The sequence below is a fragment of the Haliotis rubra genome, unplaced genomic scaffold (assembly GCF_003918875.1).
Source record: "Haliotis rubra isolate DU_JTF1 unplaced genomic scaffold, ASM391887v1 Scf83, whole genome shotgun sequence".
Lineage (NCBI taxonomy): Eukaryota > Metazoa > Mollusca > Gastropoda > Lepetellida > Haliotidae > Haliotis > Haliotis rubra.
The window spans coordinates 336,324-400,222 of NW_025767557.1; the positions used below are offsets into that span (position 1 = coordinate 336,324).

Sequence of the window (63,899 nt, forward strand, 5' to 3'; positions counted from 1 at the left end):
TGTTAACAGACATACCAGTGGTTCATGGTGGCGTTAATCTAACCTACTTGATGTGAAATCACCGCGAGGACGCTCGCCGGTAGCAACAACAATATATCACTTGGCCTACTTTAACAACTTTGATTTCTATTTGACTTTCCGGCTGCATTTATACAAAAACATGTTACTGCTGGTCCAGTGATTCCCCATTAACTATCCTGCTAACCCAGTCATCACTCCCAGGGTCAGAGTTTTGTAAACCAGCTATGCCACAATACACTGAGAGGAACAATTATTGAAGGGAGCTAACTCTTCCAGGCCAGAAAGAGTATTGTGCAACCGGTTCTCGGCGAAGCGTGGATTTACGTTGGTTAAGCCGAGTCAAGTGTATGGACGGTAAGGCGTTCCCTGTCAACAACACTCTGGCTGATAATTCTTGCATGAATAATATATACGTCTTGTATCGATCCGAGCTGCACGACGTTCTCCACTAGGTTACAGCTCCTTATCAACACAACCCAGCGAAGGTACACCGGGTAAGAAATTATTTGATTTAGTAGCCAGTCTAATTATAAGATTGCTGAAACTTTTGACTCGTGTTTAGTGTTTGAGTTGGTTTCTTCGAAAGATTGCTTATCTTCTGTTTTCTATATTAGATTATAACACAGTGTATAGACAATCCATTCGGGGTGGATACGTTCTGACTGCGGAAGGCGACACTGATTGCCTGAATGCTGGTGAAGTGTTTACATAGTGTCCTAAGTCATAACAATGTTGTACCGCCCTTCAGGTGTCTCGCCCTTGAATTGACCATAGTGATTTCTACAACACGCCCGGACATATTGCGTATCATAAACAGCTGTTCTTAAAAATCTGCTTCATTGATCAGATTGCACTGTGCACTGACTATACTGATAACGTTTGCAAGCATTCAGGTATTATAGTCAACACTTGTTTTAATGTTTTATTCAGTCATTCATTCACTCGCTTGCAGCATTTATTTATTTATTTATTTATTTATTTATTTATTTATTTATTTATTTATTTATTTATTTATTTATTTATTTATTTATTTATTTATTTATTTATTTATTTATTTATTTATTTATTCATTTATTTATTTATTTATTTGTAGTCTTTTACAGTTAGTAAGACGACTTGAGTATGAATGGATGACGTGGTACAAGAGAGAGAACATGTACTATGTATCTTACATATACCTGCGGTATCTGTGAACCCCACCCCTTGTCACGACCTTTCAACAACAACAAGGGGATCGGCCCGAGCGTGGGTAGAATCCCATTCAAATCCTAGAATCCACCCGTGTTATACATGTTCGATGTCGTGACCAAACCGGTTGGATATAAGACCCATTATACTCGAGACGACCTACCCGACTGGAAATACCGGCACAATCAGAGCATGACTATACTGGGAAACTCTTACACGCCCGACACTGCCCTGTTATTCTGCCCGCCACCCTCCCGCAGAGCTCCACACACCGCGTTTAGTTTAATGTGTCAGTTTGGTTTGTGAGTCTCGTTTAAAGCAGGCTACGGCATGTTCAGATGTAAACAGGGGATTGTCCCCGTTATACCAAAACCTGTTCTGTAATAGGTCTTGCACACCCTGGGAAGTTGTGGAACTTTAGCAATTGTCCTTTCCTTGTACAGCATGAGAGTGGTTCAGTAACGCATGATCATTATACAACCGGGTCTGAATTAGCCTTCCAGGGCCTAGATTTTCGAAGCTCTCTTGGCGCTAACATAGTCGTAAGTGCCATACCTTAACATTAACTTACGACTATCTTAGCGCTAAGAGAGCTTCGAAAATCTAGGCCCACTACCACTACTACTACGGCTGCTACTGGGGCGGTAGGGTAGCCTAGTGGTTAAAGAGTTCGCTCGTCACGCCGAAGATCCGGGTTCGATTCCCCACATGGGTACAATGTGTGAAGCCCATTTCTGGTGTCCCCCGCAGTGATATTGCTGGAATATTGCTAAAAACGGCGTAAAACAATACTCACTCACTGCTGCTGCTACTACTACTGATAGTAAACATCTGAAGTGCTAAGTTTGAGTTTGTCTTCAGCAACCCATGCTTGTCGTTAGCTGCGATCAACAGGAATGGGTGATCAGACTCGCTGAAAGGTTAATACATATCATAAATGCACATGATATTAATCATTGAATTTCCCCTTAACTGTCTTCTCCAGATGCAGTGACTTTCAAGACGACCTTGATATAGGTGGAACATGTCATAGTTTATAAACAAGCAAACATTCTTTTGTATTCGTATATGCTGTAATATCAATATGGATGCTCGCAGAATCATATTAATATTTATGCATAAAACTCTGTAAATATGCATCTCGTGACTTTCATGTGTTTTCAAGCATTCATATATTTATACATAAAGAATGAATGTAGTAGTCTCTAGCATTTGTATGACAATCAGTGTGTTCATGCGCTTTCTCGTATTCATACGTCAAGATATGGCTGAAATATTGCCGATGTGACGTTAAATATTAACTCACTCACTCTCGTATTCATACATTCACTAGCTAGTGTTCATTCATACTATCGAGAATGTAGTATTTAGCTAACATTTCGTGAGGAGATACAAAACATGTCCATCCACCCTTTTACATAGAACAAAGAACGTGGATTTACCCTTAAGGTTAACTAAATACAACGACATAATGAGTGATCCGAATATAATGGTAAACAGGAGGTCCGTGGAGATTATACTGATTAATGCAGGCAGTTGTATGATGGGATACGTTATTTATTCACTACATTGTGCCCTAACATAGCTACATCCATACATCATTCCATCCACACACGTTCCCACACGTTCCCACACGCCCGCACGCGCACACACACATGCATGCATGTATACATACATACATACATACATACATACATACATACATACATACATACATACATGCATACACATACATACATGCATGTACATACATACATACATGCATGCATACACATACATACATACATACATACATACATACATACAGACATACATACATCATACATACATACATACATACATACATACATACACATCGATACATACATACATACATACATACACACACACACACACACACACACACATACATACATACATACATACATACATACATACATACATACATACATACATACATACATACATACATACATACATACATACATACATACATACATACATACATACATACATACATACATACATACATACATACATACATACATACATATGTTTACACTGTTTACATATTTAATGTTTACACTGTTGGCCATTCACAAATTATTTTGCTTTGGGACATACTACTGTTAAGAACTACACGTCAGAACAGATACGGACACTTATTTCCAACAGCAGATAGAGAAATGTAGTTACATAGTTTACACACTGGTCCCCAGATTAGACATCTACCAGAAGAATCTCACACAAACATTCCACATTTTCTTGCTTGGATTTTTAACTCGTTTAAGTACAATGTAGAAAGAAGGCAGTATGAATAGACACCAGCCAAATCTCCAAAATAGAGCGTGACAACTGCAACACAGAGACCATATATTCACGCCACTTTCTCTACCCGTCTTGCATGACCAGTCGACCGATATAACCGGTTTGACTGTCAGGGATGTGATGCTCCGCCTCCGACCTGCTGGATGTAGATAGGGTGTACAGCAGTTGAACTATCTCACTGGGCTGTGAGCGGGTCCTCTGTACACGTTATATCCAGGATAGTTTACTTAAAGCCTAGGTAAGATCCATGACATTACTTACACTGTACTATTACAATGTAGATTGGTCTATTTCTGTTAATTCTACGTTTTGTTGGATGTTCGAGAATGTGTGATTTTCGATTTGTACTCTCTAAGTTTTATGTATTATGTATGTGCTTACTTCAGTATTCATTCTTTAGATAGCTTCAATTGGAAAGGGTTGTACATCTCGGCAGTTCTATGGCGATTGGCAGTATGACAAGGCTCCTTATCAGTGTAAATGGGTGGATGGAAGGGTGGATGGATGGGTGGGTTGGTGGATGGATGGATGGATGGATGAATGGGTGGGTGGGTAGGTAGGCAGGTAGGTAGATAGATAGGGGCCTAATAATAGCTGTAGGTCCTCGTTTGTGATAATGTACGTATGTGTGTGTGAGTGCGTGCGCGTGTGTACAAACAGTTTGTCACATGATATCAGTATCGTGTATTATGACTGTTCAGATTCAACTCTTGTTTTGGATTGAGCAGCGGAAATGGATATACCTGTATTATGTATTGATCAAACAACTGGGATATACCTGTATTATGGCTGTTCCAACAACTAGGATATACCTGTATTATGGCTGATCAAACAACTGGGATATACCTGTATTATGACTGTTCCAACAACTAGGATATACCTGTATTATGGCTGATCAAACAACTAGGATATACCTGTATTATGACTGTTCCAACAACTAGGATATACCTGTATTATGGCTGATCAAACAACTGGGATATACCTGTATTATGACTGTTCCAACAACTAGGATATACCTGTATTATGGCTGATCAAACAACTGGGATATACCTGTATTATGACTGTTCCAACAACTAGGATATACCTGTATTATGGCTGTTCCAACAACTAGGATATACCTGTATTATGACTGTTCAACAACTAGGATATACCTGTATTATGACTGTTCAAACAACTAGGATATACCTGTATTATGATTATGACTGTTCAAACAACTAGGATATACCTGTATTATGACTGTTCCAACAACTGGATATACCTGTATTATGACTGTTCAAACAACTAGGATATACCTGTATTATGACTGTTCCAACAACTAGGATATACCTGTATTACCTGTATTAACTGGATATACTGTATTATCAAACAACTAGATATACCTGTATTATGGCTGATTCTACTAGTTCCTGTATTATGGCTGATCAAACAACTGGGATATACCTGTATTATGACTGTTCTAACAACCTAGGATATACCTGTATTATGACTGATCAAACAACTAGGATATACCTGTATTATGACTGTTCTAACAACTAGTTTATACCTGTATTATAACTGATCAAACAGCTGGGATATACCTGTATTATGACTGTTCCAACAACTAGGATATACCTGTATTATGGCTAATCAAACAACTGTTCTAACAACTAGGATATACCTGTATTATGACTGTTCCAACAACTAGGATATACCTGTATATACCTGGATATTGTATTATGGCTGTTCAAACAACTAGGATATACCTGTATTATGACTGTTCTGTATTATGACTGTTCAAACAACTAGGATATACCTGTATTATGACTGTTCCAACAACTAGGATATACCTGTATTATGACTGTTCAAACAACTGGGATATACCTGTATTATGACTGTTCCAACAACTAGGATATACCTGTATTATGGCTGTTCAAACAACTAGGATATACCTGTATTATGACTGTTCCAACAACTAGGATATACCTGTATTATGACTGTTCCAACATTATGACTGTTCTAACAACTAGGATATACCTGTATTATGGCTGATCAAACAACTGGGATATACCTGTATTATGACTGTTCCAACAACTAGGATATACCTGTATTATGACTGTTCCAACAACTAGGATATACCTGTATTATGGCTGATCAAACAACTGGGATATACCTGTATTATGACTGTTCCAACAACTAGGATATACCTGTATTATGGCTGATCAAACAACTGGGATATACCTGTATTATGACTGTTCCAACAACTAGGATATACCTGTATTATGACTGTTCCAACAACTAGGATATACCTGTATTATGACTGTTCAAACAACTAGGATATACCTGTATTATGACTGTTCCAACAACTAGGATATACCTGTATTATGGCTGATCAAACAACTGGGATATACCTGTATTATGACTGTTCCAACAACTAGGGATATACCTGTATTATGTATTATGGCTGATCAAACAACTAGCTGGGATATACCTGTATTATGACTGTTCCAACAACTAGTTTATACCTGTATTATGACTGATCAAACAACTGGGATATACCTGTATTATGACTGTTCTAACAACTAGGATATACCTGTATTATGACTGATCAAACAACTGGGATATACCTGTATTATGACTGTTCCAACAACTAGGATATACCTGTATTATGACTGTTCCAACAACTAGGATATACCTGTATTATGACTGTTCTAACAACTAGGATATACCTGTATTATAACTGATCAAACAGCTGGGATATACCTGTATTATGACTGTTCCAACAACTAGGATATACCTGTATTATGACTGTTCCAACAACTGGGATATACATGTACTATGGCTGATCAAACAACTGGAATATACCTGTATATTACCTGTATGACTGTTCCAACAACTGGGATATACATGGCTACTCAAACAGCTGGGATGTGTAATGGCTACTCAAACAGCTGGGATATACATGTGTTAGCTACTCAAACAGCTGGGATATACATGTGATATTGCTGATCAAACAGCTGAGATTTACATGTGTATCAACGGAATAGAGAGATGTGATATACCTGATTATGACTGATCAAACAGCTGGGATATACCTGCATTATGGCTGATCAGACATACCTAAGCCTCACAAGCACTAGGCTCCGATTTAAGCTTGGGAGAAATCATGATCAAGAAAACGAGAAGTGCCTCGCATGGCATGTCAATTAATCCCGGAACACAATAGTGATAATCACTCAAATGTGTAGAGCAGGCCGTGCATGTACTGCAATGACGCATTCAATTCAATCACAGTATCGGTGTGGAATGATTGCAGTAAACCCCTCACGAGGATAAACGAGTACCCGCGAGGTATAATTATAGAGCACAATAAACAATAGTGTGTTGAGTTTAGGTTTTTAAGGTATACTTCCTCATACTACCAGGTATGTTGACCCGCATATCTCCACATACTGTCACACCGTGTGTATGTGTCTATGTACAATGTACAAGTGTGTATTCATCCCGGGGGCTATCTATGTATACATTAATGTGTCTATCTATGTGGGTATTAATGTTTCTATCTATGTATACATTAATGTGTCTATCTATGTGGGTATTAATGTTTCTATCTACGTGTACATTAATGTATACATTCTGTTCATCTATGTGCACATTAATGCGTTTATGTATGTATACACTAACATTAATATGCTCATTTATGTATACATTAATGTATCAATGTATGCAATTTATCCATCTATCTATACATTAATGAGTATTTCTATGTATACATAAATGTGTCTATGTATGCACTAACAATAGCATGATCGTCTATGTATACATTAATGTATCAATGTATGCAATTTATCCATCTATCTATACATTAATGAGTCTTTCTATGTATACATAAATGTGTCTATGTATGCACTAACAATAGCATGATCGTCTATGTATACATTAATGTATCTGTGTATGCAATTTATCCATCTATCTATACATTAATGAGTCTTTCTATCCATACATAAATGTGTCTATGTATGCACTAACAATAGCATGATCGTCTATGTATACATTAATGTATCTGTGTATGCAATTTATACATCTATCTATACATTAATGAGTATTTCTATGTATACATAAATGTGTCTATGTATGCACTAACAATAGCATGATCGTCTATGTATACATTAATGTATCTGTGTATGCAATTTATACATCTATCTATACATTAATGAGTCTTTCTATGTATACATAAATGTGTCTATGTATGCACTAACAATAGCATGATCGTCTATGTATACATTAATGTATCTGTGTATGCAATTTATCCACCTTTGTATATATTAATGTGTTTATTCATGAAAACAATAACGTGCCTATCTATGCATACATGTAAATGTGTTTCTGCATACATCATAGTGGGGTGGGGGTGGGGGTGGGTGGGTGGGGGTGAGGGTACATCAAAGCCAAGAAATAACCTGTGGCAATTATTCAGATTCCCATTTTGGTGTAAGAGGCAATTAGTGGTGAAAATTATGTGTATGGATGACTATAAATCTTTGATGACACCAGGTTTTGCGAAACACGTGAGCAATAGGGTACCAAACACTCGCCACTCGAGAAAAATGTCCGAGAATAGAAGCAACACATCAAACAACAACTCTACATTGGGCGTTGTACTCAACGACTGTCTATTATATACAGCATTCCAAAACTATGAAAAGGAATCAGTGATGTGTTCAAACACATTTCGTCAGGTAACCGTGAAGGACAGTCATCACGCAGGTTCATCTAAGTTATCATTATAGCAGAAAACCTGATAATTAAGATACCTTATCAACGGTTCCGAAACCGATGTGGAATAAAGCAATGGAACAATTGAATTCTGGGTGTAACTGTGTAATGACATATTCCCACAACTGGCAGTATCATTACTCGCATCAGTTCAGAAATGTGGGGCAGTGATTTTTCGCCTTCCACCTTATCATTATTTTGGTTCTCCATCTATCACACATCAAAGAAATTACAACGTCAACTCGTCCCAGTTCAACAACCAGTATACGTTGTTAATCACAGTTGCGGGATACAGCTTTTTGAGAAAGTGGGCATTCTTCATTTTAATCCGTTTTCACGAGAGTTCAGTAGTCATTTAATAAACCTTCAGGACAAAAGGGTGTGCGCACCCATACAAGTAGTGGTTAAAGCGTTCGCTCATCACGCCTAAGACCCGGGTTCGATTCTCCACATTTGTACAATGTGTGAAGCCCATTTCCATGAAGCTGGGAAATCGCTAAAAGCGGCGTAAAACCTAACTCACTCACTCACTCATCAGATATGTCAACAAGGAAAGATTCTACAACGTTCCTGTCGCCACGTTATGAATGATGCGTGTCTTGATCCAACCGGGTGTGCTTTTATTAACCTAAATATCTTGATTCGTATACAGTTTCTCCTTTAAAATATCCTCTGCGATATAAATAAAAAACACTAATGTCCCTTGTGTGTATGAGGAAATAGTGGTAAGGGTTGACTGGGAATCGTGAAGACGCCCGTCCAAGTGCTGCACGTCAAATATCGATAACAATATCCTTAAGCCGAATACGTGATCGATTTTCGATCATTGACTCTGGCGTAGCTCCAACAAACAATGCCTGGGAGGTTGATGTGGTGCAATCAGATCAGTTTAATTCATGTCCAGCTTTAAATGCAGTTATGTCACAGACGGGTCACATCCGTGACGTGTTTCTGTAGATGAGTGTAATCCCACAGTGATCCATGAGGGATTAGTTGTTTTGTTGTGGATGTCAATACACAGAAACTAATGTTACACGTATCATTGTATAAAGTCTGCAGGCCTAGTCGGCTGATTCTGAGGTACTTATTTAGTCGTTGTGTTGGTCGAGTAATTGACCAGCAGGTGCGTCAAAGCATGAAATATTAAGTTATTTCAGAGCAGTATAATTATTTTTATATAATTTCAATATTCACAGGACATATCTATTAAAGCAGAGCATGCCATTATGAACATAACATATGGTTCTGTTTATATATAAATCACTGTGAAATATAAATGACATTTCCAAAACGGAGGGACGGTGGGGTAGCCTTGTGGTTAAAGCGTTTGCTAACCTTTTCTAAAAACATGGTCATCTCTATTTTTAGTGTTCAGTTCAAAGATTGTCATCTCTATTTTGCCTTTTACGTAAACGATATTCAGGGGAAAATATATAATCGAACCTGGTTATTCCCTGACGTTGACGTTTATGTTAATGCTATTACATGCCCCGGTCTTTTCCCGTGCATTTAAGGGGTGGTGGGGTAGGCTAGTGGTGAAAGCGTTCGGTAGGCACGCCGAAGTCCCGGGTTCGATTCCCTACATAGGTACAATGTATGAAACCCATTTCTGGTGTCCCCCGCTGTGATATTGCTGGAATATTGCTAAAAGCGGCGTAAAACTTAACTCACTCACTCACTCACAAAAAGATTAGATCAGTTGTATCAAGATTTATGTCACCATATTTGTTATGTAAAGTACCTGTTTGAGTGATTTGTCCCTGTGGTGTAAAATCACACCAAACAAGAGACATCGTCTTCAGAGTATAGAGTACTGCATTATTACTTATGTCTCCATCGATAGGAGTTATGAAATATGAATTCAAACTATAATAACATGTCAACATTAAGTCACATCTATGAGTAAATGTTTGTACGGTTCTACCGGTATATATTCAAAAGCAAAAGTTACTTTAACTTTAAATGTTCTTATGAATGTGGAAAGGGTTTTGAAGCTTTATTTAAAATTATAATAATACAGTGTATTTGTAGAGCGCTAGACTCCATGCACTAGTGCATGCTCAAAGCGCTACAAATGTGTTACAATCTGATTATTATTACCCTGGATAACTTAAGCTGCCTGTGAGGCGCTAGAAGGTTATAGTCACACGACTTTATCCCACCGGGTACCCATTTTTCTGCTGGGTGAACAGAGGCAACTTTAAACAAACTCACTTGCCTAAAGTGAGACCACATGTATCACATGTGCTTCGTTGTGGGGCAGGAGTGAAGTCCTAGAAACTCTCAGGAATCATAGTCCAAAGACATTTGAAAACGAAACTGAAGTTTATTTCAGCTGAAAGCAAACCGAATTTAATACACTTTTGTTATTATACTGTTTTTGAACATTTAAAAAAATTATATTTCTTTTTAAATTCAATAACTATTGAAAATATTGTTTTGATCATGTTTACTATGTGAAGTAGGCAGTTTGTATGCAACACAATAGTTATAGGACACTGTGTGTAAACTCGAATCAAACGAGAGACATGGGCACTGGACACTACATCAGGAACTGCTATCATTTTCACTTCAAGTAGCAAGTACTGAGTCAGTTAGCTGTCTGTTTACACACTGTCAAGAAACCACTAACATGTTGCGCAATATCAACTCCTACCGCGGTATTCTTCTTTTCATCTCAAGGGAGTGGTGTGACTGAATTCGGGAGTCGATGTCAATGTGAGCTCACGTACATTCCTTTGGTCGATGTTTATTTATCTAACAGACAGACCCACATATGCCTAGGGTACACCCATTTCAGAACTCCGCTCTTAAATGAAAGAACTGAGAAAACAGGTGCTAGTTTATTCTTTAATAATTACTGATATTCGTATTTCTTACGCACGATACAAGTGGGTTACACCTTCACCTTCCCCATTGAATAGAGTCTAGGAATGCCACAGGATCATGAACAAGTAAAATAGACGACGTGGATACAGAAATAACTTGTGGGTTTATCCGGATAAATACACCATCTTATTATAGGGCTGAGCCGTCGAAACAAAAGACGAGGAAGAGCGTTTTCTTTTTTTTTTCTGTACAAACTTTTGAGTACCGTGTAGAAAGGCCTAACAATAGTATTATTTACTTGTCATGAGCCAACTCGTATGCTTACGCAATAGTTAGGCTGTTGTGAAGTGTAACCCGACCTTGACCGGATGCATAAAATGAAAAACTTACTTAAAGCACTATGGGTTCGAACGTTTACAAAATATCCAATATGTGTCGAGTTATGATTAGTCCAATGTAAACGGGGGGAAAATACCTTACTGAAAACCAGAATTGTGCTGGAAAATAGATTGCATCCTTCATATGAATCTGAATCACGACTTTATGATCGTTTGTTTTCTACAAATTTGGTTCGAAGTGTTTCCTTCAAGAAGGTGCTGGACATGGATGTGTGTCCAAACCAGTTGGTCCTGTTTACAGACCACGGGTCACACCTGTGGTGAAGTGAACCAACGTTGCAATTGGTCGTGGAGAGAAGACGGATCAGCAGACAGTTCAGCTTCCAGACTGTTTAGATATTTGTAAGGCTTGTTCTTTATATACAGTGAGTCAGTAAGTTTACGCCGCACTCAACAATATTCCAGCTATATGGCGATGGTCTGTAAATAATCGAGTCTGGGCAAGACAATCCAGTGATCAACAGCATGAGCATCGATCTACGCATTTGGGATACGATGACATGTGTCAACCAAGTCAGTGAGCCTGACCACCTGATCCCATTAGTCGCCTCTTACGACAAGCGTGGGTTACTGAAGATCAATTCTAACCCGGATCTTCACGGGTTCTTTATATAGAAGTAACAAATGTTGTGTCTCCTCGGCCATTTAACTTCAGAATATTGTCTGATTACCCATCGGTTAATGGGCACACGGTTGGATAAGATAGTAATTTGATAGTTAACCTTGTGCTTCTTGGAGGGACCTATATGTAATACAGTCCCAAAGAAAATCAAATGCAATTTGATCCATTTACCGAGGTATTGGAGATGCTTCGTTTGTGATCTTTGGTCAACAAAATGCCAGCCGTGTGAATGGTTCTGAAAGTTTCGGCAAAGCAATGAAAGTATTCCACATGTGTCCATCAGCTTTAAGCCGGAAAATCACAATTGAAAGATATATACAATACTCATCGACGGAGTACTGAGATACAGCGCACCTAGGTATTCAAACACTGTTTACTTGCTTCTGATATGTGTGTTGGGGGACATCATTATTGTGCATACACGAGAGAGGCACGAGCGCGTTCCGTCGCACAATATGTACTCATTATACATGGGTGTGTAACACAAGTAACGTAAGGGCGTTGTCAGGTATAACATGAGCCCCCGCTCTACAGGTGTTTCTGGCAGGGACGTAATCTTCCACCATATCAGACCATCATGTATTTACAATGGTTTGTTCTACACTGTATTACTCATTGGGTCATTTGTAATATATCTGTTTTCAACTTATACCAATAAACATTAATGAGCATGTTCGCGTATATCATTCACAAGAATAATGGCAAATTCACCCAAATGTTTGTACTGTATCAATATATACATACACATACACACACATACATATATATATCTTACTGCCCCTTTCCAGAATATTTACTTTTTACCAATTTCGATTTAAAGTACAGAGGATTCACACTAGGAGGTATCTTGTACATGTACGATTTAACTGTACTTCATTGTACAGTTCACTCTATGTTGACCGAAACAGATCCCCTATCAATGTGATGGATTCATTTTAATTTATGATCATGTACTATGTTATAATTATTAATTATCATTATTTTCCATTTTATATCACTTTCATTTCGCTTTTAACGCAATTGTGTTTTTCGTATTATTCATGCAGTATATCAATTGAGGCATATGCAGTGTAGCGGTAACATTAGGCCCATGTTTCTCTACCTGAAGGCTCTGACCTCCCTCGTAGTCGAACGTGCTGGTGACCTATTTACATATGGATCATACTAGTTCAATATTTACAAAAGGCAAAGACTGAATAGGTGTATGCCTTGCGGGTAGATAAGCCGTTCTAGTGAACGGACAGTCGTTTTATATCTAGGTAAAGGTGTTTTGTCGTGTGTTGAATATACCAAGCATGTTTAGCAAATATTCGTCAAGAAATCGATATGGACCAATGTTCGTTAATACATTTATGCATTGTAGATGTTGATATCACCTGGTTTTATATACACTGAAAATGTTGTATACACTGTAGATTAACATGGGGGCGAGAGCTTGTGATCTATATAACACAGATGTTGCATTAAAACGTTCACAACTTTGTTTGAAAACGTTGTTTATGCTCACCCATAGATACCTATTCTACCACAATTCCTGTTGATCTCTTTCATCATGTGTATGAGTCGGACTTGTTAACTGACTTGCAGCATCTGTGAAGTTGACCAGGACGTTTAAGATTCAGATAATTTGAACTTTACTGAGAAAGATGAAAGAATGCATGTCAACTTTATCTTCGTGTCAAATATTGCCCCAATCCTGGATGTTCACATTTCACAACCTTTAATGCACAGTGAAACACGTTCTGCGAATATTCAAAGAGCGTCAAATTATTTATACATCAAAGTTCTTTGATTATGATTACAGTAGTAAAGTTCCAAAACGTCTTGTGGAAAATACGTGGAGGGCACTACCAGATTTAAAACATCCATGACATAAAATGAGTTCTCATGCCGTCAAGGATTTTCACTTACCACATATGTTCCTGTGTGTTTTCAGGAGAGCAACTCACGTTGCATGTGTTTGTGACGAGTCCCACGGGTGGGGCAGGATGTGTCAACCGTTATCGTGAAAACCTGGTTTCATTACTACTTAGTGATTCATACATATGATTGTGCCATAGCAGAAACAGTACAGTTGACTCTTTCAATAGCAATGGGTTTAGTCGCTTCAAGTGATATGTCTGTTCACTGATTCATCATCTGATAGCACTGAGATTTCCCAATCGTACTTCTTTAAACTCTACCTCGAGTGTAAATCAAATATAGACTTTGCGTTTATGGTAATCAAATTATACAAAACACACTTAGTAAGCAAATACACATACACGAAAACTGGTAAACACAAAATTGAACATTGAATCTTAAAGACATGAATATATAGTTTGGTCTTGTAATTTTTAATGCTTTGAAACTCCCGTTTACTCTGTAGATTAAAATATCATATGAGTATGAGTATAAGTATGTGATTTCTTGTTAATGAGTTTCGTTCAGGTACACTTATTGCCAAACCATCCAGAAGTTAGCACAGCCCCAGGAAGTCGCCTGTGTGCATGTGCTGAGTACATGAGATGTAATATCTATTGGTTGTGTTTTCACACTGCGGCGAGGAGGTAGAATATCCCTTTGCTCTTCTTCATCAGTAAACTCAGTGTTTCTGGAGGGTTTGCGACGCTCTGTTATCCGCGATTCAAAAGACTGCTGGTGAAAAACACTCGGTCAGTTAAGTACACAGGTATTATCGATGTATTATCTTCGTGCGACATCTTACCATTTGTATGTCCCTTATTAAGTTTCAGTCCTGTCTTACTGCTAAGTACTACGTGTTACAAATTTCGTATTGTGAAATCATTGACATCTGTATCAGATATTAAAACAGGTGTTTCGAATGCCGTATTGTGAAACCATTGACAACTATGACATGCTAGAACACGTGTTTCAAGTGTCGTATTGTGAAATCACTGTTGTTTATGACAGATGTTAAAACAATTGTTATTTATGACAGATGTTAAAGCAATTGGTACTACCCTGATATGACAATAATGGCAGTAGCGTCTAATGTTTGGTCTACCTGACCAAAACTACAAGGAGGAAGGTATCATGTGTATTAGTGGCACGGTGACAAGATACATGGTATAGGTGGGTAGACCTTCAGAAACAAGACAATACAAGACACTGTGGCGTTCATGTGGGCAACAAGTTTCATAGTTTAACCTTACAATTCGCCTTCATCAACAATTCAGCTAATTCTTCTATGTATTGAACCATGTGTATATAGTTTTAAGCCGTTTTAGCAATACTCCAGTAATATCAGAAATGGGTTATGTGGGGAATCAAACCTGGATCTTCGTCGGGACAAGTGAACGCTTTAGCCACTTAGCTACCCCACATTAGTACTATCACATTAAGCATATGCTATACGCTATAGGTGCTATAACAATAAAGAGTCTTACTATCACTGGTTTACAAGTGCTCTTTTTTTTATCGAATTTTGTAACACGCCATTTTCAAGTCATATATTATTATCTAATTCAGGGAAAATACTTATGTGTGCGCATCTGTCGTCTTTGGATGAACCTACACATTTCAAACTTATTAAACAACGGTTGCATACACTACACCTTTCACCCTTGTACATTGCAAAAAGACTCGTTACTAAATTTCAGCTGAATAAGCATTTCATGACTTGGGCGTAGGCGATAATTTGACTGTATTGTTATATGTTCTTAAGTGGTACTTAGGTCCAAATAGCAATACCCCTATTGCGTTGCTATAGCAACCAGCTGCTTGAGCGAGCACAAGAGTGATATTTATCGCATATTTCGTCAGGAAAAGGCTGTATTTCAACAAACAAACACCACAACGCTGTCTATATTGTATTCGATGTGACACTAATAGGTTCGTAAAGTATACAGGATTAGCATGAAGGGGAGTATTCCGAGTGCAGCTTGCCTAATTCGATCCAAATAGGCTATGGATGAACTCATAAGACTGCGCGAAACGTATATAACACATTCACTCCCAGTTCGGTAGTGGTCGTGCCCTATCAACTTCATTGTGCCTGTCTTACTTTACAAGAAGTGCAGTGACTAGCTTCTGACTCAGGTCGCTATTAGGTCTTCATCCCACAAATGTACGTTTCAATAGAAAAGATGAACATTATTGTTCAGTTTGGTTTTCAATGAGGATGAATTTGAGATTTAAAAGACTATCGGTTAAACACTGAATGTTTGACCCGTAGACATAATTAGTTTAAGAAACATTTATGTGTGAATGCTATATGAATCAAAATGCAAACAACTCTTCATTTAACCTAGGTCACTCTTTCTACGTCTCTGTTGCCACTGCACCTCAACATCTAAGACTTTTACACGTTCATGTGTTTCATATTACGTGTACAAGACATACATTTATAGAGTGAGTGAGTGAGTTTGGTTTTACGTCGCTTTTAGCAATATTCCAGCAACATCACGGCGGGTGACACCAGAAATGGGCTTCACGCATTGTACCCATGTAGGGAATCGAACCCAGGTCGTCGGCGTGAACAGCGAATGCTTCAACCACTCGACTACCCCAACGCCCCTGCAAAGCTTTTAAACATTTTACGTTATACTTGGCAGTATTATATGATGTGTTATTTACAAGTTTGCCTTGGTTACAGCTCACCAAAATGGCGTTCGGCTGCTGTGGGAAGACCTTCACTTGTCTCTTCATCTTCTTCAATGTCATATTTGCGGTAAGTTCAAATATAGCTTCTTGAAACGGAATTTAGAAGTTGTTATACTGGAAATTGATGGTCCTTTGCTTGATAACGGTTGTAGTTTTTAGACCGAAACGTTGTACTCAATGTATTGAATAAGCTGCATCTTCACGGAATCCATCTCCTTTGTCCTAAGATTCACATGAATACCATTCACAATTTACTTGAGGATGTTTATATTAAAACATAAGATACACAACAGCGTCGGGTTTTGTTTTCACGAAAACATATCCCCAAAACCATGCATGACCCTTTGCAATTTTTGACTTAGTACAATAATCATAAACTTATCAGCTTCTGATGTGATAAGAACAACGTTTTAATATCAGTTTCATTACTTTACTGATATTAAACTATTTAACATCGAAGAAATGAGGGCATACTAGGAGTATCAGCATTATGATATCTGTGACACTACAACGGGCGTTTCATATCTTCTGGTGCGATATTCCCGACATAGTACTTGTTACGTCAGGTGTCATATTCCATGTTAATCCAGGAATGTTGCAACGTATGACCATTGTACTCAATGGGTCTATTTTCTTCCCTACGTGCAAACATTCTGTGTTTCATGTTACAGATTGTCGGTTTAGCCACTGTTGGGTTCGGAATCTTCCTCAAGGTTCACCCATCAACTGCCAAGCTGCTGGACCTGGTGGAACTGGGCCAGGAGACATCGGTGTATCTCGCCAACAGCGCCTGGATCATCATTGGCTTCGGTGCCCTGGTGTTGCTGGTCTGTTTCTGCGGATGTGTCGGAGCTGCTTCCAAGAACAAGTGCATGCTGGGATTGGTACGAAGAAAAGAACACTGTTTGCAAATATTGTACATCTACACATTTACTAATTAAGAAAGAATAATGTTAGATGTGGCATAATTTTCCCTTTTTTGTGCACGTGGTGTTCGAATACCGTATGGGACATTTGAAATGATTTATAAAATATAACGTTATAACTTACACATTATTATATGAGTATGCAATACAATCAAACACCGATGTTGTCTCGAAGTAAGAGTTTAGTCCCTTTATATTCATTATGCATTCGTTTATTTTTACCCAGTGTTATGAACATGGAAATAACTAATGAGACATGTGGACATCTGATGACTGTTTTGCTACGTGAAATATCATTTTAATTAAATCTATATTCCGTCATTCGCTCCTAAAACTATACACGTGTAATTACATATACACGTTATAATTCGATCAAATGTTGACATTCAAGAGGAACACTTTGTTTGATAACGGTCGGTGTAGGATCTACACCGAAAGATCGCATCTATTGGATTAAAGAAGTTGTCTATCCATAAAATGTTTTCCTCTTCATCATACCAGGTTCTAAATGTTGACATTCAAGTTAGTGATCAACAGATTGACATTGCGTGATAAATATACATTGCAAGATTCTTAATTAGGGTACAATCGTTGGTTGACATAAGGATATTAAACTTCGATTTACAAGAATATAATAAATACATGTACTAGTTCTTTGTGGGTGTATAATTTTCACGTAACTTGCTATTAGAGGGGTATATTAAGAGAAAGTGGTACGTCAAACACGTACTATCGCTCTTATGGCAAGATGATGAAACTGGGCGTGGCGAGATGATATAACTTCCATTTGCAGTCACTCATCCGATGATAATGGTATATGTGTTATGTTTCAGTACATCATCTTTTCCATCATCATCGTCATCGGAGAAATAGCAGCATTTGTTGTGACTATCTTGTTCGTTGTACGGGTAGGTGTTGCAAACATCCTAGATAAGAGATAGCGTGATGAATTTAATTCAATTGCGTAGAGTCCACGTGGTTGCTTTACGTTAGTTAGGGATGTGTGAAAGATTATATAGATCTCAAACATAGTTATCAATGGATAATGGATACCTTTTAAAATGTGGGTACAAATCATGTATGTATGTATGTATGTATGTATGTATGTATGTATGTATGTATGTATGTATGTATGTATGTATGTATGTATGTATGTATGTATGTATGTATGTATGTATGTATGTATGTATGTATGTATGTATGTATGTATGTATGTATGTATGTAAATACGTATTATGTATGTATGTATGCATAGCATGCGTGTGTGTCTGCGTGTGACATTTCAGTTTATAAATTGCAAAAAGACAAACTAAAACGTTGACCCAAGATTGATAGGTATCATCTTTCCTCTCAGTCTGATGACGTAGACGCTTTCCAAGGCTACATTGGGAAAACCTTGGCCAAAGAGTACCGACCCGGAAGAACCAAGTTCACACAACCCTGGGATTACGTTCAGGCAACGGTGAGATCATCCCCAGTAGTCAGGGGTATTTTCTGCTACAGCGAGATACTGACCTAGGCACACACACATCATCAGTTGTTTATGTTGCAATTACAAGAAACAATGTGTTGATGTTGAAGCAACGAAACTGATTTCTGCATGTGTAGAAGTCATGCTCAACAAATTCTTTCAAATAATGACATATCAATCTGTTGCAGGTCACATATTCTGACACAAACCATGATAGACTCTCCAGTATTATGTACACGTAATCATAATGTAAATGAGCAACATAAGCATTTAATTTGTTTCTTCATTGTTGTTTGCATTTATGTATCATGAATATTCTTCCGTAGAAGTTTACAATAAAGAAGTCGTGTGCCTCTTCCTCATATATTTGAAACTTGTATTTACAGTCCGTACTTTTGTCCTTTACAGTTCGAATGCTGTGCTGTTTCCAACTACACTGACTATGCTCCTGTCTACGTGAATAATACTATGGTAAGTGCCTAATGGCAAGCTGGTTTTACACAGCTCATGTACCATGCAGTTTTGAACAATGAGACACCAACTATAACGCGCGATGAGATACCAAAGTTAAGACGCTAAAAACATAAAGATGGATTTGGGATTTGAAACATGTGAGGGCTTGAATATTAAAGGATTGTACGATTGACAAGACAGTATTTCCACCATGGTATTTTTTTCAACAATATATAACCCGTTGATATCGATTGAACGGTCCCAAAATAGTTGTATCAAATTACCAAGTAATACAAGACATATCTATGCGTCTATATTTGTTTCTAACGACTTTTGTGGCTAATTCTTGTCCCTTCACGTCTTAACTTGGCCCTTCACGACTTTCCGTGGCTGGTTCTTGCCCCTTCTTCTTGTTAAGTGTAAAAGGGAAAATATTTTATCTGCAAAGCAAACAAAAACTACTAAACGTTTCGTAGTACTTTTGACTGTAAGGGTCAGTTAAGCTTGATTTGTTTGTTTTTTAAATCACTATGAAAAAGGATGACACACCAGATGTTCTAGAAAGTCATAACACAACTGCAGATTACATTTTTAAATCATAATCATTCTATTTGAATTCAGCGAAGAGCTTTTGCACTGAAAATACGTGGGATTTATACCTAGTGTAGGCTACTATGTTTTGTTGATTCCTATGTGATATATCCACGAGCGTTATAAATAATGTCTACAAAAGATCGTCTCAATCTAAAATATCCAGTTTCTAACAGGTTGCTAAATGGTTAAAAGAGTACAGTTCGTCTAATTTTATTCACGTGTCACCTGTTGTTAAGCCGTTAAAACGTGCTTGATTATATGAGCTACCTGTACCGTGAATATTCACAAATGTATATACCAAAACCAGTATTGTACTACAATTTAAAACGTCATTTTATTCAGTTTTGTATAACTGCTTAAATGCATGTATGTTAAATTGTGGAAATAACAATGTAAGATAGTACAGGTTGAAGCTATCTTGCCTCCTTTGGTGACAACCATAACGCCTCATATACTTAAGATGCCGTCATGTGTATGTGACGGCGTTTTGGTACAACATTCTATTTTCTCAAATATGTAATGATATAACAAAATATGTAAATAAGATAAGTTGAGTGAGTTTAGTTTTATGCCGCACTCAGCAATATTCCAGCTATATGGCGGCGGTCTGTAAATAATCAAGTCTGGACCAGTGATCAACATCATAAGCATCGATTTATGCATTTGGGACATGATGACATGTGTCAACCAAGTCAGTGAGTCTGACCACCTGTTCCCGTTAGTCGCCTCTTACGACAAGGATGGTTTACTGAAGATCAATTCTAACTCGGATCTTCACGGGTCTGAAATATCTAATGAGATACGGGCACATACGACAGACGTAACATGTTTCGTTCCTATGGCTTTTTCCAGGAGAAGGTACCAGTTACCTGCTGTAAGTTGGGAGGAGAGAAAGATCCGGATGACCCAATGCCAGTGAACAGACAAGCCTGCATGATAGACTCAATGAGACCGGACCTGACGAAAAGTGACAATCTTCACGTGAGGGTAAGACATCTCAAGGGGTTTTTTTGTTTGTTTTTTTTAATAGACGCACTTACTTGATGCTACGCACACACCTGCAAAAATGCACGTAGAACATGTTCACACGTATACCTATAATGTATGATGGTACATATCACGTACACATACATATAGGTATATACATACAATAAAATTAAGGCCACGTATATAGCGCTGAACTTCATGCCGCACTGGCATGCTCTAGTCCAATACAGCATCATGAACATTATTACCCCGGATAACACAAGCTGCCTGTGAGGCGCTAGAAGGAGAAGAGTCATATTATTTATCCTACCGGGTACCCATATTCTGCAGCGTGAACAGAGGCAGTTTGAACAAACTCACTTACCTAAGATGAGATCACATGTGCTTCGTTGTGGAGCAGGACAGAAGTCCTAGAAACTCTCAGGAGTCAAGCTGCCCAACACGGCCACCCATCCACGGACTCTCGGTGACCAACGTTGCTGAATTGATTTGTGCCCTGGTCTCTATGCACAAAACAACACACCATCATTTAGAACAGATAGTACCACATGAGCGAATGTGTATACATAACTCCACATGAATTACCATGCACGTGTATCTACATGTAAACTAAAGCAAATAAATGCCGTAGACGGCTCCCATATATATGCACATAACACTGTGTATGACATAGAGGTACACAATACACTGGCGGTGGGATGGCTAGTGGTTACATTGTTCGCTCGTCACGCCAAAGACCCGCATGGGTTCAATGTGTGAAGCCCATATCTGGTGTCCCCCCGTGATATTGCTGGAATATTGCTAAAAGCGGCGTAAAACTAAACTCACTCACATTATACAAGTGGAAAGTGACATAACGGTACACTACGGAACACTTACCATCTGTACCATACAAGTCTGAGATAAAGTTTAAGACATTTTGGCACAGTACTTTGAGTATAGTATATAGTATAGTATACGGAGCATAAACTGCAAGGAAATTCCAAAGTCATGCATGTCTCATGCGTTTACACTTTGGAGCGAACGAGCACGGGTATGGCGCTGCTGAACCTAGAGCCCCTAAGTAGGGCGAATCTAGGTGGAATTCGAAGATAATGTTCTATTTTACTGATATGGCTCAGCACCACGAGTGATGGTGATGTATTTTGAGTGTCGATGCTAATAACCCGGTGATCATTGCAGGGCTGCTTCCAGTTGTTGAGGGAAACGGTAAAGGATTACAGCGTTGTACTTCTCATTGTTGAGGCTGTCATCATTGCCATCACAGTAAGTATATACATACAGTATAATGTAACATAATCGCCAGCACATAAAGTCAGTCGCCTAACCCGCTCAGCCACTGCGACTTCCACAAAAATGAAAGTCGGACAACTGTTAGCTAGACTGCGGACTTTTCTGTACCCCTCTGAGAAGAGGAAGTGTGGAAGTCGCGGTGGCTAGAATTTGGACTTTACAAAGAAAGTGTAATCCAAAATATAATATATGTTACAAAACCAAAATTATATCAGTGAGATATTTCAGGACACGTGTGTAATAAACATCATAATGTTTATAACTATTTTTTCAGATAATTGGGATCATTATTGCTGCGTGTATCTGCAGAAGAGGAAAAGAAAAGGTCTGATCTCTTCAAATCACTTTCGAAGACACAATGTTGTTGTGTTGACAGCATCTCACACTATGTAACATACTGCGCCTGACCAAAAGTTAGTTGAGTGACGGGCCAACAGCTTCATTGAATTTGGTCCTGTCGTCAAATATCTCGAGGGATGTTCCATAAGTTTCCAATCATGAACAAGAAGCAAAAGTTTTCAGTTGAATGAGGTACGATGTGCTTACACGACACATTGATGTAGAAATACTAGTAGTATGAAAAATTTCCAATACATGTATATTTCAGAAGAATAGCTATAGTTAAATAAACTTCACCTGTGTTTGTTTCATACTTTAATGCAAACGACGTGCTAACTGCAGGTATGTTCATGACCAGAAACTAAATTTAACTGATATTGCTGTGACAATTGAAATCCGACATCACAAGTACTTTATCGTATATTTCTTTTGTATCTAGTGAACCTATTCTCTTCAAGAATACATTTTTTATATTAGCGTCAGCCAATTCTATTTGTAGGCCCAATTGTATGTATTTACAGAAAAACATTTCTTGAACGACAGCCGATTATATGCGATTCGTTTATGTAGATGGTATTTTAGTAACTTCACCAAGCCACTGATTTCAAACTGTCAACACTTTAACTTAATTCTAATGGTACGTAAAATATAATCAGCATCACGTTATCACATTTCCAACAGAACAATAAATTCACACATGTGTTCTTGTATATGTACTTGTGTGAATCGTTTTGTGTTTTATTGCTTGTTTTATTTACAATATGCTGCATCAATTATTTTACAGGTACATTTGAACATAAATTCTAATTTGTCTTTGACCTAATGACGGGAATGTTACAATATTTATACAAAATATATGTTTTGTGTTTTATGCACATTTGACTTTTACTTTATCGTTTACTATGCTGAAAATACTCATCAATGAGAAGTTCCTGTGGATTTTGTTACATAAAGATTGGTTGCTCATTCCGTTTTTGCTGTATTCCTTGTGTATTGTAACTTATGTTTATTTTGAAAAAGAATAATAGTTTTGATATGATTAATATCGTTAAAAACACGAATCTTCGGTAGCTGGTACCTTGTACATTATATAATTGCAAAGCCAAACTAATTTGATCAAATTCAATGAAGTCGCAGAAAATGTTTCCAAAGAACAACTTGATTATATCATTTCCTTACTATGCAAATGCTTTCGTCACACAGACGTTTTGTTGAACACGGCTTCGGGGAATAGTTTAGAGCTCTATTTCCTATGTATAACATTTACGTACCGTTTATAAAACACACGTGTATATAGTGTTTTTATATTTACAATAAAATATGTTTCTTACATTTTGTGCATGTTGTGACTTGTATGAAGTATCATGAATACAACAGCATTATTGGACTTCATGTCGATGATCCTTTTCACAGAGTATGAACTTGCGTGAGCGGGTCGACTTAACATCATCTGGGAATAGTTTAACAATACCGTTCATTTACATTTACATGAGTGTGTGAGTTTAGTTTTACGCCGTACTCACCAATATTCCAGCTATATGGCGGCTGTCTGTAAAATATCGAGTCTGGACCAGACAATTCAGTGATCAACAGCATGAACATCAATCTACGCAATTGGGATACGATGTCATGTGTCAACCAAGTCAGCGAGCCTGACCAGTCGATCCCGTTAGTCGCCTCAAGCATGGGTTACTGAAGATTAATTCTAATATGGATCTTCACGGGTTACATTTACATGATTACTATGGGGATACACTTTTTATATATCCAGGACCAAAAATCAATCAGATCAATCTAAAAGCGTTAAATATCGTAAGAAACCCAAATAATGTAAATGCAATATGTAATATTCAAATGAATTTTGTTTGTGGCGCAGTATGTATGTTCACCCACATTTTACACGTGTTGTACCGTTGGCCTCATGGACATCTATACGGAATAAATGATGATGAAACACAAAGTAAAAACTCGTTTCGTCGTAGATTCAAATACTAGTACAATCGGGTCGTACATTGTAAGGGGAATAACTCGGTACGTGTTAGCGTTTCTCACACACGAAGTTCTTAAACTTAGACATTGTATGTGCAAGGACCGACAATCGATTATTACACTGGTGGCTTACTTTCTTAAGCCGTTGTTGTGTAAGCCATACACATGCGTCACGTTTACAGTCTGACAATAGTTGTACAATAGTTTCTCTTATACTTAATAAAGTGTATGAAAGCGTATTATGTAGGTGCAAATAAATCATGCAGATCTCTTGGAAATGTTGGGATACAATTCAACTCAGGTAGAGATCATGGCGAAAGGGACAAAACATCACGTAAACAGTGCCAAGCGTTTTTCAACACATGTGGAGATCGTGTAATCAGGGTCAGGTGACAATCGACACATGTAAAGATCGTGTAATCAGAGGACATGTGCCGTTCGACACAAGTAGCGATCGTGTAATCACGGGACAGGTGACAGTCAACACATGTAGAGATCGTGTAATTCGGAACAGGGGACATTCAACACATGTGGAAATCGTGTAATCACGGGACAGGGAACATTCAACACATGTAGAGATCGTGTAATCACGGGACAGGGGACATTCAACACATGTAGAGATCGTGTAATCAGGGACAGTGGACATTCAACAGATGTAGAGATAGTGTAATCAGGGACAGTGGACATTCAACACATGTGGAGAACGTGTAATCAGGGACAGTGGACATTCAACACATGTAGAGATAGTGTAATCACGGGACAGTGGACATTCAACACATGTGGAGATAGTGTAATCACGGGACAGTGGACATTCAACACATGTAGAGATAGTGTAAACACGGGACAGTGGACATTCAACACATGTAGAGATCGTGTAATCAGGGACAGTGGACATTCAACACATGTGGAGAACGTGTAATCAGGGACAGTGGACATTCAACACATGTAGAGATAGTGTAATCACGGGACAGTGGACATTCAACACATGTAGAGATCGTTTAATCAGGGACAGTGGACATTCAACACATGTGGAGAACGTGCAATCAGGGGACACGTGCCGTTCGACACATGTGGAGATCGTGTAATCCGGAGACAGGTGCCGTTCGACACATGTGGAAATCGTGTAGTCCGGAGACAGGTGCCGTTCGACACATAATCCGTGGTGCCGTTCGACACATGTGGAGATCGTGTAGTCCGGAGATGGGTGCCGTTCGACACATCTAGAGATCGTGTAATCAGTCGACAAGTACACTCGACCCATGTAGAATTCTTGTTACCAGGGGACAAATGCCATTCAACCCATGTACAGATCGTGCGATCACATGGCAGGTCCAATTCATCACATAAACAGACCAACTGAACACGATGATTAAGGACACTAAACACACATATAGAAATTATATGGGTCCACAACAATAAAATGTCGAGTAACAAATAACGCTTGGGCGGACTGCTCATAAGGAAACATACATTCGGGAAGTAGAAATATACTACACATTTCACTGACTGTTATTGATGTTTTTCCTATTACAAACCCAACAGGTATTATGTCAATAAGCATACATTTACACCCAGGCTGTCCACACTGTACTTTCTTTTCATACATGTACATCCAAGTCTCATCGACTGCGTGTGTGGTGTTGTAAATGTCAAGGTCAAAAGAGCCGCCACTTACGTGTCATATATGCGCACCATGAACGCGTTTTGTTTGTCGTTTAACGTCGCGATCAACACTGTTCCAGCTACATGGACGATGCGCTCAACACTTTTCCATGTCAGGACCAGACACTCTAGTGATCAACATCATGCGCATCGATCTACACAGGGGTACGATGACATGTGCCAACCAAGTCAGCGAGTTTTACCACCCAATCTCGTTAGTCACCTCTTGCGACAAACATGTGTTGCTGTACACCAATTCTAACCTGGATCTTTACGGGTTGCACCATGAATACACACATACTTGCACAATAAACAGCAACTCTTGTGTCTTTTAGAGGATCTTTGGTAAATTACAGAACACTAAGGTTGGACATTTATCAAAACGCATTAACGATGAACTACGTGATTTCAGTTTTTTCTGATAACACTTGGCAATTGATAAAAACATATGTGTCGTCGAAAAACCCAACCCTTGCCCAACAAAACAGTTATGGAGTGACTCTATTGTTAGTTATTCAAGCTTAAAATGTTGACACAATTCAAAGGAAAATAAGGAAATAGTTGAACAAGTCTCACTTTTCTCTTCCCGGTTTATACCATTACGCTATGGATGGCATATGAGTCAGCTCGACAAGGATGTATAAATGATAGCTGCTTTACCCAGAATTCCTCGAAACTATACAGAAGTCTATGCGACGGAGAGTTTGGGCATCAAGAGAGTGTACATAAAACAGGTAAGGTGTTTCTTATGTATATATTTCGCCTTAACTTCAGCTGAACAGCGGTGGGGTAGCCTAGTGGTTAAAGCGTTCGCTCGTCACGCCGGAGACCCGGGTTCGATTCCCCACATGGGTACAATGTGAGAAGCCCATTTCTTGGTCCCCTGCCATGATGCTTCTGGAATATAGCTAATAGCAGCGTAATAACTCAGTCGTAATACGGCTTATAATACAGTGTTGCAGGGTTAAACTAATAATGTTATATTTTAGCCATTTTATTTACAAAAGTTAAAAAAATATTTCCTGGTAATGTATAGTTGTCTTCACAAAAAGTGATTTTGCGTAGAGCAAATAGAAAAAGTATCCTCTTATAACGTTGTTTTAATGTTAAATACGTTAGCTTCAAGCATGAGGTAACATATACTTGATCATAAATATGAATGTGCAGCATGCACTAAATCAACGGCTTTGGGTCGAGGCTAATTGCGTGCCCCAATGACATAAGAGCACAATAACATGTCGTGATTTAACAATGTCAATCTAACTTTTCCGCCTTGTTGCTGTGCCTACTCTTTCGTTCCGGATTTCTGTTTTGGGCTTTTGTTCGTATGGGTGCCACTCGTGGAGCAGGAAACTCACAGTTTTGTGAACACCGGGTGTCATCACAATCTCATGGTGATTTATAAACAGGCTCGTGATGTAGTCAGAAATTATTTCTGCTTTAAGCAGACCATAAAAGATTTTTATCTCTCTCCCTCTCTCTCCCTCTCTCTCTCCTTCTCTCTCTCTCTCTCCCTCTCTCTCTCTCTCTCCCTCTCTCTCCCTCTCCTCCCTCTCTCTCTCTCTCCTCTCTCTCTCTCCTCTCCCTCCTCTCTCTCCCACATACACGCGCACAGGGAGAGAGAGTAACATAGCAACACACTGTACATAGTAAGCTTTGAAACAAATATAGCCTTAGAAGCGTTTCTCTCTCTCTTTCGCGCTCTCTTTCTCTCTCCTTTCCCTCTCTCTCTCCCCTCTCCCTCACCCACTCTCTCTTCACACATACACAGAGAGAGAGAGGAAGAGAGAGAGAGAGGGAGAGAGAGTAACATAGAAACACACTGTACATAATAAGCTTTGAAATAAATATAACGTTAGAAGCGTTTGTCTCTCTCTTCCGCGCTCTCTTTCTCTCCTCTCCCTCTCTCTCTCCCCTCTCCCTCACCCACTCTCTCTTCACACATACAGAGAGAGAGGGAGAGAGAGAGAAAGAGAGAGGGGGAGAGAGAGTAACATAGAAACACACTGTACATAATAAGCTTTGAAATAAATATAACGTTAGAAGCGTTTCTCTCTCTCTTCCGCGCTCTCTTTCTCCCTCTCTCTCCCCCTCTCATCTCCCTTCTTCACACATACATGTATGTGTGAAGAGAGAGGGAGGGAGAGAGAGAGAGAGAGAGAGAGAGAGAGAGAGAAACATAGAAACACACTGTACATGATAAGCTTTGAAACAAATATAGCGTTAGAAGCGTTTCTCTCTCTCTCTCTCTCTCTCCCCTCTCCCTCCCCCACTCTCTCTTCACACATACACAGAGAGAGAGAGAGAGAGAGAGAGAGAGGGGGGGGGAGAGAAAGTAACATAGAAACACACTGTACATAATAAGCTTTGAAACAAATATAGCGTTAGAAGAGTGTCAGAAACAGTTCTTACCGTAGAGTAGTAGAGGTAATGATTGTCCTGGACCAAGTCCAACAAAAGCCTCTGCAAAGCCTTATTTCCCAAATAAGGCTTTGGTCGGACCCTTAGCTCTTGCTACCATTACCCCTACTATGAAAAATTAGTAAAATGTCCCCCGGCAGCCACAATTCCCCAAGGGAGAAATAGAAATGTATTGCGCTTCCTCCCAAGGGGAATTGTGTCTCTCACCATGAGAGAACCTCACATCACACGAAGTTGTGACGGTGGGATACGAACCCCACATGTACAGCTTGCGCAGACTATATATAATGGGGTCGCACCACTCAACCGACTGAGCTACCGCGGACTTAGCTGAAGTAGGTCAGTTTAACGGGTAGATCACGCGCACCCACGCATCACGTGACAGCGGACTTAACTGAAGTAGGTCAATTTAACGGGTAGATCACGCGCACCCACACATCATGTGCTGTTGTCTGGAGGTAACACTACGATCAATACTCCTCTGCCTGGCCTATACCTCAAGTAATACAAGGTAGGTTCATCCACTTTATCTATGTTGTATAGCTCTACGTGCGGCTATGACACTATGTCACGTTGACCTCGATGAAACAGTTTAATGTGAATCGCCTATGATCTCTTTGGTGTTCGTTATAAAGGCTTGCCGGGCTTTTTGTACCCCCTGTTCTATGTACTTTTTTTTCTCGTCCTCGCTTATAGCAGACTTACGAGACTTGGATCGAATCTCTTGTTTCATTTTATCATATTTTGTGAGTTCAGAGAGGATTGAACGAAACTCCTCCTCCGAGATCTTACTGTCAGTGAGTGCCGTGGAAATACGCTCACTCACCGTGTTCAGCTTTGCTTCGGCCAGAACCCTGATCTCATCGTGCTTCAATGCTTTACGATGCAGTCTGCGGGATACAAGCTTAAGCCCCAACCCCAACACCCCTGTCACCCCAGCTGTTATTTCTAGCCCCATCACTATAGGTGCGGCCACGATGGTAGCTAACAACCCAACACCTGCCACCCCTAGACCCATGCTAGCTGCCATAAGGGTAGTATCAGTCCCGTCCACGGCATTGAAAGCTCTATGGTACTTCTTATATAGTGCTTTCCGCTTATCGCGGTCTTGTTCTAGTTGGCGTCTTACATCGCATAATTGTCTCAAGCGGAACCCGTCTACGGTTTCCAGGGTCTTCGCTACTTCATCTATGCCTGGGTACAGTCCCATCCTATAATATATATTACAAAAGATATTTTAATTGGGTTTCAGTTAATAGCCGATCTAGTTTCCAACTAGTGTTCTGGTACTAGTTCAGGGATATAGCTCAACCCCATAATATATTTTAATTGGGTTGTATTTAACCTTCGATTAATGTACTTAAAGCCGATAATACTTAGATCAGCGTACGTGTAAAAAAGCGGGGTCTTAGCTCTACGCCCATTAAAGAGACGAACCCCCTCAAGACTTGGTACAGGGTTATTTCCCGATACCTTAATAATACGGCAACGTTGGTTACTAGCCCTGTCTTTCCACCGTATCAACATATCATCTATAATGTGACGATGCCCAGGAAACGAGGTATCTCCGAGATAGACGTCTATGATGAATGTGAAGTTTTCCGCGACATTTCTAAAAACCTCTTGGTCTTCGAGTAATTTTATCTCTGTCTTTACACTCCCACTGGAAGCTAACATGTTGCCCGAGTGGTCTGGTATTGGTACGACTTGTACACTAGATTCCGGAACGAACGATCCTATAATCATGCCGTTGTTCCTAATCCCGGAGATAGTATTATTTTGTTTCAAGGAGATATAAGGTGAGGTGAGGGTTAAGTTGACTAACCATTCAGGCTCTTTAAAATCTGATAACGACACCCGCCTATACACGTTGTCTTTCAAGTGCAGGATGTATAAGGCGCCTTCCTCACCAGGTTGATCGAATCCCTCCGTATCCCCTAAATCGCTAAGTGTAGTGTTGGGTCGAAGCCAAGACATTGCTATAATACTATTACGATATAATTTCCAACTGGTTTTCTGATAATAGTTCAGGGGTGAAGTGCACCCCCATGAAGTGTATATTGTCGGGTAGGAATATCTTGGTTAGTGATATAGTGTCTTCCACGATCACGTTGACTCCCTGCAGACTGGTTTTGGAGTCGGCACCCACCCGCACGTAAACGTTGCAAACGTGATACTGTTGTTGTTTCCCCCACCGGAGTTTGACCCCCTTCACGATTTCAACATCATCCCGCGATGGTTCCCCTAGGTAGACTTGGATGATAAGTGTTGAGTTCGCCGGCAGACTCTCCAGGATCTTGACCACGCCTTCGAATTCAGACACCAACTGCAATACCACGTTTTGCATGCCCGCTTTACTCGATAGCATGTGGGCTGCCATACTGGCGAGTGGGCTGATGACTACGCTACGTCTCTGAGTCGGGATGTAAGCCACGAGCAGGGTTCCGTTGTTCACGACTTTGTTTAGGTGGTTGTCTTTGTTATCCGTGAACACGTAGGGGGGAGCCGAGCTTAATATTGAGAAACCAGTCGGCTTTATCGGGTAATAACACCCACTTGTCATCATCGGTGAAGACGAGTGTATATGGCTTATTTTTGGTGATAGCCGTCACGTTGCTCTCAACATCGTCTAAGTCGAACAGTTTGCCCCCGAACGATGGGTATATTATCCAGTTATCATCACCGGTGTTGACAAGGGTGTACTTAGTGTTGACTGCCGCTCTTGTGGTATCTACTATATCACTTAGGTTGCTAGTACCACCGGAGGGGACTTCAACGCGTTTGTAAATGCTGTTTTTAAGTTGCAAGGCGTACACTTTACCATCTACTCCGGGGTCGTCGAATCCGCGTGTGTCCCCGAGATCGGAGATCCCCACATTGATGCATTTTTTCAACTTCATTCCGGGACCTTGTGCGCTGGTCATTTTATGTGCAGCGTTACGCTGAGGTATCCTATATTCACGAGATTATGATTTATATCTAACACCGATATTATCAGCTCAGGGATGTTGCCCTGGGTTAACCTCTTATACTGCCGCGGTGAAAACGACTCGGTTCTGCCGTCGTTGTATTTCTCCGTTTTCACCGGTACGGCTCTCAGTATAGTGGAAGGGTGACCCCCTTGAATGTTGTCCGTTGTGCTAACCTGGCTGAGATGAATACACAGCTCTCGGTACGGTACTAGATCGGGTAACTTCGTGCCTGTGGCGGTAGTCGTTGGTTTTATCTCGTCAGGCTGTATACCGAGTGTCCTCGCCAGTGGTCGACCGAGCCTCAAGGAGTTTCTTCCGTTGTTGATTAACACCACTGTACCGTTTGAGTCGTTCATCTTGAGTTCGGCTCCCAGGGGTTTGAAGACCTCGTCGCTTAGAGAGCACACGCTGTAGTAACCGTCAATTATCTTGTTGCTAGCGCCACCTACGAACAGTTTATTGTTGTTAGCGTTGATGTTAGTCCATCGTGGTAGGTAGGTGATATCGCACAGTGCGACTTCGAGTTGACCCGACGTGTTATCGATCGCGTGCGTCAGCTGAACGGCCTCGCCGCTCGTTATTCCTGGAAGTGTTATGTACATGTTAGAGTATATAAACTCATTATATAATAGTTTTAAAATGTACTCCCCTGGAGTGTTTTACCCTAAACTGGACGTAGATTTCCCCCACATGAAGATCGTGGTCGCTGATGGGTTGTATTTCAACACCCAGTTCATAGATGTGTTCGGTCAGTATAAGTTTTCGGTGACTAACGCTAAGGTAGTTCACGCTTGGTTCAACAACCCGATGCAGTTCTGGCAGAATCAACTCAACTTCGCCGTGTGGTGCGCTACAACGGGGTGTGGTGTGGCATTGACCGACACTCGGCGTGGCCCACTGAGTCAGTCTGTGTTCACGTTTCACGTGTACTACCAGGTCAGACATATCCTCAAAGAGATCAGCGCCCCGCTCCCACAAGAAAAGGCGTGGAATGCAGTAAACAACCAGTACGATAGACGGGCCTACGAACGTATTTGCAACGAATTCGAACTAAACACGAAGACGGATTGGCGTTTGCCGGGACCGAACCACGGGTTGGGTATCCCCATCGTTCACAATATGCCCCTCGTGGAAGCCAGCGAGAAGTTGAAAGAATGGGGATACAAGTCGTATCATATCACAACAAACGAGTGGGATGACCATTACATGGCTTTCGACAACAGCAAAGATTACAGAGTCTGGAGGTTCGAGCAGGGGGGCAGCGGATGACTGGAAAAAGTTCATGCTGGACACATCGAAAGGGTTTACTCGTGCCGGGGTCATCAGGTTAAACGACTCGATTCGAACGTACGTGTGGGCGCTGTTGGGTGCGCAGACGCAAACGCGTTCCAATATCCTAGGTAAGGGGACTGCTTACGACGCTCAGAAACAGTTCGTTGTCAACGTTGAGGATGCTATTAATGCTCCAGTTGATCTCCCGAGTGCCATCAAACGCTACCAAGACGTGTTGGAATATGCCAGGTCGAAAGTCGACTACGTGTTCGACGTGGGACTGTACATGGCTCCGAGTGATATGCAACTGAGAGTAAAAAAAGTGGTGGGCTACAACAACGAAATAGTTATAGCCACGGCGGGTCAAAAGTTGGGCGTCAACCTCGATGTCAACGTCCCCCACGTCCCACCACCCACGACCGGTGAAACGGGTATAGTAGCGCCACCCCCGGAGCCTAGGGTTCAACACACACACCTACAGCCCCAGTCTGCAGCCTCCAATCAGCAGCACATCGATCGTAAAACAGCCCTGGTGGTTGGTGGGGTAGCTTTGGGGCTCATTTGGTTAAAAATTCCTTAGCCGCTACGTACACCAGACCCGCCACGGCGACGATGGCTGCCCACAGGTTTTGACTAAGCCACGTGGCAGTTTTAGCCAGAGCGCTCAGCAACCACGAGACGATGCTACCCAGGATGCCGGGTAGGGCTTCGGCGGCCTTACCAGCCAGTTTAGCCAGGGTTTCCCCTAGTTTTTTTATCCAGTTCCCCCCACTTGGTGGTGTTGTTGGTGTAGACGTGGGGGTACCCCCTGTCAGTGACACCACCAGGGTTGATAGTATGAAGCCCAATGCAGTCAGAATGCTGGCGATAGTGATCCCTTGCTCCCGGAACAGGGTCCGAATCCTGTCGGCTAGCGTGGTGTCTTCATTTAGAACTCGATCGATGGTTTCCCGTACTCGGCTGATCTGCGATCGGAGGGCTTCCCGGTTTGAGGAAGCGGATTCCAACCGAGTCCGTCTCTCGTCTTCCAAGTTTTTTATTCTCTCCTCGATACGACGTTTCATATCATCGTCTTCAGTTTCGGTGAGTTTTATTTTCTCACGAGCGATGCGCTCGTCGACTTCGTTCAGTTTCCCCATGTTGTTAACGAGTTCTCCGCGTACATGTTTCAAGGCTTCGTCTAAACCTCGCAGTTCCCTCAGGGGAAATTCGAGCCCAGGCAAGGGTTTGTCATGGTACGTAGCCAATATTTTTTTCGATACTGTCCGATGTTTCTTTAGCATCCCCAGTATTGGCCCTGGCTACTTGCAGATCTTGGACGACCTTCGGGGGAAGCTTAGACCGTGCGCCACCGTAATCTATGAAGCCTAGTTCCCCACGGAGCAGTTGACTCCCACCAGGGCGACTTGTGAGTGTTGACAAAGCATATGGCTTCCCGTCTTTTTTTATGATATCAGCCCACGGGTAAGCCTTCAATCGCAGCGTGCCCTTCTTATCGACCATAAACTTGGAATAGTCCCTCCCCAACGGCTTGATGTTGTCTTTATTTTCAACTGCGTCGTAATAATCATCGACGGCCGACTGTACAAGTTCAGTACTTAAGGGGGTAGTGAATGAGGTCTCCTGCTCATCGAATGCCTGGGCATTATCATCCCACATATCATCCATAGGGATATACTCGGCCATTATTTAGTATTAAAACTTATATATTTCATTTATATAACAATGTACGGTAGAAAACTAGATCCTTTCAGAAGATCGAGAGAGCCACTAGGGGTCAAAGCCGTGCGTCAGTCGGTGACCATCACCAACAATCCCAGCAAGATAGACCAGAATCAAACGCTGCTGGTTAGATTTCCAAACCTTGGCGCGAATGACCTCATTGTACCAGGCACTGTTCGACTGGCGTTCAACCTCACGTTGACCTCCGACAACGACAAACGCGAGCTAGTGCGGAACGTAGGTCGAGCCATCATCAAGAAAACCACCATCAAGATCACCGGTAACGAGGTGCTGAGCATCGACGACAGCGACGTGTTTCACTGCTACAGGGACCTCTGGAAAAGCGAGGGAGAACGCGTCAATGACGTGTACCAGGGCATCAGCAAATCGACCAGGTCGCGCATTGGGTATGCCTTCACGGCAGACCAGTTAGACAAGCTATCGGACGGTGAAAAGGCTATCGCCAAGCGTGCGCACGGGGAACAGGTTCTGCGTGCATCGCTTCGACTTCGAAGTTGCTCACGGAACACGCGCCGTTTTACCAGGCCGCGCTGGGTGATAGGCTTGAATACGAGCTCACGTTTAACGACTACAGCAAAGTAGTGCGTACGCCGAACGGCGATGAGGCTAGTTATACCATAGACAACATCTCTCTGGAGTTCGACATGGTCACTAACCCGGAGCTGGCCAGGCAGGTTCGAAACCAGTACTCGGGGAATGTGGCCATCCTGTACGATCGCATACTGAGGCATAGATCCATCGTGCGGGATAAGAGCGACACTGTGTGGAATATCAACCTGAACGTGCCGGCGCGATCGATGAAAGGTATCCTGATCATCCCAGTGGAGGATTACGAGCCGTTCCGGAGGGACAGCGAGAAGTTTTTCAACCCCGAGATTGAAAAGGTGGAAGTGACCATCGAGGGCGTGCCCAACCAGCTGTTCAGTCATGGTATGAGGGCGTACCAGCAGTGGGATGAGATAAAAAAGCTGCCGAGCAAACATCCATACATAGCCAAAGACCTGGACCTATCATCCGTGCAAATCGGTGAATACTTAACCAACAAGTACGCGCTGTGGTTGGACATGCGATCCACGGATGACGATAAACTACACGGTAGCGGCCGCCGTATAGACAATGGCAGCGAGGGGATTACTATCCAGATTACCAAGAAGGCTCAACCCGCTGGCAAGTTGAAATTATATCTGTACGTTATTATGGACGCGCAACTTAATATAGACAATGGGAGATTCGTGCAAGCCATTTATTAATTTGCCCCGCGACCCACACTGCGCCATAGTGTGCGGGCAGACTGGCTGTGGGAAGACCGTTTTCGTGTTGGATATGTTGGAGGGGTACTACAGGGATGTGTTCGACCACATCGTTATCATGTGCCCTACTCTGAGCATGAATAAAACGTACACGGAAAGACCTTGGGTGATGACGGACCCGGACGTACACAGAGTCGATCCGGGGCCACGTCTACAGGACTGGTTGAAAGCTTACCATATGAAATTTAAAGGGGAGTCGACGCTGTTCATACTGGACGACTGCAGCGTTAATCGCGAGATAACAAAAAAAGAGAGACATGCTATCGTACCTGGCCTTCTCCGGCCGACACGCAAATCACAGCGTCTGGGTGCTAACGCAGAAGTTCAACTCGGTGTTGAAAGACCTCAGGGAGCAGACGCGATGGGTGGCCTTATTTCACTGCAAGGACAGGGATTCGTTCGAGGAGTGTTTGAGAGAGAACGATGTGATGAGCAAATTAGAACGGGAACGGGTGAAGAAACAGCTCGCTGAAACTAAACACGCTAAGCTCGTGCTCAAGACCGACCAACCCGTGGCCTATAGGGTGTTTTAGCTTAGCAATGCTTAGCAAATGCTTAGCAAAGCTTAGCAATGCTTAGTATAAATACTTAGCATTTAGTTATAGCTATGGTATTTGAAGTGTTTGTCGTGTGCAACTTAACCTTTATTTCTCTGTGTTTCGCTTATATCGTATATTATATCCTAAAATTCGACAACCACAAGAACCAAATGTCCGTGCCTTATATCATATACGCCGACTTTGAGGCCTTGGTCAAACCTATTAAGGTTGTTGGGGATACTCCCACAGGTGAGAGCTTCACACATAAAACACAGGAGCATGAGGCCTGTGGGTTTGGATACGTGGTCGTCCGATGTGACGGGGAAACGAAAGCTCCGGTAGTGTATAGGGGTCCTGACGCGGCTGAAAGGTTTCTTAAGTGTTTGCAGGAGGAAGAAAAAAATTATTAGGAACGCGTTGTATAGAGTCGCTCCCATGCGTATGAGCCAAGCCGACCGGTTAGCTCACGCCTGTAGCACTAATTGTCACGTGTGCGACTCACCACTTAACGGTGATTCGGTAAGAGATCACTGTCACGTAACCGGTAAGTATAGAGGCGCCGCTCATAACGCGTGTAACCTCAAGCTTAAAATCACCCCTAAGACAATAAACATCCCCGTTGTCTTTCACAACTTGAGAGGGTACGACTCTCACTTAATCATGCAGGCCATCGCGAAAATCGACGGTAATATAACGTGCATTCCCAACAACATGGAGAGATACATCTCCTTCAGCTTAAACGGTCTTAGGTTCATAGATTCAGTACAATTTCTATTGTCTTCATTAGGCAGTCTGGTCAAGGCCAACGATACCTTCCCTATCACCGATCGATACACAGACGCCGAGACTAGACCCCTGCTTATGAGGAAGGGTGTGTATCCCTATGAGTACATGGATAGTTGGGCCAAGTTCGCCGAGACCAGACTACCCCCCATCAAAGAATTTTACAGCAATCTGACAGACTCGGCAATATCCCAAGACGATTACTCGCACGCTATTAACGTATGGAATAAACTGGGTTGTAAGAACCTGGGTGACTATCACGATCTGTACTTGAGGACAGATGTACTGCTGTTAGCCGACGTGTTTGAGACGTTTAGGCAGACATGTTTCAAGCAGTATAAACTCGACCCCGCATGGTATTACACCAGCCCAGGTCTGTCGTGGGATGCCTTGCTTAAAAAGACCGGAGTTAAGTTGGAATTGCTTACAGATTACGACATGCACCTATTCATTGAGAAAGGCTTGCGAGGCGGGATCTGTATGGCAACCAAACGATACGCTAAAGCAAATAATCAATACGTGAAGGGCTACGACCCTAGCAAGCCAACCAATCACATTCTCTACCTCGACGCCAACAACCTGTACGGCTGGGCCATGAGCCAGTATCTACCCACAGGGGGGATTCGAATGGGCGACACCCATTGATGTTATGAGCATCGCACCAGATTCGAACAAAGGTTATATCCTCGAGGTTGACTTGGAATACCCCAAGGCATTACACACATCACACAACAGCTACCCCCTGGCCCCCGAACGTATGAGGGTTAACCCAGACTGGATGTCTGAGTACCAACATAACTTATTAGGTGGGCGAGTGGCAGACGTTGAAAAACCCGTGCCTAACTTAATGAATAAGACCAAGTACATCGTTCACTATCGCAACCTACAGCTGTACCTGTCGTTGGGTATGAGGCTGACCAAAATACACAGGGTGCTCATGTTCGACCAGAGCCCCTGGATGGAGCCTTACATCAGAATGAACACAGACCTCCGAAAGCTTGCCACCAGTGACTTTGAGAAAAATCTCTACAAGCTCATGAACAACTCGGTGTTTGGTAAGACTATGGAAAACCTGAGGAAACGCGTGACCGTGAAGCTGGTTCGGTCGAATGAGGAAGACAAGCTCAGGAGACTGATAGCCAGTCCGGCATTCAACCGTAGCAAGATATTCACCGATGACCTAGTTGCCCTACACATGAAGAAAAGCCACATAAAATTCAACCGGCCTGTTTACGTGGGGATGAGCATCCTCGATTTATCCAAACACCTGATGTACGACTTTTACTACAACGAGCTTAAGAAACAGTACGACGAGAGGTGCGAAGTGCTGTACACTGACATGGATTCCCTGCTGATGGAGATTCGAACCGAGGACGTGTACGAGGACATGAAAAAACACCTCGATTTGTACGACACCAGCGACTACCCCAAGGACCATGCCATACACAGCACGGTAAATAAAAAAGGTCCTAGGTAAGATGAAGGACGAGTGTGCTGGCACGCCCATAGCCGAGTACATAGGTTTGAGACCTAAGATGTACTCCATACTGAAAGCCGACAATAGTGAGATCCGGAAGGCTAAGGGTGTTAAGAAGTACGTGGTGAAACAACACATCAAACACGCCAGATTCAAGGAAGCCCTGTTCAAGACCCGTACCTTTAGACATAAAATGAACACACTTAGAAGTGATGGCCATAAGATATACGGACTGACAATAAACAAGACGTCCCTGTCGCCTATGGATACTAAACGTTGGATAGCTATTGATGGGATAAACACGTACGCGTACGGGCATGAGAAAATTGAACCAAGAACATAGATACAAATAAATACCCTGTCGGGACGACATGTCACGGAACCAGAGAAAGTTTGAGGCTATTTACTATAGCCCGCGTGGGTACTGGAAAGGAGCTAGCGCTGTAGATAAGTTAGCTAAAATGGCGCGAGTACCGCCGGAGGAGACCAAAGCGTGGCTTGAAAAAACAAGCCCTGTGGCAGATCTATTTGCCGCCACCACGCTACGTGCCTAGAAGGAAGTTCGGTATTAACATACCTAATAGCGTTCACCAGGCAGACCTACTGTTCCTACCCCACGACAAGAGGTACAAGTATGCCTTAACCGTAGTGGACGTAGCCAGTCGCTACAAGGAAGCCGAACCCTTGACCACGAAAGATTCGGTCCAGGTAGCCAGAGGATTCGAACGCATATACAAACGCAGTCCGCTGGCGTGGCCAACAGAGCTGCAAGTTGACCCCGGGCGGGAGTTCATGGGTGCCGTGTCACAACTGCTAGCCAAACACGATACAAAGGTCAGGCGTGGCACGGCTGGAGCCCATCGCAGCCAAGCCATAGTTGAGAGATTCAATAGGACTTTGGCTGAGCGCTTATTCGGACATCAGTATGCGAGGGAGTTGGCCGCCCCGGGAAAACGATCGACTGAATGGGTCACGAGGTTACCTAAGGTGGTGTCGGCAATCAACCATGAAGTCACCCGTCTCACCGGCAAGAAACCGGCAGACGCTATCAAACTAAAATCGATAGTGTCAGAGTCGGCCGCTCCATTGCGTGGGAAGGAGAAGCAGATACCAGATAGGGCCCTAGTGAGATATCTATACCAGCCGGGGGAACACGAGGGTGATAGCCGTAAGCGAGCCACCGATCCTATATGGTCAGTCAAAACTTACAACATAGATAAAGTGGACATAAAAGTAGACGAGCCGAACTTGTACTACTTGAGGGATGGGCCAGGCAGAGGATTTGTAAGAGAAGAATTATTGATCGTACCGTACGGCACAGTGTTACCTCCTGTCAACACGGCATAGCCATGTCTCCGGTAGTTAAGCGGCGCGTACATGTGGAGTTCGTATCCCGCTGTCGCTTGAAATTTTTATAGGCTGGGAAAGCAGTAGGGGTAATGGTAGCAAGAGCTAAGGGTCCGACCAAAGCCTTATTTGGGAAATAAGGCTTTGCAGAGGCTTTTGTTGGACTTGGTCCAGAACAATCATTACCTCTACTACTCGTAGTCAAAACAAAATGATCGCCACCATTCGCACACCATGACACTTATGGATTGGGTCTTCCATTTAGCACTACTTTAATGTCAGATGAACAAGCATAACGATCCACCCTTTCTGTACAGATCACAACGATGGGGTACGGCTGCTGCGGAAAGACCTTCAGTTGCCTTTTTATCTTCTTTAATGTTATCTTTGCGGTAAGTACGTGTCATTTTATGTAAAATATCCTGACTATGTTGACCCAAGAATTGCACAAATCCCGTACATATTGTTGATATTTTGTCTTTAACAAAAAAAGCATACATTCCCTAAGACTATTATGAGATTTGGTTAAACAAAAACAGCTCCTTTTCTCCGGCAACGTGACTGTTTCAAAACCAAAAAAGAGATTAAACCTTTCTCTGACAGAATAGTCTAGGATATTAAATAGTCGGTAAAGTTATTGTGCCTATACGTTCTGTCCTCACTTTAATTGTTGTAACATTACTCATCCCGCCCAGGGAAACACTAATATGGCCAATCCCATTTAACCGGCACAAAAGGAGGAAGTGAAATGTACGTGATTCCATCTGTAAAACTTCTTGTTTCAAACCCAACCCCTAATTACATGTTACAAAGAAGTAACTTTGGATCTTGACTGTTTTCAGATTGTGGGAATGGCCACAATAGGATTTGGGATCTTTTTGAAGGTTCACCCTCCAACAGCACAACTCCTAAATCTCGTTGAATTAGATCAACGGGGTCACTATCTTACCAACAGTGCCTGGATCATCATTGGCTTCGGGGCATTTGTGTTGCTGGTCTGCTTCTTCGGATGTGTCGGTGCTGCTGCCAGGAACAGGTGCTTGCTTGGATTGGTAAGAAAAACAACAGTTTCCTTAACAGCTCTACACGTGGACGTGGTTGCATTCAAATGTATGGAGTTTAGTTTTATGCCGATTTCAGCAATGTTCCCGGTGACACCAGAAATAATCTTCCCTCATTGTACCCATGTGGGGATTCGAACCTGGGACTTCAAGAGAAGATACTGGTCCACGACAGTGAACATTGACACGGTGGATGCACGCAAAATAGATGGAAATGTGCATGGCAACATGGTTTCCAAACTCAGGAAGCCGTGATTCACAATATATACTCTCCCAAATAAGAAACGCATATAATAATTTAAACTAATTTGCTTTCTTTATTATGATACATTGTATTGGTTTTAATAATCCACGCAATGCAATGAAACTTCGCATGGATAATGTCCAAATATCGATGTATCGGAAAAAGTCAGATAGAAGATCACATAAAGACGCTTGGTGGCGCTGAAGGTAGTACGTAGTGTGACCACCATTGGCGTTCAGTACTGCGCGATATCGGCTCAGCATCGAACGAATAAGTCTCTGGATCTGATGTTGCTGAATTGCAGTCCACTCTGCCTGTAGTGCATGGACAAGTTGTTGAAGGGTCTGCGGCTGAGGGTGACGCTGTCGTACACGCCTGTCCAGAGTACCCCAAAGATGCTCGATTGGGTTTAAGTCTGGGGAACTGGAGGCCATGGCAGGACATTGATGTTGTGATTATGAAGCAATCTCTCGTGACACGTGCTGTGCTTGGTCTGGAATTATCTTGATGGAACAGCTTCCTCTGACGGTTGAGAATAGGAAGTAGGTGTGGACGAAGGATGTCAGCATAGTAGCGTTGCGTAGTCAGGTTGCCTTGGATCATCACCAAATCACTTCTTCCAGTGTAGTATATATCCCCAAAATCATCACGCTTCCCCTCCGAAATCGGTCGGGGGGACGCAGGCGTCGGCAAAATGTTCATGACGTCGTCTGTACACTCTCATTCTTCCATCGCGTCGTTCCAACAGAAATCTCGATTCATCGCTGAATCAGATTCGACGCCAATTAGCCATAGTCCAGACCTGAACGTTGGTGCACCACTGAACACGATGTTGTCGATGTAGCTGACGTAGCACAGGGCCCAACTACGGTCTTCGTGCTCTCAAACCCGCCTCTCGATGTGAGTCTGTTCCTGACAGTCTGTGCGGATAATCCGGGCATGTGTCTGGCGGTACTGGTGGTTGTAGCTGTACGATGACGTAGGTGATGTACCCGGATGTACCGATCTTGGGCTCTAGTGGTCACTCGGGGGTCGTCCACTTCCAGATTTGTTTTCGACGGAGTTCTGCTGGTGATATCTCTCCCAGCGACGAGAAATCTTGCTCTGGTGTACGTTCATACGACGGGCAACTGCATGCTGAGTCTGTCCTGCTTCCTGAAGCCCTATAGCAATATTTCGATTGGCGCCGCTGAATCGTGGCATTTTTATATGTCACTATAGATGATGGATCACGGCATCCTACATTGACACGATGCTTACTAAGCAAAGAAAACAGTTTATGGGAATACATATTGCCTCTTTGGAATTAAACCAATGATAATAGATCACCGTGATAAACACCGACAAATTACTTTCCGAGCAAGGATAATGTTGAACCGTAACACTCAATGATACTTTAGCAGCCTAAGCAAGGGTAACGACTATCTACAACCACCAGTTTCTGTTGGTAATATGTTCCGACGTCTTCTGGCCACACCAAAAGCTAAATAACGTTTTAAGTCACTTGTGATGTAACTTTGAAGAACAATAACGCCACGCCTGCAGATTTATAAACAATCGCATTTCCTTTTCTTAATTCTGGTCCGTCAAACTAGGTGATGCAGGTTTGTCCTCTACATAGTGCCGAGTCGTATCATGAACATGTGTTTTTAATTTCAGTACATCACCTTTTCTGTGATCATTGTCATCGGAGAAGTCGGAGCCTTTGTTGTCACTGTTTTGTTCGTCGTGGAGGTATGCCGAACAACATATTATCTATGACACAACTAAATTGAAAAACAAATTATCATCCAGTCGTGATGATTTGCATTGCGGAAAATTGTATTTCCGTCCTGAAATACGTATGTTTATTCAACTGAACCAAAAAATATATAATCAGTCTAACCGCCTCGTCTAGATTTGTGCGTAAAGATTTAATTTGGCATGAACCATCCAAAAGTGAAGTGATATGATATGACTTCATCATTCCAGCAGGGCTTAGAATAACATCAACGACCCAGACGCTATCTGACCAAGGTTGAAATATTCGAGGCTTTCGAAAGCCTTTCAAAACACTTAATGGTAGACATGTGGCATTTGTACACATCGGGGACCAAAATTGTGCCCAAAGCCAAATTTTGTTTTCCCTTGTACCTTATGGTTCATTGTTTTCTATGTGGTAGTGGCAATAGTCCGAATCCTACTATGGAATGTGCCTTTACCACAGATGATATATGATTGTGGAAAGTTCTGTCGCCTTAATTCGCAAGTAAATAAAGCACATATCAACAGTATGTGGATCACTGGAGAACCAATATCATTGACATATATATATAATTATTGTAGTCTGAAGTACATGGCTCCTGGTTCGGTTTTCTTTGTAATTAAATATCTATGTAAAACTTGTAGAACCACACAAAATATTACACACGTGTCGAAATACTCACAAACTATAATGTTTATAAACGAATTTCTATGTGTTTCTAGTCTGAAGACGTAAAGCCGTTTGAAGAAGCCCTAAGGAAAACATTGCAGAGCAAGTACTCAACAGACAGAACGATGATCACACTTCCATGGGATTATGCTCAGGTTACGGTACGTTCTGTCTGAACAATCAGACATTTACTGTGGTGACCACCATGCTCAGGATCACCACTGAGCATACTTTGTCCTCAAGAAAGCAAATAGTCTCATCTTAGGTCCATGTTGCTTAGATCGGCTGGACCCACAGATATCGATATCCTTCATGTAATCTTATTGAAAAACTGTGTAATACTCAGCTGTTCCATCCATATGACTCCCACTCCTCAGTTAATATCCTATTTGTTCTTTTCCCCTGAATCTTTAGTAATGATAGTCCATTTATTTTGCGCATTTATCCATGCACATTGCATGCTCAAAGCGCTAACATATTACCCCTGGTCAACGAGTACAGAACACTCCCTGTTGAGAGCACAACCGGTCGCCTGTCAGGCGCTATACTGCTGGGTGGACAGAAGCAATTTTGAACATACTTATTTGCCTAAGGTGAGACCACATGTATCACATGTGCTTCTTTGTGGGGCAGGACTGAAGTCCTAGAAACTCTCAGGAGTCAAACTGCCAACGTTGCTAAACTTCAACTGATTCTTACCTGTGCTCTGAGCACAGGACCACACACCACCACACACCAATTACAACAGCAAAGAGCATTTATAATGAACACTCTGGGTTAAACAAATTCCAATAAAAATTACATGATCTCAAATGAGATGCAGCCATATAACCGTTTCCAATCAAACAGCTAATGAGGGTGTCTATAAGCATACACAACAATCCCCAGTAAAAGAGATACAAGTGCTTCCATTAATAGGAAACGTTGGGTGATTTGCTTGATATGCTTAAGGTTTCCAACATGTTTGCATATAGACATATTCAGGAGTGATTCATAGATGGGTGTGTTTCTCAGTCGCAATGACTAGGTTAATATTGTCCCGTCGTGCATCAACGGCATGGATTGTTAATCGGCCCAGAACTGATATTCAGCAACCGGTGGTTGCCGTACGAGGCGACTAACGGGATTGGGTGGTTATCCTGTCGGTGCATGTCGTCGTATCCCATTTTCGACGATTAATGCCCAAGATGCCAACACTTGATTTTCTTCACATGATTGATTCCAAGCCGCCTTCATATAGTTAGAATGCTATCAAATGTGACTTTGTGACGTTACAAACAATGCTTTGTCATAGCATGAACCTCCGGATTGTCTCATCCTCAATAATGTCTATCCACAGTCACATAGAAGGAATATTGTCGAGTGACAGTCCTCCCAGGAATTTCATTCGTTGATACGCTTTGACACTTTTTGTCTTTATAGTTCGAGTGCTGTGGTGTTTCCAACTTCACAGACTACAGGCCAGTCTTCAAGAATGACACTGAGGCAAGTCTTTCATGGCTGTTGTACGTTCTGTGACATGACCGCTTTAAAGTGCAATTGTATTGTCAGCGCTTCAGCAGCTATGTTAACTTATATCAAGATCGATATATCGCGTTCTGTATTCATTATCGGAATATAGCACATCTGCGTTGTTGCTTTGCGTTTGGCTAAAAATGTCTTGAATGCTTGATACTTAAAAGAAGCCTTGGCAGATATTAAAGGAATATGAACTGTAGGTACTCGTTATCTAGCCATGATATGCTTCTATATGCAGAATTAAGAAATATGAAGAATCCTAAAAATATCACCGGTGTCATATGTCGTTACAGTAATTTTTCTACATAACAATATTTTTTTCTTACAAATTTGAAAATTTATAACTAAAGGTTCCCCTCTACTTTCCTCACCTTTCAAACAACCACTAGTCAGTGATATGTTTTAACGTCATTTCAGTCATATCATTTTATTATTCAATACACACAAATAAAATGTTTAAATAACTTTTTCCATATGTTATCTGTCTTATACTCCGTCTTTGCCTGTTGTCACACAGAGGATGTGATGATGAATATGAATGCCAACTGTTGTAATGGAATAGTCCAACTTACATCTATTTAGGCTGGTCTGCAAGAGATAACATTATGAATAATCTTGGGTCACAAATGTTTACATACCTAAGCCAACAATCCTCTAACTACCACAGGGCACCTCAGATCGGGCCGGTTGACAAGCATTCTAACGCTTACGTTACAGGGGAAGGTACCCGTTACATGCTGCGTGCTGACAGGGGATAGAAATCCAGAAGATCCTGTACCTAAAGACAAGAGCGAGTGCATGAAGGATTCCTTGGGAACCAAAACTAAAAGTTTATATTTGCATACTCAGGTAAGATATTGAAATATACTATTACGACGGCATGTACCTTCGTACTTTGGTACTCTGACAATCAGACAAAGTTCAAAATTTGCATAACAGGGAAACATTGTAAAGATTGCAACACATACCAACCTATATTTTCAAATAGATTCTCCAAGAATACACACTGACAACTACAAAATGAAGTAAACACACCATAGCAAACCACAATAAAGTAACTGTACATAGTAACTGTCGTACTCTAGAGAACAAACGAATAATGAAACATATTCACAGCAGCAAACACTTTATGAAGTTTATATGCCATGAAACAACTTTTCCGCACACTGCAGATATCAGCTACACACTGAAGCTTATCCACACTTTGAACTTACGTAAAAAAGCATATACACACTACCACTATGACTGACTGACTGAGTTTGGTTTTACGCCGCTTTTAGCAATATTCCAGCAACATCACGGCGGGGGACACCAGAAATGGGCTTCACACATTGTACCCATGTGGGGATTCGAACCCGGGTCCTCGGTGTGACGAGCCAACGCTTTAACCATTAGGCTACCCCACCGCCCCCTACCACTATGAAGAATATACACTTGAAAATACAACATGAAGTATATACGGTTTGAAACTATATTATAAGTGAGTGAGTATGGTTTCTCGACGCTTTTAGCAATATTCCAGCAATATCAGGGCGGGGGACACCAGAAACGGGCTTCACACATTGTACCCATGTGGGGAATCGAACCCGGGTCTTCAGTGTGACGAGCGGACGCTTTAAACATTAGGGTACCCCATCGTCCCCTATATTATGAAGCATATACACATTGAGAACTACGTTATGAAGCATATACACACTGACAACTACATTATGAAGCATATACACACTCACAACTACAATATGAAGAATATACACATTGACATATTTACATTATGAAGTATATACATATTGACAACTACATTATGAAGTATATACACACTCACAACTACAATATGAAGAATATACACATTGACATCTACATTATGAAGTATATACATATTGACAACTACATTATGAAGTATATACACACTCACAACTACAATATGAAGAATATACACATTGACATCTACGTTATGAAGCATATACACACTGACAACTACATTATGAAGCATATACACACTCACAACTACAATATGAAGAATATACACATTGACATATTTACATTATGAAGTATATACATATTGACAACTACATTATGAAGTATATACACACTCACAACTACAATATGAAGAATATACACATTGACAACTACGTTATGAAGTATATACATATTGACAACTTCACTATGAAGTATATACACACTCACAACTACAGTATGAAGAATATACATATTGACATCTACATTATGAAGCATATACATATTGACAACTACATTATGAAGCATATACACATTGACAACTACATTATGAAGCATATACATATTGACAACTACATTATGAAGCATATATACTGACAACTTCATTATGACACTACTACATTATGAATCATATACACATTGACAACTACATAATGAAGCAAATACATATTGACAACTTTAGTATGAAGTATATACACACTGACAACTACATTATGAAGTATATACATTTTGACAACTGCATTATGAAGCATATATATAGGCATTGACGACTACATTATGAAGTATATACACACTGACAACTACATTATGAAGCATATACACACCGACAACTACATTATGAACCATATATATACACACTGACAACTACATTATGAAGCATATGCACACTGACACCTGCATTATGAAGCATATACACACTTACAACTACATTATGAAGCATATATATACACACTGACAACTACATTATGAAGCATATGCACACTGACACCTGCATTATGAAGCATATACACACTTACAACTACATTATGAAGCATATATATACACACTGACAACTACATTATGAAGCATATGCAAACTGACAACTACATTATGAAGCATATACATATTGACAAATACATTATGAAGCATATACACATTGACAACTACATTATGAAGCATATACACACTGAAAACTACATTCTGAAAGATATATATACTGACAACTACATTATGAAGCATATACATACTGACAACTACATTATGAAGCATATGCACACTGACAACTACATTATGAAGCATATACATATTGACAACTACATTATGAAGCATATACATATTGACATATTTACATTATGAAGTATATACATATTGACAACTACATTATGAAGTATATACACACTCACAACTACATTTTGAAGCATATGCACACTGGAAACTAAATCTGAAGCATATATATATTAACAACTACATTATGAAGCATATGCACACTGAAAACTACATTCTGAAACATATAGATATTGACTTCATTATGAAGCATATACATATTGACAACTACATTATGAAGCATATACATATTAACAACTACATTATGAAGCATATACATATTGACAAATACATTTTGAAGCATATACACACTCACAACTACATTATGAAGAATATATATGCGCATTGACAATTACATTTTGAAGCATAGACACATTGACAACTACATTATGAAACATATACATTCTGACAACTACATTATGAAGCATATACATTTTAACAACTACATTATGAAGCATATACACATTGACAACTACATTTTGAAGCATATACACATTGACAACTACATTATGAAAGATATACATATTGACAACTACATTATGAAAGATATACTTATTGACAACTACATTTTGAAGCATATACACATTGACAACTACATTATGAAGTATATACACACGCATTAAGAACTACATTATGAAGTATATGGACACTGACAACTACATTATAAAGCATAAATATTATACATATTGACAACTACATTATGAAGATGAATATTATACACACTGACAACTACATTCTGAAGAATATACACATTGACATCTACATTTTGAAGCATATACACACTGATAACTACATTATGAACCATATACACACTCACAACTACATTATGAAGCATATTCACACTTACAGCTACATTATGAAAATTATACATATAGACATTTTCATTATGAAATATATACACATTCACAACTACATTATGAAGCATATGCACATTGACAACTATGTTATGAAATACATACACACTGTCAACTACCTTATGAAACATACATATGATGTTAATAGTGCATATGTTGGTTGATGTAGCCATTTCGAGAGTTGAGAATTGATTTTAGTGTGCACGTGTGTTACAGTATTTCTGAGGCACTCGCCATTCAGAGTTGCTTCCCTTAGAGGAATATTCACAAGCTGAATTTATAATCTTTGGCTAGTCATGAGGTCCTTCTGTAATAATTTGATCAATAAATGCGTATATAGATTAATAGAAACTCACCTGACTATTCTTTATTTGTTTCCTTTAGTCATCAATAAGAATATTAAACGTCCCTTCGTACGAGACGGATTATTGTAATTTCAGACGTATTGGTGACACCATACATATATTACTGACCATTTATTGTCGACTCTGCGACAAGTTACCAACAAACTGTATAACGAAGTGTCTGTATATCTGACAGGGATGTTTCAACAAGCTGAAGGCTACTGTTGGGCAGTACAGCGTGGTGCTCCTCATCGTGGAGGCAGTCATCATTGCCATCACAGTAAGTATCTCTGGAAATCTAAATGAAATCTTTTCCAAGCACACACGCCTCAACCCATTGCGACCGAACGTAAATGTAAGTGACAATCCTTGAACGCCACATTTCAGCCTTGCTGCGATCCACCGAGGCACCATCATAATGTTTCCATAAATGACGCGAGTGTATCTATCACCCACGAAAACCAATTTAACAGTGTACTGAGTTAAGAAAATGACAACTGGAACAAACAGGCAGTAAGAGAGGAGAACACATGTCCTTAAATATATGCATACGTAACGCATGTCAATATCCCAGTTGCGTAGATCGACGCTCATGCTGTTTGATCACTGGATTATCTGGTCCAGAATATTGCTGAGTGCGGCGTTAAACAGTAAACCAACACATTTTGTTTTGCATTAATGAAATAATATCTGTTCAATTCATAATGGTTGAACTTCTGAAGCATTGCAATAAGCTTACATAATGTAAGAGTTGTTGTTTGATCATTTTCAGATAATCGGGATCACTATTGCCGCGTGTCTCTGCAGAACCAGCGGCGATGACATATGAGGGTATATAATGTGTATGACGTGATATGACGTGTATGACGTGATATGACGTGTATGACGTGATATGACGTGTTGAAGCGCTCCAGGTTACTTACAAGTAGCTGTTGATTGAGCAATCATGTTAATGTAACGAAGGTCTCGGCTTTAAACGTTAGGCAGTATTGTGGTGAATGTCACGATTCATCACTTCATTGCAAATAAACACAAACCTCCAACCCAAGAGCTTGCAATTGGAATCCAAGAGATGTTTTGCTACTATTCCCTTGGTGTGTAACTTTATGTAAATATCCCACCTCATACTTTTAGTTGTTATATTGTATGATATTCTTTATAGCATAATTCTCTCATTGTGTATTGGTTCTTTTCACATCACAACAAATATTTGTACAGAGAGATTTTGGAATGTGGAACTTCAGTGTATGTTTAAAGTTATGGAAAATACTTCTCAGCTCCACTATTATAATAAGAAATTCTAGAGGTTTATTGATAATATATCTTGTTATGGCGATTATGACGATTCGAGGGATACCTCTGGAGTTTAATTAAGTATTCAACTAAGATATATTGCATCTATGCTAAGTTATTTTACACCTATGTTATGAGTACATTCACCAAATATATGTGGATTCACATCCGATCCGAAACTAAGTGATTCAAAATTAGGAAATAGTCATGCATTACTGGTTTGTTAAATGAACTCTATAAAATAAAACCTGATATTAACACAGATATGAGGACATTCATGTCAGAACTCCATGTGAGACCAATAATTAGTTACGTGTTTTCGCGACCCGTGAAGGTCCAGGTTAGAATATTGATCTTCAGTAACCCATGCTTGTCGTAAAAGGCGGCTGACTTGGTTGACACATGTCATCGTATCCCATATGCGTAGATCGATGCTCATGATGTTGATCACTGGATTGTCTAGTCCAGACTCGATTATTTACATACCGCCGCCATATAGCTGGAATGTTGCTGAGTGCGGCGTAAAACTAAACTCACTCACTCACGTGTTTTCGCGAATATTTGAGAATATACGTTAGTGAATTTGGCAGTTTGTGGAGCTATATAACTCAAAACCGGCCTGCATACTGTCTAAATCCGTACACAGTTTATAACTAATTTATTTTAAGTCTTGTAAATTGTTGCCAAAATGCATATGACAAAATGTAGTCTTCAGGTGAGTTATTTAAAACCCTTACATGTAGCTTACTGCATCATTATTGTTGTTTTATGGTGAAATATAATTATCCACCAGTATATTCATTATTTTATAGAAAGAATGATTTTTTTATATTGGAAATATTACTTCCATTTCCAGTGTTTACTTTGTTTAAACTTGTTTGATTTGTATATTGCAAAGTCTTTATTTATTTTACATCTTTATATCCATATTTATACACCCACGAGGAAAACTGCACATCATTGTACATAATGAAACGTTCATTTTACAAATAAGAAAATGCCAACTAAAAAATAAAATTCATTAATACCATAGAGAAGTGTGTAGAGTTTATCAGGTTTTATGGTCCAGTGTTCGAATCCAAAATCCGCCCTGATTATGGTTCTTGTTTTTCTGTCTCGATGCCCGGACTCGTGTTTCCAACACTTTCCTCCCACATACATCCTCTCATGAAATGACCCGTGAAGATCCGGGGTAGAATAGGCCCTTAGCAACCCATGCTTGCCACAAAAGGCGACTATATATGCTTGTCGTAAGAGGCGACTAACAGGATCGGGTGGTCAGGCTTGCTGACTTGGTTGACACATGTCATCGGTTCCCAGGTGTGCAGATCGATGTTCATGCTGTTGATCACTGGATTGTCTGGTCCAGACTCGATTATTTACAGACCGCCACCATATAGCTGGAATGTTGCTGAGTGCGGCGTAAAACTAAACTCACTCAATCGCTCACTCTCGTGAAATAAATCTTTCGGATACGCCGCATTGTAATGTAACGTGCAGAAACTTCATTTTGCCAAAATAAATCTTTTCCATGTTCCGTTCTTGTGTGTACTGATTGGCATCAAATACAGCCGTATTCTTCTTTGATTCTTCTATGTATATTCCATTTCGTTTTGAAATTGAGTCACTACATCAGCTCCGGTTAATGTCGAAAGTATTGTCAGGCAGACAGACGTGTGTGTGTGTGTGTGTGTGTGTGTGTGTGTGTGTGTGTGTGTGTGTGTGTGTGTGTGTGTGTGTGTGTGTGTGTGTGTGTGTGTGTGTGTGTGTGTGTGTGTGTGTGTGTGTGTGTGTGTGTGTGTGTGTGTGTGTGTGTGTGTGTGTGTACTACATATTGTAACTGACGATGTACTACTTTTGGTTACATTTAATCTACTTCAACATGTCTGTTCCATCCATTCCTGACAGCAAAAAGGATAACAATACATTAATGATTGTTTGTAAACGAACGTTGAGTGAGTGAGTGTCGGTTATAACATTCAAATGGTGGTCGCGTATGCTGCATCCATTACAGGAAACACATTTACCTGCATTATGTGTAGACAGCACGCTTCATCACAAAATGACTACACATACCTTATCACACAGAGGAAACATTAACCTTGGAGTACTTGTGTCAGCTGAGTTCCTCACAAGATCATCAAGCATACCTGATCACATAAAACTAACATGAAATGAGTGTACATGGTTCAGCAGAACTCTTCACAAGATATATTATTATATGGCTATTTATACAGCGCTATTGTCCATCCCATCTTCATGCATGCTCAAAGCGCTTTGTTTCCCTCGATCATTGAATGTCAATATCAACGGCACATTGTATTTTCAATCTCAACTCCCTGGACATACAACTCGTTCAGCCACAAGGCGCACCAAGTTAATGTAGCTTTCCACATCCTTGTGAGACACCCATTCACAGCTGCATGGGCTGGGACACGTAGTCACAGTACTTTGTCCAAGTTTTAAGTCATGTTGTTGTACCCTCAACTAGGTGTTCGCACATATCCATGTGGTCTATATACCTGTATGTCCGTGCATCAGCAATTTGTATAAAGACAGCTTTCCTGAGTTGATATATATTGACCGGATTATTAAAGGCGGTATTACTGGGATCGAGCTATAAAACTACTGGCTCTGTGTCCTGGAATCTACAATGCACAGTTCCATCGCCACCTTCGACTTAACATTGTATAGATATACCTAAATACATAACTATAGAAACAACATGATATCTCCACATATAACTGCGTAACAAACCTTAATTACTTGTCTTTATTCTAAATAATATAGACAGAATTTTCCCTCATTTCCCTTACACATACACATACACATACACACAGAAAAGAAATATGCGTGGGTGTGCTTGTGTGGGATATAGTTGACATCTCGTTGAAGAATAGTCGTGTTTCAGTCGTAAGTTATTGTTCACTTGGATCAGGACAGGAGAGACTTTAATTTGGTATAAAGTATCGTTTACAGTGAGCCATGCACTTTGTAAAGTAAATACGAAAAAGATATATATTATATAGAAAAAAATATAATATATATAGAACGATTATTCTTAATATGTCCTATACACACTTTAGACAATGTACGGCACACGAACATAGACACAAACACCTGCCCTGTGGCGGCTATTTACTGGAAATGTGTTCATGATAAAGTACCTAGTTCCCAAATCACTCAACTGTTCAAGGGAAATGTAAACATTTGCATGCCAAGCCTCTGTTTTTTGATAAAGTATCTTATTTCCCTAATCATTCAGTTGTTCCAGGGAAGTGTAAACGTTTTCATGCTAAGCCTATGTATTCATGAAAAGGTATCTTTTTCCCTAATAGTTGTTCTAGGGAAATGTAACATTTTCAGATATCTTATCATATATCTGACGTCATGAACAACTACCTTCTTTCCTAAATCACTCAATTGTTTAAGGGAAGTGAAAACATTTTCATGCCAAACATATCTGTTCATGAAAATGTACTTTATTTTCTCAATCACTCAATTCTTACAGAGAAATGTAAACATGTTCATGCCAAACATCTGTGTCAATGAAAAGTACCTTATTTCCCAAATCCATCAATTGTCTAAGGGAAGTTTAAACATATTCATGCCAAACCTCTGAAGTATCTAAATTCTTTGCCATATGTTTACAACGATGACATTAAGCATAATGCTTACATGTACTGAATACATTAGGAAAAATAACTGTAATCACTTTAGGGCATCGATGCATCCTGTAATACACAACTGTAAGCATATTATTGATTTATTTTCCCCTATTGTTGTATTTGCTCTGTTCAAATTGCTATATGAACAATTGATTATTGATTAGTTCACATTATATATATGTCATCTCGCTTAATATCGTGATGGTTCATACACGCCCTGCAATATACCACGACGACATATGTGGTGACACCGCGCTATAAAGTTATTGCGCTCTACTTTCCGTCACTAGTCGTGCGCATGTATTGATATATGCATCGGGAGAACGGAGTGTACTGGAAGCACAAAACAGGTAAGATAGGAATTCAAGTGAACGTATCACTTACAGATATTCCAATCGTCAGGCATTATCAGTAAAAGGGGTATGTCATTTTATACGGCACTAAAACGATTCACGTTATCCTACAAGGGCAGGACGAAGCTGGAAGTGCAAACTGGACTTCACGTGTCAGAAAGTTGGTATTTCAAACTGGTTATTCATATGCTTGGATTTTTCAAGAATATGGAAATGTATCGCAGTTTATGACTCAAAAAGACATGTGTAAATTTAGATATCCAAACGTGTTCTTGTTATAAAACTGTTTTTGAACAAGAAAAGCATTGCTCATATTGATAGAGTTTTTACTAAAGTTTCGATGTCTGTCTCATAGTTTGAAAATTCAAGAAAATGCTTTTTGATAAATACACTGCTAATTCTGATTTATTTTGTGAGCGCTGTAATTTAAGAGCTCTTGAGGATGTGTTCGATTTTGGTCTTGTTTGTCCTTACTTCAAGGAACAACAAAACTCATACCAAATGTTTTTTGTCATTACCCAACACAACAAAAGTTTGTTCAACTCATGCCTATCACTTGAAAAGAAACATGTATGACTACAATTAATCTACCACACCATCTCTCTCTCTAATACTAGTGTATGTTAGCATAAACATATTACAGGATATTAAATCTCTGAAATGCTGTGAGTGAAAACATTAATGACTATCATGACAAATGTTTTCGAGTGAATTTCGTCAACATACACATCATGAGGAATCTACATTTCTACCAATAATCTTTTTGCGTTTTCAGAACAAAATATTTCTCTTTCAAATTATTATGAATCCTTCAGTTTAAATACTAGTACTTTATCAATGTGTTGCAGGTACTATTGCATACATATTCCTATTGAGTGAAATAAGGTCACTTTATATGGAATTCGGTTTTCGAATATTAATGCATAGGATATATATTTGAACAGTACATTACAGAACATTTCAAAAGCCCAAGGTCCTCAACTGTCAACTGACCTACAGGCAATACATAAACAAGGGACTTTATTATCAGTATAATGAGTTGTATAGCACAATAGATTCGTCTAGTATAGGCAATCACACACGCGTGTACGTCGGTGCAAAAATATTGAACGCGAAGGCAGACCTTAACTCACCTGTCATTTTGTATAAAATAATAAACCGGAATATTCAAAATCATAAAAAAAATATTGTTGATAGAAAGAATACTGACGGTACAAGAATGGTCCAGGAACGTTAAATATAATAGTTGAGAATGAAAAGGGTATACATGTAATTGGTTGGCAAGAACATTCTGTCAACAACACGAACAGTTACAGTAGGGTTACTTCTCCCATTAAACAATTCAGAACCATTTGTCTGGCACAAGGACAGTCATCGCATAAGCAAGCCGCCTGTCTGGCTATCATTGCTCCCTGCATGCAGAGTTTATTCAGGCGTTCTTGCATAATGGACATATGGTGTAGATAAATACAAGTATACACTGGATATTATCGATGTGAACATTCTTGTCGAAAAGCTGAATTGAACCAATTGTCGCCAAATATTGATTCAGTATCATATTATTTATATAGGAGCAGATGTTTTCATTGACTGTAGGCTACAGCGAATGTACACTAAATGTGAAAGTTTAATAGTGTTATTGCAGGCAAGATTACAAAGTTACCAATCACTCATACTTCAAGCTCGTGGGATAGTCATTTTGAGATGATAACGTCAATCTTGAACTTTATTTATGGTCGCATTAGTTTCAGTATTTGAAATGATAGTACCATTTATGAATGACCACCTTTGAATTGTAATTGCGGGTGTAGTCTTCAGGAGAGGACATAAATATTTACCTAACGGTGACAACATTCTAGTAAGGTTTATTTAAAAACAGAAGTGACAGAAGTGGAGTTAATCACATATATAGATTTTGAAAACATCAAAGGTTTTAAATGAAGTACGACGTTAACATCTCGCATGGCAATTTGATAGAGAAAACCTGTTTCCTAATCGTTGGATTGTGTTGGATCGTGATCGTGTACAGGCTGTCGCGAGGCTGACGAGCATTATATTGAATGATATACTGAGTTATGTGCTTGTCGTTGGACCTGTAGCTTCTATAACTATGGGTTCTATAAGGTTAAACAAATCAAGAAGGCGTTTTAAACAATCAGACAGGAGGTAGATAAAGAGAGGGAGAGGGGAGGTGGGGGAGAAAGAGTATACACTGTCTGGGATTTATGTTGGTAACATGACGAAGTTGTGGATGTTGGTACATTGTGTGAAGCCCATTTCTGGTGTTCCCGGCTGTAATATTGCTGTGGTATTGCTATATGGCGTAACACGAAACTCACCCGTCACTCGTCCAACTTGGGTTACGAAAAGTGTGAGTGAGTGAGTGAGTATGGTATTACGCCGCTTTTAGCAATATTCAAGCAATATCACGGCGGGGACACCAGAAATGAGCTTCACACATTGTACCCATGTGGGGAATCAACATGACGAGCGAACACCTTGACCACTAGGCTACCCCACCGCCCTACGAAAAGTGGTGTGTGTGTGTGTGTGTGTGTGTATCGGCGAGATGCCTCAGCCCGTTTGCGTCATGGTTCAAGCTGGAAATATTTTCCATCATGGATCTGTTAGCTTGTTTGTTTGTTTGTTTGTTTGTTGTATAATGTCACACTCAGCAATATTCTAGCTGTATGGCGGCGGTCTGTAAATAATCGCGCCTGGACCAGTCAATCCAGTGATCAACATTATGATCATCAGTCCACGCAATTGGGATACGATGTGTCAACCAAATCAGCGAGACCCCGTTCTAACCCCGGATCTTCAAGGGTCTATAATGTACCTAGTGTAGAGCAATTTGATACTGGAGAGCGTACTATACTGAGTCAAAAAAGAAACTTCACAAAATGTAATTTGAAAAATAATACATGATGATACATCTATGTATCCGAAATGGGATCCCTATCTTTAGAAAAAAACGTTAGCAAAACCCAATCAAACCCATCCATTCGTCGTGCAAATGACGTTAGTGCCAAATCAGGTTTTGCACGTGCAGTCGATCATGTGATCTTCGCATCGAAGTTTTCTTCATATGCACGTGTTTGCATTGGCCTCAATAATTGAAAAAACACTTTTAAACCACAGTTCTAACGGTACTTGAAATGCCACGATTGTCAAATGTGCAACGTGAACGTGCCGTTGGCATGTTGCAAGCGGGAAGATCAGTTATTGACGTCGCAAGAGCAATGGGGTGCAGCCGTCGTACTGTGTATGACTTGCGAGGTCGTCTACAACAAACCGGCACCACTTCTGATCGCCCAAGGTCGGGTCGTCCACGTGTGACGTCACGAGCAGAAGACCGTCAAATCGTCCTACGTCACCCACGTGACAGATTTCTGCCGGCTACACGAACCAGGGCTGAGATGTTTAGAGGTCGACTGTCCTCACAGACCATTCGAAATCGGTTGCGGGCTGCCAATCTTCATTCTCGACGTCCATATCGTGGGCCAATATTGACGCCGTTTCATCAACGTCAACGTCTGCTGTGGGCCCAACGTCACCTCCGATGGACCCAGAGAGACTGGAATCGAGTCGTCTTTAGCAATGAATCCAGGTTTACCCTCAGATTCGCGGACGGCAGGCATAGAGTCTGGAGACGACGTCGTGAACGGTATGCCCAATGTTGTGTACAGGAAGTCGACATATTCGGGGGCGGAAGTTGCATGGTGTGGGGTGCTTTCTGTGGGAACAACCGTTCCCGACTTCTGGTCATCCGTGGAAACCTCACAGCTGCTGCTTACCGCGACCAGGTGCTCACCCCTGAACTCGTTCCTTTCATGGCGGCTCATGGCCCAGGTCTACAGTTCCAGCATGATAATGCTCGGCCGCATACCGCGATGTTGACACGAAATTTCCTTCAAAACGCTGGAATCAACGTCATGGACTGGCCATCGAGGTCCCCTGACCTTAATCCAATAGAGCACGTTAGGGATGCACTTGGGAGAAGGCTTCGTGGTCTTAGGAACCAACCTCAGAATTTGCAGGAACTTGGCGCTGCCTTGCAAGAGCAATGGCGCAGAATCCCCAACCACGTGTTCACAAGCATCAGGCAGTCGATGAGGAGACGGTGTTTGGCAGTGGTGAATGCGCGGGGCGGCCATACACGATATTGAACTGAGAAATTTCGCATATTTATTCTTGTGACTTGACATTCTGTAAACCCATGTTTTGGAACGGCGGTGTAGCCTAATGGAACTGATTATGGCACTGTCAGTGTATCGAGTACATCACACAGATCTCAGCAATGAAATAATAACAATTTAACCATCTTACCATCTCTTGTTCTTTTATAGTGCCCTGAAGAAAGAATGTGAAGTTTCTTTTTTGACTCAGTATATTTGTTGAAAGGTTTGTTGGAACCAAAATTCAATTTTTGTATATTTTACAGAAAAATGTTTTGCCTTGAAATTTTCAAAACCAAAATTTATTGGCGAAATGTCTTGTTGCCCCGAAATTCGTCTGCTACCTGTATGAACATGTGTTTAGTTAATGAACACCCAATGCCTTGGAAATTAGTGTTAGTTAGGGGGTTAATTTCTCTGAACCGGTGCTTGGCGGTGGGGTAACCTAGTGGTCAAGGTGTTCACTCGTCACGCTACCATGGGTACAATGTGTGAAGCTCATTTCTGGTGTCCCCGCCGTGATATTGTTAAAGCCGCCGTAAAACCCAACTCACTCACTCACTGAACCGGTGCTTCAGTTCTACAGTGCCTGTCATTGTTACCATGTTACTTCATTGTTCAAGACTACTCACACTGTGATGTTATATTCTCTTCTTTACAGTCGGTAAACATGGCGTTCAACTGCTGCGAAAAGACATTCAGTTGTCTCTTCATCTTCTTCAATGTCGTCTTTTCGGTAAGTACATAAACCCATCGACTTATTTATACCTTCATTTGAGTTTATAATGTTAAGAAGTGTCCTCGATATATATATACTCCCCATCAAAAGTTCAAACTCACTAGTGTAAATGTAGCCACTTACTTCAGTCAAGGGCGGTGGGGTAGCCTAGTGGTTAAAGCGTTGGCTCGTCACGCCGAAGACCCGGGTTCGAATCCCCACATGGGTACAATGGGTGAAGATAATTTCTGGTGTCCCCCTCCGTGATGTTGCTGGAATATTGCTAAAAGCGGCGTAAAACCAAACTCAGTCAGTCAGTCAGTACTTCAGTCAACTGTTTTGAACTAGATTTTGTAAAATAATCCATACAGTTTAAAGGTACTATTTAGACATGAGCTTATGTATTGTAAAACTAATTCGTGAGGTTGAAAAGTTTGTTGTCATGTGTTCAATAAATGATGAAACTCGGTGAAAAATGGCGATTTATTTATCACAACTTTACACCAAAACGCAGCTGTTCACATGCATGATGTTTGCACATGCCTTTCAGCAATTTTAAGCATGATCCTCGAGCAATTAATCTGGCGAAGGTTTGCAGATGTTTCCCCCAAGTTAGTGGAGAAGTTCATCTTCGTTGTAATCATATGTACATACATAGCTTATAGTGATTGACTTAAGCGAGTCTAAACTTTTGATGGGTAGTATATTACTTGTAGATAATAGATGTAATGATATTGTGGCTGTGTGTCATGATTGTTACTGAAAGAAAGTCTGGACATTTTGGGTGGTTTTGTTAACCTATTGAAATGCCTTCACATGAGAGGAAGGTATTATTGAATTAATTTTCAAATTTGTTCAGGTTTTTGGACTGGCCACCTTGGCTTTGGGAATCTATCTCAAGGTTGAACCTGAAGCTTCTGAACTAATAAAGGTAGTTGAGATAGAAGATGGAGCACACTACCTCACGAATGGAGCCTGGGTCATCATTGGCTTTGGTTCTCTCGTATTGCTTGTCTGCTGCTGTGGATGCGTGGGAGCTGCCACTAAGAGCAAGTGCTTGCTGGGACTGGTAGGTAAAATAAAAACATCAAAGCACTGAATAGTGTGACAATCGCACCCCGTAACGACATGGTGGTGCCCACATACGGTAATGATCAAAACAAAGGATCATATGGGTGGAGGGGTGGGGTAATATTTGGATATTGGTATTGGCATCCTCGGGTAAGACTTGCGCCGATGCCCTTGCTAGTTGACGCAAATGAGATCTCACTCATGCACGAACTGATGGCTTGCCCTCGGGCTTTGGTCAGAGTGCATGTATTCACTCTGTCGTCATGACGCTTCATATATTTGATTGGTTGGTTGGTTTGTTGTTGATCGAGTCAGCGAGCCTGACCGCCCGATCCCGTGTGTGTAATGGTTTAGAAGCCAGACCCCCCAAATGGTGAAAAAGTGGCGCAGTTCTTTCGACCGAATGGGATGTGATTTTTCACAATCAGGAATGATTTAGCTTTGATTTATAGCCGGTTGTCATCAGCTACCGTGCGTGACTATTGTGCAGGGGCACTTTTAAGGTGCAACGTGTCATTTCAATCATGGTAATATTTAACCGATAAGTGGATAGTTTTATTTAATAACTCTGGTTTGGATTGACCGATTTTCATGAGAATAGAAGTTTTCGAATGCTCAAAAGGTTTTTGACAATAATATTGTATATATGCTCATCGCAAAAGATATTTTGGGAAGGTAAAAAGTCAATTTCAATAGTAAGTGCATTTGATGAGAAACAATACAAATAAAACTTTGACAAATTTAAGGTAAGTTTACCAAAGTTCTGTTTTCCTAATTCAACTATATCATTTGAAGATCATATATACGTTTGGTTTGCACTATATGCATGAAAAACGATTACACGGAAACACGGAAGTTGGTACTTTGTATTCAGATCATCAAATTAGTGCATAATCTTAATTCAACAGTAACAGCTCCATCAACGATGCCAAATATGTCAAAGATTACCCAATATAACAGAAAGCTCTGAAATGTATAATTCTATTATTCCAGATGTCTTTCTTTCTCATCAAAGTATGATGAGTCAATCATGTCATCATAATGAAAGCAAAATTTCCTTCATATCAATTCGTATCTATTATTCTTAATAATGATAGTGTATTCCCAGTTGACATGTTAGTCAAAGTCAACAATGTCAAGATCATGGGAATATGTTTCAGGTCCATATCCACCTGCTGAAGTTCACAACAGGTTCAACCGTTCTGTACACTGACTTTTACATGCACAGATATGAAGCTGAAAAAGGTCCACGGGGACGATTTAGTCTAAACTTATTAATAACTTTATGACATATGAATATTTGACAGAAAGACAGACAGACAATTTATTTCGAGTATTCAAGGCCATGGCCCATATTAGAAAGGGTTTTAACAAGTGTATTCATGCTGGTCATATTACAGGTATCTTGTCACCGGACGAGACAAAAAAAGCTCTCGTAAAATAACAATAGAGATGCTACACTAAACTATCAAACAATATTTCAGCATATATACTGAAGATCTAATTATAATTTGGTGTATTTCTTATCCTTAAGACTTTATATAAAACCTTGCCAAACTTAATATTACATTCTTATCAGTACTTGACATAATTTTAACAAAACTGTCCATAGAAGGGCCATTTCTTATGCTATGATGAAGACATTCTCTTCTCTCGGCTTCATAACGCTGACAGATCATCAAGACATGAAATTCATCTTCAGCCAGAAATACATTTTTACTATGACAATATAAGCAAAGTCTTTCACTTGCTGTTAAATTGCAATGCCTTCCTGTTTCAATTGCTAGCCTGAAATTATTACACCTGAATTTACAGATAACAGTTCTTAAATGTTGTGGAATGTCAATTGTAAGATAAGACTCAACATGTAACATAGATATAAATTGACAATAAGTTTGACACTTGCTCAACTGTGAAGTAATACAGTGCCAAACTTTCCGCCCCACCCTTTCTGCCATGCAATAGTCCAAAATGAAGTTCTGAATCTCCGAACTCACTGGGGCTAATTCACTATAGACGGAGCTATCTATGTCGATAAAAAGTTCCTATTTTCAGAGACTTATGCTTTGTAAAAAGGGTCAGGATACTGTAATTATGGATCAAAACATGTCCCGGATATGCTTATTGGTTTTTCAAGATCATTTCATTTCTGAATTTCTGCCCAATTAAACAACTCTTGTAATATCTAATATTCAAGGAGCGATACGGTAGCCTATTAGTTAGAGCGTTCGTTCGTCACGACGAAGACCCGGGTTCGATTCCCCACATGGGTACAATGTGTGAAGCCCATTTCTGCTGTCCCCCGCCGTGATATTGCTATTTAGCAATTTAAATTGCAAAAAGCGGCCAAAAACTAAACTCACTCACTCCAATATTCAACTTGCACGTTGTGATGCCTTTTTATGGCGTTTGTTTGGGTTTTGTGCGTGTGTTTTTTTCTTGTTGCATTTGTATGGGCTGGGCCTATTCAAGGTGAAATCAATCTAAGCAGAATAAATTGATTATTTTCTGACTAACATATAAAGTGACCTATATTATGTTTGTACCATTCGCTCACGGACGTTTCCGGTGACCTCATTTTGCGTGTATTTGCAATCTTGGGTAGGCAACCACTTCTACTGAAGATGACATTTTTGTGTCTTCTTGCCATCATTTTCTCCTAAATGCCACACAACAACATCCTAATAATTACATTTTATCATGGTTAATTTTTTATAATATTTGCACTGTAAACTGATCAACATGTAGTAGTGTTGATACGTATTGTTGATACGATGTAACGCATGGAGCTGAAATTATCTGATATTTTGCTGATCTAAATACAAAG

General features: G+C 40.4%; 3 protein-coding genes across 4 annotated transcripts in view; all 3 read left to right on the forward strand.

Moving 5' to 3' along the window:
- The first annotated feature begins 352 nt into the window (after positions 1 to 352).
- Positions 353 to 24,136, forward strand: LOC124262243 (CD82 antigen-like). 2 transcript variants are annotated; one of them, XM_046696727.1, is made up of 9 exons: positions 353 to 515; positions 16,736 to 16,810; positions 17,415 to 17,627; positions 18,503 to 18,577; positions 19,024 to 19,131; positions 19,549 to 19,611; positions 21,040 to 21,174; positions 22,357 to 22,440; positions 22,742 to 24,136. In XM_046696727.1, the coding sequence occupies exons 2-9, from the start codon at positions 16,745 to 16,747 to the stop codon at positions 22,796 to 22,798; spliced, it is 801 nt and encodes a 266-aa protein (XP_046552683.1). In that variant the 5' UTR covers positions 353 to 515; positions 16,736 to 16,744; the 3' UTR covers positions 22,799 to 24,136. The 2 variants fall into 2 exon arrangements, with proteins under 2 accessions (XP_046552683.1, XP_046552682.1); XM_046696726.1 differs by lacking the exon at positions 353 to 515 and adding an exon at positions 3,645 to 3,775.
- Positions 24,137 to 27,086: 2,950 nt separating this feature from the next.
- Positions 27,087 to 52,121, forward strand: LOC124262242 (CD82 antigen-like). Its single transcript, XM_046696725.1, has 9 exons — positions 27,087 to 27,191; positions 40,639 to 40,713; positions 41,164 to 41,373; positions 43,286 to 43,360; positions 44,093 to 44,200; positions 45,462 to 45,524; positions 46,275 to 46,406; positions 49,988 to 50,071; positions 50,564 to 52,121. The coding sequence occupies exons 1-9, from the start codon at positions 27,102 to 27,104 to the stop codon at positions 50,618 to 50,620; spliced, it is 894 nt and encodes a 297-aa protein (XP_046552681.1). The 5' UTR covers positions 27,087 to 27,101; the 3' UTR covers positions 50,621 to 52,121.
- Positions 52,122 to 54,966: 2,845 nt separating this feature from the next.
- The window catches only part of LOC124262279 (CD82 antigen-like), a 16,733-nt gene continuing 7,800 nt past the window's right edge, over positions 54,967 to 63,899 (forward strand). The window contains exons 1-3 of the mRNA XM_046696766.1: positions 54,967 to 55,102; positions 59,945 to 60,019; positions 60,861 to 61,070. Coding sequence (XP_046552722.1) covers positions 59,954 to 60,019; positions 60,861 to 61,070 — 276 coding nt within the window. The 5' untranslated portion in view covers positions 54,967 to 55,102; positions 59,945 to 59,953. The remainder of the gene's footprint in view (positions 55,103 to 59,944; positions 60,020 to 60,860; positions 61,071 to 63,899) is intronic.

Coding starts and splice junctions, on each gene's coding strand:
- LOC124262243 (XM_046696727.1), top strand. CDS start 16,745: ATGGCGTTCGGCTGCTGTGGGAAGACCTTCACTTGTCTCTTCATCTTC. Junction 16,811..17,414: donor TCTTCAATGTCATATTTGCG/GTAAGTTCAAAT, acceptor TTCATGTTACAG/ATTGTCGGTTTAGCCACTGT. Junction 19,132..19,548: donor GGGATTACGTTCAGGCAACG/GTGAGATCATCC, acceptor TGTCCTTTACAG/TTCGAATGCTGTGCTGTTTC.
- LOC124262242 (XM_046696725.1), top strand. CDS start 27,102: ATGATAGCTGCTTTACCCAGAATTCCTCGAAACTATACAGAAGTCTAT. Junction 46,407..49,987: donor GTTTATATTTGCATACTCAG/GTAAGATATTGA, acceptor TATATCTGACAG/GGATGTTTCAACAAGCTGAA. Junction 50,072..50,563: donor CAGTCATCATTGCCATCACA/GTAAGTATCTCT, acceptor GATCATTTTCAG/ATAATCGGGATCACTATTGC.